Source organism: Lepidochelys kempii, chromosome 2, assembly GCF_965140265.1.
Source record: "Lepidochelys kempii isolate rLepKem1 chromosome 2, rLepKem1.hap2, whole genome shotgun sequence".
NCBI classification, from domain to species: Eukaryota; Metazoa; Chordata; order Testudines; family Cheloniidae; genus Lepidochelys; species Lepidochelys kempii.
The window spans coordinates 270106087-270175438 of record NC_133257.1 but is presented as its reverse complement, the minus strand read 5'-3'; the positions used below and the strand labels follow the sequence as shown (position 1 = coordinate 270175438).

At 49.0% G+C, this 69352-nt stretch overlaps 2 protein-coding genes across 10 annotated transcripts in view; both read left to right on the top strand.

The window, feature by feature from the left end:
- The window catches only part of LOC140905767 (uncharacterized), a 22253-nt gene extending 14731 nt beyond the window's left edge, over positions 1-7522 (top strand). For 3 of the 4 annotated variants that reach the window (XM_073329214.1, XM_073329212.1, XM_073329215.1), the window contains one exon: positions 874-7522. In XM_073329214.1, coding sequence (XP_073185315.1) covers positions 874-2258 — 1385 coding nt within the window. In that variant the 3' untranslated portion in view covers positions 2259-7522. The remainder of the gene's footprint in view (positions 1-873) is intronic. The other variant, XM_073329213.1, reaches the window with a different exon arrangement.
- Positions 7523-17565: 10043 nt separating this feature from the next.
- On the top strand, positions 17566-66566 carry LOC140905759 (stonustoxin subunit alpha-like). 6 transcript variants are annotated; one of them, XM_073329187.1, is made up of 7 exons: positions 17566-17838; positions 36605-36853; positions 36936-37022; positions 42677-43042; positions 50073-50204; positions 61420-63474; positions 65468-66566. In XM_073329187.1, the coding sequence occupies exons 5-7, from the start codon at positions 50108-50110 to the stop codon at positions 65995-65997; spliced, it is 2682 nt and encodes an 893-aa protein (XP_073185288.1). In that variant the 5' UTR covers positions 17566-17838; positions 36605-36853; positions 36936-37022; positions 42677-43042; positions 50073-50107; the 3' UTR covers positions 65998-66566. The 6 variants fall into 6 exon arrangements, with proteins under 6 accessions (XP_073185288.1, XP_073185287.1, XP_073185285.1 ...); XM_073329186.1 differs by lacking the exon at positions 36605-36853; XM_073329184.1 differs by lacking the exon at positions 36605-36853 and having other exon boundaries at positions 17567-18066; positions 42926-43042.
- The last annotated feature ends 2786 nt before the right edge of the window (positions 66567-69352 follow it).

The following is a 69352-nucleotide window of genomic DNA, read 5'->3' as shown; positions in this document are numbered from 1 at the left end:
GCTATCTCAGAGTCCTCCCTCCCTCCCCCCCCGGGTGTCCCGCGGCCCCGCGAGCTCCCCCCTCCCTCCCTCCCCCCCCCGGGTGTCCCGCGGCCCCGCGAGCTCCCCCCTCCCTCCCTCCCCCCCCCGGGTGTCCCGCGGCCCCGCGAGCTCCCCCCTCCCTCCCTCCCCCCCCGGGTGTCCCGCGGCCCCGCGAGCTCCCCCCTCCCTCCCTCCCCCCCCCGGGTGTCCCGCGGCCCCGCGAGCTCCCCCCTCCCTCCCTCCCCCCCCCGGGTGTCCCGCGGCCCCGCGAGCTCTCCCCCCCCCACGGGTGTCCCGCGGCCCCGCGAGCTCCCCTCCCCCCCCCCCGTGGCCGTCCCGCGGCCCCGCGAGCGCGCTCACAGTTGTATCCGTGCTGCTGTACCGCGAGAAGCGTGTAGGTTCAGACACGGCCTAAGACGAATAAGAAATTGCCCGTTGCTGCCTCTGTCCCACGGTGACGTTCTCATGGCTGTGGGAGGTGATGCCGGCGGCGGTGACCCAGCCCAGCACGTCTCAGAAAGGTTGATTTTCCAGGTACAAATGGGAGCGAGGTGCCCACCTGCCGCCGACAGTCAGTGCCGCTCGCTGCCACTTGTGTCTCTGGAAGTTACGGCTCTTGGGAACGCTGCCCAGCACCCATGGGACCTTCCGCCGGTGAGCAGTGCCTGGGGGCAGCTGCTTTCTCGGTCGGCGAGCTCAGAGGGTGCAAGGCATTAGAGCCTGCGTCTCTGTACAAACGGGGGTGCCACCGAGCGTCTCGGCCCTGGCACTTAGCTGTATTCTGCGTTCAACGCTGGGAATTCCCCCGTCCCCGGCACACGGAATAACATCTGGCCTCTCTCTTTTCCCCAGCAGGTGATGGGAGCAGGGGTGCCAGCGAGCAGAAGCACCCTGGGGAAGAGCCAGAGGACGTGAAACCAAACAGGGCTTTGCTGATGAGAGGCTTAGAGGCTGCTTCCCCAGGCTTGCTCAGGACAGAACCCAGCATTAATCACTGGAAAGTGCAACACGCCCAGGGAAACATCACGGCGCTCCAGAGACCCACAGTGACTGTGGAGGGGCCGCAGACAACCCCTGAGCCCAAGGGAAAGGTGCCAACGGCCCCGACAAGCAACCCCAGCCAGAAATCCCTTTCGGCCTCTGACCGCAGGGGGGCTGTGGCCGCCAGCACCGAGCCGGTGAAACGCCCGCGAGCCCACGCTGCCGAGCGGCCGTTCACGTGCACCGAGTGCGGAAAGAGCTTCCAGCACCGGGGAAACCTCATCACTCACCTGCGGGTGCACACGGGCGAGAAGCCCTTCACCTGCACCGAGTGCGGCAAGAGCTTCAGCCAGAAGGGCGACCTGATGCGGCACCAGCGCATCCACACGGGCGAGAAGCCCTTCGAATGCAACGTGTGTGGGAAGAGCTTCTGCTCCAAGCAGACCTTCATCCTGCACCAGCGCATCCACACCGGGGAGAAGCCCTTCTCCTGCACCGAGTGCGGCAAGTGCTTCAACCGCAAGGCCAACTTCATCACCCACCAGAAGATCCACCGCGGGGAGCGCCCCTTCGTCTGCGCCGAGTGCGGCAAGGGCTTCTGCGCCAAGAAGACCTTCATCCTGCACCAGAAGATCCACATCGGGGACCGGCCCTTTGGCTGCTCCGAGTGCGGCAAGAGCTTCAGCCGCAACGGGGATCTGACCCGGCACCAGCGCATCCACACTGGGGAGCGGCCCTTCGCCTGCGCCGACTGCGGCAAGTGCTTCAGCCACAACGGGGAGCTGATCAAGCACCAGCGCATCCACACCGGGGAGAAGCCCTTCACCTGCACCGAGTGCGGCAAGAGCTTCAACCGCAAGGGCACCCTTATCACCCACCAGCGCATCCACACCGGGGAGCGCCCCTTCGTCTGCGCCGAGTGCGGCAAGACCTTCAACCTGAAGACCACGCTGATGAAGCACAAGCGGATCCACACGGGGGAGCGGCCCTTCACCTGCGTGGAGTGTGGCAAGAGCTTCAAGTACAAGGGCAACCTGCGGACCCACCACCTCACCCACACGGTGGAGCGGGTCTACCCCTGCACCGAGTGCGGGAAGATCTTCAGCCACAAGAAGGAGCTGACGGTGCACCAGGCCGTCCACACGGAGGAGAGACTCTTGTCCTGCTACGGAGACGGGGAGTCGTTCAACCCCTTCCTCCAGATGCACCCGCTTCTGCTGTCTGTGCCCCAAGCCAAATGCCTCTGGAAGCCTTAACGCAGTGTACATAAGGAGGGAGTTAGAGACATGCTACGTCCCCTGAGCAGGAGCAGAGGAGGAGCAATGCTGTAATTTAGGATTTGGACATGCCGTGGTGCTGATGAAATAACAGGCTCCCTGGCACAAGGAGCTCCCAGGCTGAAGGCCTGCGCTGACGAACCAACCGTGCATCCCTAAGGAAAACACAACTGCACATTCCCTGCACAACGCAGCTCGAATTCCAATGAAAACAAGGGCCCGAGTCTTGCCCTGAAGGATGCCAACACTGTAGTACTAATCCCATTTGCTGGGTTGGACGTAACCCCCAGAGGTGCTAGAGAACGTCTGGCAGGAGGGACGGGAGATTTCTGGGAAGGGATCTGGCTTATGGAGCAGCGCTTGGAGGGCGTTGGGAATGACATGGCCCGGGTTGACCGATGTGGGGTCTTCATCTTACTACTGAAAGGAGCGGAGGGTGCTAGCAGGACTCTCCTGCCCGTTCCTGTGTGGAGCAAACACGGGAGCGTCGTGCTCATTGGGATAGTTCTGGCGAAGACCAGTGGTTTCTCAGGGCGGGGGGTGCTGTGCTGTGTGGTGTTGTTAGGTCAGGCCCCGTGGGTACTGGGGGGCGGGCGAGACTTTGCTACTGCGCTGTAGTTATGGCTTATGCCAGCAGCTCCTCAGTGGAGCTACTGGACAGACCTGACGGACAGCGCCTGTTCCAGCCGGGCCGGTGACAGTGTGGGAAATGAAAGAAAACCTCAGTCGAGTGTGGACTTGAGGACTCCAGGTGCAATGCCCTGGAGCAATAATTACTGTAGTGCTCTTTCCTCTCTGTTCTCTTACTGACTATTTACCCACCAGGAGTGTGCGCCGGGCTTCACAACTGTGTACGGCCTGATCCCTGACCTGAGAAGTGACCATCTCACTGAGACCACCTAGAGGTCTGACAGAGATTCACAGAGTCCTAGGGCTGGGAGGGACCTCAGGAGGTCGTCTAGTCCCGTCCCCTGCACTCCCAGCAGGACTAAGTATTATCTAGACCATCCCTGGCAGGTGTTTGTCCAACCTGCTCTTAAAACCCTCCAGTGACAGAGACTGGTTAGAGCTGGAAAAGACCGATTGGTCATTTTGCCCATTCCTAGCCAATGCAGGGTCGGGCTCTACTCTGTATTTTCTAGGAATATGTCCAGCCTGTTAACCCTCTCCAGCGATGGGTCGCCCCTCGCTCCCTTGTGAGGTCCGTGCACAGTCTAATAGACACTGACTACTTCTCATCTTGTGTGAAAGGGACTTGGGTTTAGTTGCTAGTTTGTAGTTAGGCAAAGGGTCATTTTAACGTTAAAATTTGTCGTTCTCCGTGTGGATAGCCTAGAATCCTAGTTGTTAGATTTGGAAAAGAACTAATAAGTCTTCTAATAAACTCTAGTACTTCTCCCTGGCACTGCACGCCTGTTCCCTCCAGTGCTTGGTCCGTCTAACTGTACGTGTCCCAAACTCTGGGGTGTCACCTCTCTGGGGGGGTGGTTCCACAGCCTGAAACGTCTCCCCCTTAGGAAGTTTTTTTCTGACATTCAGCTTTAATCCTTGATTTCGTCCAGTCATCCCCACCTTGAATTACTGTAAAATTCTCTCTCCCGTGCCCGCGCCCCCGTGTTTCCCCCGGATTGTTATTGGGTCCCGTCAGGTCACTGCTCAGTGAAGCTGGACCTACTTGTCTCTTTTGCTCATTCCTCACCAGTCAATCCCTTGTGCCCCCAGATCACATTGTGGCTGTTCTCTGAACGGGCCATCGGTATTTTTCCAGCTCTCCTGAGGAGCCCTGAACAGCATGCCGTCTCCAGTGGGGTTATCCCAAGGCAGAGAGATGGGGGCTGTCACCCCTTTGCTCCATTACACAAAGCCTCTGTGTATTGGCCTTTTCAGGTGCCAGGATGGACTGGAAGCTCCTGTCTAATCTGCTGCTGTCCACTGTCTTCCCCCAGGTCCCGATCAGTGTTTCCTGCTTCCTGGATTCTTTCCTTCCCACTGACTCTCTGCAGGGCAGATGCTGCTTCCCTAATAACATGCTCTTACTGCCTCTGCTAGGTGATTCGTGAAGAAATGGCATAAATCAGGAGCTCCCAGTAACACAGCCGTGGCACCCGCTGAGCACCTGCTCCCAGCTCCGTCCCGTGGCCTGTTGTTATTACTCTTGGCTAACACGTCTGCAGCTAGCGTTCAGTCCGTGGGATGGTCTCTGCTGACGCTGGGTCAGCCGGGACAGTACGTTTTGATGAGATGCTCTGTCAAGTGCTTTACTCACAACCAAGTGCGTCTTATCTCGCGCTTTCCCTCCACCCGCTAACTGTCCGAACAAGCAATCCGGGCACTGCCTTCTGCTGCTCCCTGCCCCAGGCACCTTCTGGGGGCGGGAACGAAGACACCCTGGCTCTCCCTGCTCCGGCCTGTGCTGTGCTTTTCCCACCGTGGCCAAGACGGGCTCGGGGCTGGAGTGCTTGAGAAAACGGAGCGTCCGTGGGGTTGGTCTGCCAGGTTCCGGATGAAGAACTGACCGAGAACCACAGCGAGTAGGAGGGGATGGGATGTGGAGACAGAGTCCCCTGTTGGGTCCACTCTTCCCCCACCCCCAAACCCAAATCCCTCTGTTGTTAAAGGAGCCCGGGGGGCAGGCGCTATGCGAACATTTCACGATCCAGCCATTTCACATCAACTTGTGATTTACAGACACCGCGTGAAGGGCGTTGGTTTGGGCCAAGTGAGTGACTGGGGGAAAATGGCAGCCAAAGGGACTGGCCGGAGTCAGGGTGGAATGATTGGTGCGTTGGTCCAGGAGACCAAAATCCCCCATGGGGGAAAGGAGAACAAGGGGGATTTCTATAGGGCTGAAGTGGTGTCTAGGCCTGGTCTGGCTCTGTATCGGGTTGTGCTCACCACCCACGGTGCCTCCTACCGGTTGCTATGGGAATTCGCTCTGTCCAGCAGGGCACCCTCCTCTTGTAGTGTCTCACTCCCGTCACTGCTTCTCCACCGTCTCCGCTGTCTGGGACTCCCGAACTGTGGCGTCCTCTTCAGGGCACGGCCCTCCGGCTGTGCCCCAACTCCGTTGTCTCCCCGCTTCCAGGGAGCCCGCAGTCCTTTGCCCGGCTTCTCGCCGCAATGGACTAGAGCGCCTAGTCCAGCCCCTTGCTCAGGGGCAAACTGCAGTCCTTTGGCTGGCCACTTCCCTCAGCGGCCAGTGGGGCAAAAGGGGGCGCCCAGGCCTGCCCACTACTCTGGGCCCCAACCCACGGACCCTCTCGCTGGCAGCTGCTCATGGCCTCTCCTTCCCCTCTGCCGCTACCTGCTTTCCCTGGGCCACTTCTCCATAGCCCCAGCACCTACTCGGCCCCTGTGTCAAGGACGCGGTCTGGGAGCCAGCCGGGCTGGAGCTCCACTTGCTCCCCCGACCCTGCCCAGCACGGCTCTGTCGCACGCACTTCTCTCTACGGGCAGCCAGGCCCTCTCCCTCAAGCTCCAGGAGAGACTGAGCTCCTCGCTGCCCTGCAGCCCTTCTTATAGGACCCAGCCTGGCCCTGATTGGCTGCTTCTAAGCCTTCCTCTGGTTGGCTGGGTTCTGCACAGCCACTCCAAGGGCTGCTATTAACCCTTTGCCAGCCAGTGAGGGGCTGCTGCCCCGTCACAGGCTCCTCTGCACAGGGTGAATTTCACCCCTCACTAAATCATATTTTCAGGACCCTTCTTTTCTAGCGGGTGCTGAGAGCCGGGGTCCAATAGTTAAAGTCTCTGAAATAATTTGCTAGGAAGCAGCTTGTTCCCATCTCCCTTGTGAAAGGAATTTCCTCTGGTCCCAGCTCAGGGTACCCCACAAATGCCTTCAAAGTTATTCACCCAGCTAAACTGAGGACGAGTTAGCAAGGGGTGAAACTCCTCTTTGCAGATGCTGCCATCGCTAAAGGAGTTTTGGCTGCTAGAATCTCATCTGTGACTCAGAGTCTGAAGAGAGGTTGGATGACGATAAACCAGGCAGGAGCTGTGGGTCTGGACCTGCCAGATTTATAAAGGGAGTGGCTAGTTCTTTACTAATATGGTTATTTTGTTGCCTATTGACTCATTTATTTGTAACTTCCTTTTGGGCTGTTTGGACAGAATTCTTCACTGACCTCTTCTGCATGACCTTGCTAGCGATAGAAAGCAAATTAATCGGTGTGTGTGGTGTATATTCTGCAAATGTATTTGTATGTAAAATTACTCTTCTGCCATTGGTTATTGGTCTCCAATCCTGGGCTTTCTGGTGTCAAATGGGAAAATTCCCCTTGGCTCCAGTGGGGGTCAGGACAGGGCCCACTGATGGTATTTATTATTCTTATGCAAAAATCTTCCCCTCTGATGATTCTTATTGTGACAATAGGGTCACTGTGCTGAGAGGTTGTGTAGCCTAGAGCAGTGGTTCTCAAACTTATTTGATTGGGCCCACCTTCTTTGTGTCTGTGGTTCTTTGTGCCTCCCTCCCCACCGCCCCCCAAGTACATATATCGCTACCCAGCTCTGAAGCACAGAAGTAAGGGTGGCAATGTGGAAAGTGACTTTTCACAGCAGACTTAGCGTCCCAGTGCCACCCTTTCTTCTGCTGCCGCCCCCCTGGGGCTGACAGACGGAGGCCCACCACCTCCAGGTGAGGGATGGGGGTGGGGGAGAAGGAGAGCCCAAGTCCAGGCTGCTTCCTGGGGAGGGATTGGGGAGAGCCCGAGCCTGGGTGGCTCCACACTTCCCGGGCATGCACGGCCCTTCTGCACAAGCCCCAGCCACCTGGGGCTGTCAGCCCCAGCTCTTATTAAAAAAAACAAAAAAAAAGCTCACAGCTTGTGCCTCCCTTGGGCGGCCCACCCCATAGTTTGAGAACTGCTGCCTAGCCTTTGGGAACTCCTGGAATCCAGGGCTCCTGAGGTCTAATCCTGGCTCTGGACTTAAGCTCTCAGTCTCAGTTCCTCCATCTGTAAAATGGGGATAATAATACTTACCGCACCTACCTCACAGGGGTGTTGTGAGGGTAGCTAATCACCGGCTGTTTGAACAGTGCTTAGAAGAGACTGTAGAGCACGTGGCCGGAAGACTAAGTATTATTATTGCTGTGGCCTGGGGCCTGCTCTTCCCTGGGGACCGGATGTGTAAGAATTTCTCCAGAGACGCCCTTAGATTGCTGTAGAGCAAGGTCCATGTGTATTTATATTTTCATTCTTTTTCCTAATCTAGAAACTAATAAAAGGTTAGAAATGAAACAAGCCACCTCTCTGGTTTGGCGCTGTTTGTCCTGGGACCACGGTGCTGCTCGTTGCTCATGTTTCCATTGCTGGAGTGGAATCCCCCCGCCCCCCAGCGCTCGTTCTGTTGTGTTACTAGGTACAGAGGCAACATTGACAAGGCAGGAATTGTCGGCTCACTCGTTCCTCTTTGGGCAATTAGTGCTTCATTTGCATTCTTTCACCACCAAAGCAAGTCTCCTGCCTCGGCTCCTGTTAACTTCCCCTAGCACCCGGTAGCCCTTTTATAGAAGCTTTGTTCCCAGCATGCCTTTCTGGAGCTGGCAGTTCAAACTCCCCTGAGCCATAAATGCCCTTTTTCCAGCTAGTAGCCGTTGGCTCCGTCTTTCTCTCTCCCGGCTGGGAAGGAAGTACCTGTTGTGTTTGCCCTTCCTTAGGGCTGGATTTTTCACATGCTCACCACTCGTCGCTGGGGTCAGGTTTCCAAAAGCACTCGGCACCTAATCAAGGGGACAATTTTTCCGAAGTGCCCAGGACCCCGTTTCCGAGCTGTTTTGAAAATCCCGACCTCCCTGCTCTGGGATGGCTCATTCTCACATCCAGTCTTAAGATCTCTCCTGTTAATGATTTTTCAGAAACACGGGATTGCCGCTGCTGCAGTGATTCGTTGGCCGTGGTGCTAGGTTGTATGTTACTTAGGCTTGCTTTAGACCAGTGGTTCTCAAGCCGCGGGCCGCTTGTGGCCCAATCAGCACACAGCTGCGGCCCATGTGACATCCTCAGGGCCATACAGGTCGTGCGTATGTCGTGTGGCTGTGGCCCACATAACACAGAGAGAGCTGCACGTGCGGCCCACAGTGGTAATTAGGTTGAGAGCCATTGCTTTAGACCAGTGGCTCCAACCGTTCCAGACTACTGCACCCCTTCAGGAGTCTGGTTTGTCTTGTGCACCCCCAAGTTCCACCTCACTTAAAAACGACTTGCTCACAAAATCAGACATAAAAATACAAGAGTCACAGCCACACTGTTACTGAAATGTTGCTGGCTTTCTCATTTTTACCATATCATTATAAAATAAATCAACTGGAATATGAATATTGTACTTATAGGAGTGATCCCATAGCAGCTGTTTTTACAGGGTTGTCCTCCCTGCCCAAGCGTTTTGCATATCTTGTCTTTTCAAAGCAGCACAAAAGGGAAGAAGTGAGGCAGTCTCTCCGGAAGTAGTCATCATTAATTTCAACCTAGGTACTGATCTAGCGCCCCTCAGTGGGGCAGCCGGAGCCCTTGGTCACTGTGGGTAGGACCTTACTCCCCGGTCAGTCCCAGTGGGTCACTTGAAGCGTAAGGTGGTATTCAGTGTGCGGGTGGGCAGGCCTGGGACCCAGGCACAGCTGTGGGAGGTGAGGCCCTGAGGGTATTTCAGTCCTGTCTAAAGAACAGGAGGATTTGTGGCATCTTAGAGACTAACCAATTTATTTGAGCATGAGCTTTCGTGAGCTACAGCCCACTTCATCGGATGCATTCAGTGGAACATACAGTGGGGAGATTTTATGTACACAGAGAACATGAAACAATGGCTGTGACCACACAGACTGTAACGAGAGTGATCAGGTTAGGTGAGCTATTACCAGCAGGAGAGAAAAAAAACCTTTTGTAGTGATAATCAAGGTGGGCCATTTCCAGCAGTTGACAAGAACGTGTGAGGAACAGTGTGTGTGGGGGGGAATAAACATGGGGAAATAGTTTTACTTTGTGTAATGACCCATCCACTCCCAGTCTCTATTCAAGCCTAAGTTAATTGTATCCAGTTTGCAAATTAATTCCAATTCAGCAGTCTCTCCCTGGAGTCTGTTTTTGAAGTTTTTTTGTTGAAGAATTGCCACTTTTAGGTCTCTCTGGTCACTCGATTACAGACCTAAAAGTGGCAATTCTTCTTCAATAAAAAAACTTCAAAAACAGACTCCAGCGAGAGACTGCTGAATTGGAATTAATTTGCAAACCGGATACAATTAATTTAGGCTTGAATAGAGACTGGGAGTGGATGGGTCATTACACAAAGTAAAACTATTTCCCCATGTTTATTCCCCCCCACACACACTGTTCCTCACACGTTCTTGTCAACTGCTGGAAATGGCCCACCTTGATTATCACTACAAAAGGTTTTTTTTCTCTCCCGCTGGTAATAGCTCACCTTACCTGATCACTCTCGTTACAGTCTGTGTGGTCACAGCCATTGTTTCATGTTCTCTATGTATATAAAATCTCCCCACTGTATGTTCCACTGAATGCATCCGATGAAGTGAGCTGTAGCTCACGAAAGCTCATGCTCAAATCAATTGGTTAGTCTCTAAGGTGCCCCAAGTCCTCCTTTTCCTTTTTGCGGATACAGACTAACACAGCTGCTACTCGGAAACCTGTCAGTCCTGACTGTTTCTTTTCCCTTATTTCCCCTCAGCATGTGGGAAACGACCTTATTGCCTTACAGGACCCAGCAAGTTCCTCCTTACGTGCACCTTTGATAGCATCTCCTCTGACTTGTGACGTTGGTGTAGTGTGTTCCTGGTCTGGGGACGCAGGCGCCCGCAGGACCCCAGCTCTGACCCCGGTCTCTCGGCCGGCCGGGAGCCCCACGCAGCAGGGGTGGCTGGCTGGCAGGCAGCAGAGGGGGAGGAGGAAGCAGAGCATGCGTGGTGGGGGCAATAGCTTGCAGGGAGGGGATACCCCACCGGCCTGTCCCCCAGCCAGTGTGAGCGGGGAATGAGTGCGGGTGGCTGGGGCAGTGAATACGGCCTTGCAAAGGGGCTGAGTTCGTATCCTACCCCCCCCCCCCCGCGGCAACCTGGATCGAATGTCCAAACTCCCTCCTCCCTGGAGCTTGGCTCGGCCAGGAGCTCAGCAGAGTCGCCCAGCAGGGGCCCTGGCCTGAGCCTGGCTGTGGATAGGGCTGCCCTGCAGCATGGTCCCTCTCCCTGCATAGGCTGGTTGGAGCTAACACGAGTCACCCGCCGGCACGAATCCGTGCGAATGACCCTGCATCTTTAGCCAGGGTTCTGGCCCCGAGCCTCAAGCCACCCAGCATTCTGCAGCGTGAACCAGTAGGGAAGGCAGTGGAGGGGGAATCAGGAGACCCCAGGTCTAGTCGGGGTTCTGCCACTGGCCTACTGAGTCACCCCTCCTCCCCCCACTCTGTGCCTCAGTTTCCCCTCCATCCTTTGTCTATTTAGACCCTAAGCCCTTTGGAGCAGGGGCTGTCACTGACTGTGTAGTTATGCAGCACCTAGCCCCAGGGGGCCCTGCCTTCAGCTGGGGTCTGTACCTGCTACCGTAACACAAATAAAAAAACCACCCCCCAAATTCCTGACGTTTGGCACGTTCCTCTCAGAGGCCTCCCGCCAGGCAGCGCAGCCCTGGGCTGTTGTACTCAGGTGTGTGCAGTGCTGGTCTCAGTGCATCAGAGACGGGGGTGGGGAGGGAACAGCTTTTAGTGGCGAGAGACCAGCTTTCGAGCCGCACAGCCTTCTTCAGGTGCAACGGTTCCAGGACCTGCCCGGGCCCAGCATCCTCCACCGGCGGCTGCAATTCACTGCCATCGCCTCCCTACCCCGCCGCGCTCGTGGGGGCAGGCCCAGGGTCCCCCAGCGTGCAGGGATGGCAGGATCGTGGCTCAGCAGCTCTCCAGCCCTTCCACTCTGCAAACCACTTCGATTCCTGCTGCAGCGTGTTGGGGGAGAGAGCTGGCGAGAGCTTCCTCAAAGCGTCACCGGGGGGCCTTCCTGGAGCGTTTCATTTCAAGGGACATCCCCAATGCAGCTGCATTTCAGGCCTCCAGCCCCCGGAGTGCAATGCCAGGCCAAGGGCCCAGCCATCTTTACCTGGCTGACCAGTTCCTGGGAGTTGGAAGCCGTAGGAGAGACGTTACCCCAGCCACAAACGCTAACAGGGTCTGTCTTCCACCTACCAGTCGAACTCCCTGCTCTGGCTGCCTGGGGCTCCGGGGGGCATCTCCTAGGAAGAATCCGCCAGCCCTGCACACGCCAATATACTCTCCCCCGTGATTTCCACAGTGCCATAAGCGGATCCAGCACTGGGCAGGGCAAGGCTAGGTCTGCGCCCAGAAGGGCTTGTGGAGAGAAATCACAACACGCAGAGAAGGGAGCAGTCCCTGGCGTTTGGCTAGACGGTTGCAGGCCGCCAGAAATGGTGCCGCACCATTGACGGTGCAGATGAAGTGAGACTTCCTGCTGGGCCAGCCTGATTCTGGGCCGTCGAGTTCGATAGGGGCAGGAAGTGGCTTGTGTAGAATGGGAGGATGCTGGGGCTGACAGGCCGATTGCTGCAACTGGTATTAGCTGGGGTTTGTAAAGGGATTTTGTTAATCGCAGCGGCCGACACAGTAAGTCATTTATCAGAGCAGGACCAGATCAAGGAAATCAGGATTGCTCTGAGCGCATTTCAACATCGAAACCCCTGGCCCTGGGCCAACCTGTCAGCTGACTGCTGGGACGGCCAGGCCCTGAACTGGGGCTGGGTGGCTCTTGTATGCTAACGGATTGGGAGCTTCTAGATTGAATCACGCAGATGCTGTAGATAGTCTTAAAACACGTTTCCACAGGCCACTGATGTAACCCTGCACTCACCACCACAGCCTGCAGCTTCGCCCTTTGTAGCTACCTGCCCTCGCTAGTCAAAACCAGAACCAGGAGTGACTAGCGTGGCCTGGCTGCGATACGCCGTACTCGAAAGCGTAGCCACGGAGTGGATTCTCCAAACACTGCACTGGCCAACTTAAGGTTTTGCCTAGAGGGATTTTTTATGTTTAAATCTGATTACCCTGTAAGGTATTTACCATCCTAATTTTACAGAGGTGATTCTTTTACCTTTTTTATAATTAATTTTTTTTTAAGAACCTAATTTTTTTTTATTGTTCATAAGATCCAAGGGTTTGGGTCAGGTCAAAGACCCTCTCCAGCCACTCCCCATCATTGAGGTTCCATTTCAGCGAGTAGCTGTGGATATTCTGGGTCCTTTTCCGAAAAAGACACCCAGAGGAAAGCAGTACATACTGACTTTCATGGATTTTGCCACCCGATGGCCGGAATCAGTAGCTCTAAGCAACACCAGGGCTAAAAGTGTGTGCCAGGCACTAGCAGACATTTTTGCCAGGGTAGGTTGACCCTCTGACATCCTCACAGATGCAGGAACTAATTTCCTGGCAGGAACTATGAAAAGCCTTTAGGAAGCTCAGGGGTAAATCACTTGGTTGCCACCCCTTACCACCATCAAACAAATGGCCTGGTGGAGAAGTTTAATAAAACTTTGGGGGCCATGATACGTAAATTCATAAATGAGCACTCCAATGATTGGGACCTAGTGTTGCAGCAGTTGCTCTTTGCCTACAGACCTGTACCACAACCCAGTTTAGGGTTTTCCCCATTTGAACTTGTATATGGCCGTGAGGTTAAGGGGCCACTACAGTTGGTGAAGCAGCAATGGGAGGGGTTTACATCTTCTCCAGGAACTAACATTCTGGACTTTGTAACCAACCTACAAACCACCCTCCGAACCTCTTTAGCCCTTGCTAAAGAAAACCTAAAAGATGCTCAAAAAGAGCAAAAAGCCTGGTACGATAAACATGCCAGAGAGCGTTCCTTCAAAGCAGAAGACCAGGTCATGGTCTTAAAGGCGCTCCAGGCCCATAAAATGGAAGCGTCGTGGGAAGGGCCATTCACGGTCCAGGAGCGCTTGGGAGCTGTTAATTATCTCATAGCATTCCCCACTTCCAACCAAAAGCCGAAGGTTTACCATATTAATTCTCTACAGCCCTTTTATTCCAGAGAATTAAAGGTTTGTCAGTTTACAGCCCAGGGAGGAGACGACGCTGAGTGGCCTGAAGGTGTCTACTACGAAGGGAAATGTGGTGGTGGTGTGGCAGAGGTGAACCTCTCCATGACCCGTGGGCGTATGCAGCGACAGCAGATCCAGGAGCTGTGCACTAGCTACGCGCCGACGTTCTCAGCCACCCCAAGACTGACTGAACAGGCATACCACTCCATTGACACAGGTAATGCTCACCCAATTAAAGTCCAACCTTACCGGGTGTCTCCTCAAGCTAAAACTGCTATAGAACGGGAGATCCAGGATATGCTACAGATGGGTGTAATCCGCCCCTCCCGCAGTGCATGGGCATCTCCCGTGGTTCTAGTTCCCAAACCAGATGGGGAGATACGTTTTTGCGTGGACTACCGTAAGCTAAATGCGGTAACTCGCCCAGACAACTATCCAATGCCAAGCACAGATGAACTATTGGAGAAAATGGGATGGGCCCAGTTCATCTCTACCTTGGACTTAACCAAGGGGTACTGGCAGGTACCGCTAGATGAATCTGCCAAGGAAAGGTCAGCCTTCACCACACATCTCGGGCTGTATTAATTTAATGTATTCCCTTTCAGGCTGCAGAATGCACCCGCCACCTTCCAAAGACTTGTAGATGGTCTCTAGCGGGATTAGGAGAATATGCAGTCGCCTACCTTGACGATGTGGCCATATTTTCAGATTCCTGGGCAGAACACCTAAAACATCTACAAAAAGTCTTCAAGCTCATAAGGGAGGCAGAACTAACTGTTAAGGCTAAGAAGTGTCAAATAGGCCTAAACAAAGTAACTTACCTTGGACACCAGGTGGGTCAAGGAACTATGAATCCCCTACAGGCCAAAGTGGATGCTATCCAAAAGTGGCCTGTCCCAAAGTAAAAAAAACCAGGTCCAATCCTTCTTAGGTTTGGCCGGATATTACAGGTGATTTGTACCAGAATACAGCCAAATCGCCGCCCCACTGACAGACCTAACCAAAAAGAAACAGCCAAATGCTGTTCAGTGGATTGAAGAGTGTCAGAAAGCCTTTAACCAGCTTAAAGCGACACTCGTGTCTGACCCTGTGCTAAGGGCCCCAGACTTTGACAAACCGTTCCTAGTAATCACAGATGCTTCTGAGCATGGTGAGGGAGCAGTCTTAATGCAGGAAGGACCGAATCAAAAGTTCCATCCTGTCGTGTTTCTCAGCAAGAAGCTGTCTGAGAGGGGAAGCCACTGGTCAATCAGTGAAAAGGAATGTTACGCCATTGTCTACACTCTGGAAAAGCTACGCCCATACGTTTGGGGACGGCGTTTCCACCTGCAAACCCACCATGCTGCGCTACAGTGGCTTCATACCGCCACGGGAAAATAACAAAAAACTTATTCGGTGGAGTTTAGCTCTCCAAGATTTTGATTTCGACATACAACACATCTCAGGAGCTTCTAACAAAGGGGCTGATGCACTCTCCCGTGAAAGTTTCCCAAAATCAACTGGTTACAATCGTCCTTGAGATGTGGAAAATATTGTTAGTCTTTATAAAGTTGGTAGTCTATTTAGAGGTGCATGTGTCTTATTAACTTTGTTTTCTTCTAGAGCTCCAGGAAGAAATCACAGCCAGTGTTTCACCCTATCTGTAATTTGGGGGGCTTGTCATAAATATAAAGGGAAGGGTGACCACCTTTCTGTATACAGTGCTATAAAATCCTTCCTGGCCAGAGGCAAAACCCTTTCACCTGAAAAGGGTTAAGAAGCTAAGATAACCTCTCTGGTACCTGACCAAAATGACGAATGAGGAGACAAGATACTTTCAAATATGGAGGGGGGGAACAAAGTGTTCGTCTGTCTGTCTGATGCTTTTGCCGGGAATAGATCAGGAATTCAGCCTCATAAATCCTTAAGTTAGTAAGTAAGCTAGCTAAAAATGCGTTAGATTTCCTTTTGTTTAATGGCTGCTAAAATAAGCTGTGCTGGAGGGAATGTATATTCCTGTTTTTGTGTCTTTTTGTAACTTAAGGTTTTGCCTAGAGAGATTCTCTATGTTTTAAATCTGATTACCCTGTAAGGTATTTACCATCCTGATTTTACAGAGGGGATTCTTTTACTTTTTCTTTAATTAAAATTCTTCTTTTAAGAACCTAATTAATTTTTTATTGTTCTTAAGATCCAAGGCTTTGGGTCTGTGTTCACCTGTACAAATTGGTGAGGATTCTTATCAAGCCTTCCCCAGGAAAGGGGGTGTAGAGCTTGGGGTGATATTTTGCGGGAAGGCGTCTCCAAGTGGTCTCTTTCCCCGTTCTTTGTTTAAAACGCTTGGTGGTGACAGCATACGGTTCAAGGACAAGGCAAAGTTTGTACCTTGGGAAAGTTTTTAACCTAAGCTGGTAAGAATAAGCTTAGGGGGTCTTTCATGCAGGTCCCCACATCTGTACCCTAGAGTTCAAAGTGGGGAAGGAACCTTGACAGTCTCCTTCCCCAGCAGGCCTCCGGCAGGCTGTGGGGCGAGAGCTCATCTCCCAGGAGCTCCAGCCCCAGCTTCTGAGGGCCAAGACGAGGCCCCTCAATCGCAGCCGCACCCTCATGTTTTCTATATTTGTAAAACAAGAAGTTTCTGTTTGTTGCTACTGGCTGGGCTGGGGAAAAGCAGTGTTTGCATTTACTGTTCAGGGCAGGTGCTCAGCTACCACGGGGATGGGTGAGACATACAAACTGCGCTCGATCCTGAGTGGCCCCTTGGGATGTGGACTAGATGGGGCCTGACAGGTCTCTTCCTCTCCGTTGTCCCCTTACTTCTGTGGCTCTGTGACACTTGAGGAATTGACCTCAAAGGCACCCGTAGGGTATGAAGAGGTGGATGAATGCACTTGGGAGCTGTTCATTGTTTGTGCTAAGCTGTAATTAGTGCTATTTGTTAAGAGCCGGCTGCTACAGAAAACAGAGATAACTGCACAGGCCCTGCCCCCAGGGGATTGCGTTAGACAGAAACACACTGGTGGATCCAGAAGTGGACATAACACAGTCCATGTGGGTGTTTGTTTTCATAGTGCAGAGTTAAGGTGCAATGTCTGAGCTGTTATGATGTCACACCCAGCCAGGTTGTGTGGGCAGGGTTTTCTGGTACTCTATACATTACTTTTACAGCTATGGTCTATTCTAATGTCAGTAACCAGAACCCGGGGCACTGTATTATCTATATCCCGTTGCATCCTTTGGGCCTGGATGCTAATGTCTTTACTGGATCAATGGTTACATTCTGTATGTGCCAGAAGCACCCAGGAAAGGTTCTGCTTGCAGACCAGCTATGTTCAAGTCTGAGACTTAATAGACTCTTTAGATTTCATGCTGAATATTTTCTCCCTTAAATAAAGATAAGTTGTATCTAATTCAACGCAGGGTAAAATTCCCACCTTCACAAAGGACTCATACAAGGCTTATGTGCTCCTTAAGTAACACCTGCTTCAATGATAGATTGACCTAGTCTGGGTCCCAGTGATGATTTCCCCCAAGTGAGCAGGGATTACACATGCTGGAGACGGAATGGGAGCTCGAGGGGAGAAACATCAAATGGTGAAGGGCTGTTTCTTTGTGAATTACAGTAACTTTAATCAAGAACCCACTATACGCCTACCATCACTTCCTGGGCTCCAAATGCAGCCTCATCCCTGGTCCGTGCCAGTTGAAATGATCTTGAACTGAGTCCGTTGTATTCTCTGCTGTGTCCGCAGGACTGAGGTGTAAGTGCCAGGTGCCCTTAGAAGGACAAGTGTCCTGTGGAAATCCTACTTGTGTATTTGTAAGGAAAAGTACAAGGGCAATGCAAGTACTTTCAATTTCCGAATTCACTGGAATCGTCTGTTCAGTACCTGGACATTAACCAAACTAATATAAGCTCATAGTGGAAGAGAAAGAAAAAGGGCAACAACTGAAATGTTATTCATAGGAATGGCCCTGCTGGGTCAGACCCAAGGTCCATCTGTCACGGAGTCCCTGGGTGATGCTCTGGAACTGCTCCCCATGAAGCCAGGCAGGACTCTGTGGAAGTCGCCTTCCTGTGAGCAGCCTGTCTTCAGGACACACAGCTCACACAGCTTCCACCTTCCTGGGTCTGACCTCGGAGCATTCAGCCTCCTCTGCCCCCCCATGCAAGTCGCCCCCTGAGTAACCATGAACAGAGCTGCGCTTGCCAGGTTGTCTCCTGGGTTCTCGTTTGCTGAGAACTAATCTGAGAAAACAACCCTGGTAAACCAGCTCCAAGGTGTTTTCCCGTCAATGGAATTCACTGACCAAGTAACTCCTCCTACAGCTCCTGGGTGTGACCCCAAATAGAAAGTGAAACGGAAACAGTTTAATCCGAAACCATGTGAAAGTTTGACTTTTCTGTGAAAGCCGCACAGCTCCGGTGGACGGCGTACAGGCCGCAGGGACCAGCAGCCCCTGAAGGATGAATACACGTTGGGTCTCCAAGCTGAATTAGCAGCCCCAAGGTACCGTGTTGTGTGTGAGTTTGAAACTTGGCTCCATTTGAAGGAAGGACTTGAAAGGAAGGGCACGGAAGGAGGAAGGTTACAGCCATAGGGTCAGTTGGTGATTCGGTAACAGACACCTGCACGTCCTGGGGACTTATATAATAAAAAGAGAACGCAGTAAGACTGAGCCACAGAGAGCGAGCGAGAGATGAAACCAAGGAAGCAGGATACAGGGAGATGACGCAGGTAACAGGCTGGACTCTGCTCAGTGACTCTGATTTCCTGTCACCCGGCCCCTTGTGAAGTGAATTACACCAGTGTACTTTGGGGTGTGAAGCACTTTCGTTCCTGCTGGGCAACGTTTTACATCCATTTTGCGCTGGCGTAGGTGACAAGGTGCAGGGCAATGGGGCTCAAGCCCACAGAATATGGATTGAACGTGGTAACAGGCCAGAAGTCAGTGAGGGGAAGTGAGGAGGACAGAATGCGCTTGGAGAGGGAGTGACTTTAGCAGCAGCATTTGTGATAGACAGGAGGGGAATGAAGTTAAAGCAGGGAAGCTGGAGATTTTGATACAGTAGAAGATATTGATACAGCCCCTTGGATAATACCCCCACCTCAGAGAGCCCCTAGGCCCCCTCTCCAAGACCCCAGCACAGAGGAGTAACGGGGTGTTCTGGGGTGCGCCAGGGGCTGGAGGAGACATGGCAGGGGCATTCTTACATCTCTGCAATGGCCCAGAGGAAGCACTGAGGCAGGGCACAAGTTAAGGCACCCCTGAGCATACGAGCCACCCCCCTGCACCAGCCACAGTGCCAGTGTGGGGATGAATCTGGCCACGGGCTGCAGCTGAGAGGGTGGCAAAGAGAGGGTTAATCTGTATTGATGTTATACAGGGAATAGTGACAAGACACAGCACGAGCCTGGATGTGAAACATTCTGATATCGTGGTGTGACATTCTGGGGATCACCCCAGAGCAGTCAGGGGGTCTGTCACCACCTGCCCTGTGACCGTGGGTCCCTTAATCCTGTGTGGCTCTGGCTCGGAGCCCTGGCACCAGCATCTAGCCCACAGGCAGAAAGGTCTCACCCTGGCTTCCAGCAGCCTCGTTATCCCTGCAGGGTGACCCCACCAGCCCTTCCAGTCCCAAGCATCCCCAAATCCGCCTACCCCGAGTTCTTCACTACCAGACCTGGGGACTTTTCCACTCTGGTTCCTCACCCCAAAGGCCTGAAGCCAGCCCCCCAGTTCTCAGTTCACTTTGGGACACACTCCACATTGTTTGCACACTAGAGACCCATCATTTGTCTCTCCTGGGTTGTACAATGCGAGGTGCTGGGGGTTAGTTTTGTCTGGCTGGGGAGGCAGCTCCTCCCTTCCTGGCTGGCCACCACCCTACTGGGAGCGGGAGATGAAGCTTTAGGAACCAGCTCCAGACTCTACATACACGATACATAAATCCCTAAGCACAGCCTGGATCCATCTCGCACAGTGATCAGTAAGTAGAGAACATCACAGGCTTTCAGAAAAGAGCTCACTCAACATGATTATACACAATAGCATTGTACACAATCCTTTGAGTCCATTGCTTGTTCTTAGGGGTTCAGACCCCCTGTTCTGCCCTTGGGGTGTCTTTTGTCCTTCTCCACCCCTTTATATAGATTTGGCCAAAGGCGGGAGTCCTTTGTCCCAGTTTGACCCCCTCCCCAGCCTCTGATGGAAAAGTACAAGGTTTAAGATGGATTCCAGTATCAGGTGACATGGTCACATGTCTCTGTAAGACTCCAGAGTAACAGCCGTGTTAGTCTGTATTCGCCAAAAGAAAAGGAGGACTTGTGGCACCTTAGAGACTAACCAATTTATTTGAGCATGAGCTTTCGTGATGAAGTGAGCTGTAGCTCACAAAAGCTCATGCTCAAATAAATTGGTTAGTCTCTAAGGTGCCACAAGCACTCCTTTTCTTTTTGTAAGACTCCAGTCTCCATTTTCCCTGGGCTGGCCCACACCTACAGAGGAAGGCTTGCAGGTAAACAAAGCCATTTACAGCTTTTGGTTTCTTGCTTAAGAGTCATCAAGTTTCTGAAGTATCCTTAATGACTCTTGCTTTGCATAATTATATAAGTGATACAAGTTCATACCTCATATTTCTAACTTCAGACATAGAAATAATACGTGCATACAAATAGGATGAACACATTCAGTAGATTATAAGATTTCTAACGATACCTTATAAGGGGTATTTAGCATAAAGCATATTCCAGATATGTCATATTCATAAGTATATTTTCATAAAGCATATGGAATGCAACATCACAGTGATAACTGTGGATTCTTAAGTAATCAATATAATTAATACATAATCTATAGATCAGGCTACAAGTAAGCCCAAGCTTGAGTGTGTGTAGGGCAGCTGTGAGCTGCTCTACTTCATGAAGTGGTACTCCCTGCCCACATGAGCCTCTAGCCTGATTGACCTGGTCAGCAAAACCTGCTCAAGTTAATGAGTGAAGGGCAACAACAGAGCCAGTGGACAAAGGCCAAGTGCCCCCATGACGGTGAAGGTGGATGAGCCATGAGTGTGGATGCGCAGACCACACAGGGTGGAAGAAGAGCTACATCTTCATAAGGGTGACCCACACCCACAGGAACTTACAGTTGGTGGAAGAGTTAATGGGATGGGGGATGGTGTCCCTCCCCCCAAAATAAGCCCCCTCTACATCTTCCCAGTTGCAAAGAGGCAGAGTGAAACATGGGGCAACCAGCCATGACAGACCATAACAGCAGCAGGGGTAAAACCCCTGCTTTTACCAACTAGTGCCCATCTTTAAAAAAGGGAAGGAGGAGGATCCTGGGAACTACAGGCCAGTCAGCCTCACCTCAGTCCCTGGAAAAATCATGGAGCAGGTCCTCAGGGAATCAATTCTGAAGCACTTAGAGGAGAGGAAAGTGATCAGGAACAGTCAGCATGGATTCACCAAGGGCAAGTCATGCCTGACTAATCTAATTGCCTTCTATGACGAGATAACTGGCTCTGTGGATGAGGGGAAAGCGGTGGACATGTTGTTCCTTGACTTTAGCAAAGCTTTTGATACGGTCTCCCACAGTATTCTTGTCAGCAAGTTAAAGAAGTATGGGCTGGAGGAATGGCCTATAAGGTGGATAGAAAGCTGGCTAGATCGTAGGGCTCAATGTGTAGTGATCAATGGCTCCATGTCATGTTGGCAGCCAGTATCAAGCAGAGTACCCCAAAGGTCGGTCCTGGGGCCGGTTTTGTTCAATATCTTCATAAATGATCTGGAGGATGGTGTGGATTGCACCCTCAACAAGTTTGCAGATGACACTAAACTGGGAGGAGTGGTAGATATGCTGGAGGGTAGGAATAGGACACAGAGGGACCGAGACAAATTAGAGGATTGGGCCAAAAGAAATCTGGTGAGGTTCAATAAGGATAAGTGCAGAGTCCTGCACTTAGGACGGAAGAATCCCATGCATCGCTACAGACTAGGGACCGAATGGCTCAGCAGCAGTTCTGCAGAAAAGGACCCAGGGGTTACAGTGGACGAGAAGCTGGATATGAGTCAGCAGTGTGCCCTTGTTGCCAAGAAGGCTAACGGCATTTTGGGATGTATAAGTAGGGGTATTGCCAGCAGATCGAGGGACGTGATCGTTCCCCTCTATTCAACCCTGGTGAGGCCTCATCTGGAGTACTGTATCCAGTTTTGGGCCCCACACCCCAAGAAGGATGTGGAAAAATTGGAAAACGTCCAGCAGAGGGCAACAAAAATGATTAGTGGACTGGAACACATGAGTTATGAGGAGAGGCTGAGGGAGCTGGGATTGTTTAGTCTGCGGAAGAGAAGAATGAGGGGGGATTTGATAGCTGCTTTCAACTATCTGAAAGGGGGTTCCAAAGAGGATGGATCTAGACTGTTCTCAGTGGTAGCAGATGACAGAACGAGGAGTAATGGTCTCAAGTTGCACTGGGGGAGATCTAAGTTGGATATTAGGAAAAAGTATTTCATTAGGACGGTGGTGAAGCACAGGAATGGGTTGTGATGTTATTGACATGAACTGGGACCGTATAGATCATTGTTGCGACCAAAGTCCTGTAGTGGCACCAAATCTTGTATAAAGGGGGTCAAATGAGGTGTCTCAGACAAGGTGATGGTTGGCTGGTTCTGATTATGTGATCTGTTTGCATGTATCATTTTTGTAGTTAAAGTTATGAATATTGGCTCTGTACTGTCTGTAGTTCAAACGTGTGCTGTGCTTCTGGGTGACACCCCAGACAAGTTGGTGTCAGCTCTGCCCAGCCTGCTGGATGACCCATTAAGGACCATCAGCTACACAACTGACCCACTGAGAGAAGGCAGACACGTCTTGGGACTCAGCCAGGCAGGCAGGGACCTGCCTAGGGACAGAACTCTGAGGTGTTTCCAAACCATGGGATGGACAGCTTGTCTTTGGGACAAAGAAAGCAGAGACCACATGGCAAGAGACTATAAACAGCTGCTGCGGCTCCTCCATCTGGTCTTCAATCCTCCTTCTTACCTCTGGAGGGACTTTGCTACAAACGGAAGCTCTACACAAAGGACTGAATGACCCATCCCAGCTGGGGATGTTCTCCAGAGACTTGATTTAAACCTGCAGTTTATTCTATCTCTGCTACAAGCCTGAACCAAGAACTTTGCCATCACTGTATGTCATTGATTCCATTTCACCACTGCTAGCTCTCATCTCTATCTTTTTCCTTTTAAGAATAAACCTTTAGATGTTAGATTCTAAAGGATTGGCAACAGCGTGATTTGTGGGTAAGATCTGATTTGTATATTGACCTGGGTCTGGGGCTTGGTCCTTTGGGACTGAGAAACCCCAGTAAAAGAAAAAAGGTTATTGGTTTTCATAACCATTTGTCCCCATAACGAGGGGCACTGGTGGAGATACTGGGCAACTGGGGTGTCTAAGGGACTTGCCTGTGTGACTTGTGGTTAGCCAGGGGGGTAAAACCAAAGTCCTCTCTGTCTGGCTGGTTTGGTTTGCCTTAGAGGTGGAAAACCCCCAGCCTTGGGCCGTAACTGCCCTGCTTTAAGCAATTTGTCCTGAATTGGCACTCTCCGTTGGGTCCCACCAGAACCAGCATTGTTACATGGATTACCGAGGGAGGTGGTGGAATCTCCATCCTTAGAGGTTTTTAAAGCCCAGCTTGACAAAGCCCTGGCTGGGATGATTTAGTTGGGGATTGGTCCTGCTTTGAACAGGGGATTGTAGTAGGTGACCTCCTGAGGTCTCTTCCAACCCTAATATGCTATGATTCTATGATTCATTGGTTGAGGGTTTCTCTCCAAGAGGTGTGGATGTTACCCTTGGAACAAGAGAGTTGGAAGATCCTGGCAAGGAAAGGAAAGACCATACTGGTTTTTGGCCATGGAAAAATATTAAGAATCCCCCATTGTACATTTGTGACAAAGCCAGAGGCTGTTGCTTTTATTAAGTTATTATTACATAATTCTCATGCCAGTGCTGCTGCTCAGGGCTGAAACTAGTCTCTTCCCGTCCTTTCTGTCATTGCCTGCTGCTTCCATCAGTTCTAGGGATTTGAAATCAACTGTTCTGCCCTCCCTGCTAAGGGTTCTTCTTTTCTTGGCGGCCTTGTTTTCTCACACCAGTTGGTTTCCACTTGACAGCTTCATGTGGGAGTTTGTGGTTTGGCATCTGGAGTATATGCACCAGATATATCCAGTGCTTCTTTCTAATTCTTGCGGAAACCAGCTGCTGGTTGGTGATTTCTCAGATCTCTTCATTAGTAATGGCCTCTTTCCAGCCAATGCCCAGAATCTTTTGTAGGTGCTTATTTTAGAAGGCACCTAGTTTTCTTCTGACATATTAGTAGATCTCCTGCTCTCACAGCCATATATTAGCAGTTTGATTACGTTTGTACTAAATATTCTCAGTTTGGTCTGGTGTTGTATGTCTTTGATTTCCATACATTGTTGAGTTTGGTAAATACTGTGTATGCCTTTCCTACCCTTGATATCACTTCCTTGGTTTCATCTCACTAACCAGTTGGCCTCAATAATATTTTGGGATAGTGAGATCCATAGATTAATTGTGTGTTTTATAAAGCATTTGAATGTATTATTTTGTATTTCATTGTTCTACCATATGACAAATGTAAACTGAAGAGTCTAATTTACCTTTTCTAAACTGTTGATTTTTTTATACAGATCTAATATGTCATCTATTATTCATCTGCTTTTTAAACTATGTAATCTTAATCTTTTTATTATCTCCTCATAGGAAGTAATCTCCGTGACCTTAAACTTTTTTGTTGCCTTTTTAGGCTCCTTTCCTATCTCTACTATATCCTTTGTGAGATAAAGTCACCATAACTAACTCCAAATTTCAAGAGACAAGGTATCTCTCATATCCTGGGAGTGACTTGGGCCACAACTACACTGCATACAACAATCTAGATTTCAATGGTAGAGTGTACCATTAATTTGTACAACAGTATTACTACAATTTCCTTTACTACAACAACACTAACGGGACTCAATAGGTGTCTCTTGTGATCACTGTGCCTACAAATTTACCCTTATTGTGAGTTCAACTGTAAGAAGTGAGTGTAAATTCACAAATGTTGATGGGAAAAAGAAGGAAAGAGAGACAAACTGAAGTAGTCCAAACAAAAGATTGTGCTAAGATCATGCCAGGTAAACAAGAAGAGTGAGGGGCCAGAAATCAATGAACCAAAACTGGAGTGCTGGAAACTAGGCCTACTAGTTAAAAAATTAGTAATGAGGGGATGGGCTAGTCCACACACCGCTCCCTTTGTGGATCCTTAACTAACGAAACTTTGGGGAGAAAGATTGGCTACTGGAGTGAACTTCGCCATCATGGCTGCCATGCCCATTGTCCTTTGGAACCCTGGAACTTCTTTATCCTAAGCCTGAGAGATGTCCTAACCAGATTGGGCCAGAGGTAGGGGCTCAGATGACATCACCACCCCTCCCAGGATGAAACCACATTGGACTTAACGCCAGCAACAATAACAACGGCTCCAGCACATCTCCAAATTCTTCTCTGTTCCCCCAAAGAACAATTACCATCTTTGATACCATCTAAAAGACTTCCAAATTGGAGCAGAGGCGGTGTTCATTCTAAAACTCTCTGCAAAGGGAAAGAGAAGAAGGGATTTTGTTAAGATGACAGCCTTATTTAGTACTTTACATGTCAAATTCTTTGACTGTTTTTCCTTCTCTTTCAAGTACTATATATTTCATCAAGTCAATTCAAACAGATTTTTTTTCCTGAACCTTTCTCCTGGCCATAATTGCAACCTCAATTATGCGCATGTACCATGTGCCTAAGGGTGGGAAATCTCTTATCCAGCATTTATATTTGGAGAAAGGCAAACATTCAATAAGCACAAGGTTACTGATCAAATCTAAAGAAGCTAAACTAGCAGTAAGTTTGAATGATAACTGAGGGAGTTTTTAGAGGGTGTTGGAGAGATTGTCTCTGCTAAGGGCACATAGCAGATTATAAAGTTTGTTATCTTGAGATGACTCATTTATTTTGTTATGTTTAGTTTTACTTTCGTGTTAACCTTTCTAATGTACTTTTCAGAGTAGCAGCCGTGTTAGTCTGTATCCACAAAAAGAACAGGAGTACTTGTGGCACCTTAGAGACTAACAAATTTATGTGAGCATGAGCTTTTGTGAGCTAAAACCCACTTCATCGGATGCATGCAGTGGAAAGTACAGTAGGAAGATATATATATATACACACAGAGAACATGAAACAATGGGTTTCATGGGAAATGGCCCATCTTGATTATCACTTTTTTTTTTCTCTCCTGCTGGTAATAGCTCACCTTCGTTACAGTCTGTATGGTAACACCCATTGTTTCATGTTCTCTGTGTATATCTATATCTTCCTACTATATTTTCCACTGCATGCATCTGATGAAGTGGGTTTTAGCCCATGAAAGCTTATGCTCCAATAAATTGGTTAGTCTCTAAGGTGCCACAAGTACTCCTGCTCTTTTTTCTAATGTAGGAATCTTATCTGCTTTAGCTACTGCCTTCTTCTTGAGAAAACTTGGTAAATGATTCATTTGTCTTATATTGTACAGGTGCTCTTCCCAGGAGAGGTTTCTTGATTTACAAGAAACTTCCTCGATAAAACAGGTTGACTGTGAGATGATCCTGAACCTGATGTGTAATTAAATCAAACAACTTCTATTAAGGCTGCACTGAAAGAAGAGATTTATTTTTATCATATGCAATTAAGTGCTGTCCTGACACACACTGTCTTGCTCAGAAGTAATTAAATTGGGTTTAATTAAAATCTTTTCTTATTTCAATCCAACGCTGTGTGGGCTCTGCTATTTCAGAATAAAAGTGCCTATTTAAATACTGTCAAACTAAATGGAAATAAGTGTCCACATAGACTTGCTCTGAAATAACAAAAGGGGTACATGAAAACAGATTTAGTTATTTCAGTGCAAGTTAGTGTGTAGACAAGCCCTCTGGTAACGTTTCTCCCTCTCTAGATACTTCTAAAATTCTCTACCTGTAATGACATATCCTTGTGTCATACATAATAATACTAATAAAAATAAACCCATCTTTTTTTCTCCTTTACCTAATGGACTTGACTGCACCCAATGTCAAATATTTAGTTCTAAAAACAAAACAAACTCCCACACAAGAACCTGTGGGGAAGTACATGTACACTTTTCTAGTATCTACTAAACTGGGAGGAGTGGTAGATACGCTGGAGGGGAGGGATAGGATACAGAAGGACCTAGACCAATTGGAAGATTGGGCCAAAAGGAATCTGATGAGGTTCAATAAGGATAAGTGCAGGGTCCTGCACTTAGGATGGAAGAACCCAATGCACAGCTACAGACTAGGGACCGAATGGCTAGGCAGCAGTTCTGCGGAAAAGGACCTAGGGGTGACAGTGGACGAGAAGCTGGATATGAGTCAGCAGTGTGCCCTTGTTGCCAAGAAGGCCAATGGCATTTTGGGATGTATAAGTAGGGGCATAGCGAGCAGATCGAGGGACGTGATCGTTCCCCTCTATTCGACATTGGTGAGGCCTCATCTGGAGTACTGTGTCCAGTTTTGGGCCCCACACTACAAGAAGGATGTGGATAAATTGGAGAGAGTCCAGCGAAGGGCAACAAAAATGATTAGGGGACTGGAACACATGACTTATGAGGAGAGGCTGAGGGAACTGGGATTGTTTAGCCTGCAGAAGAGAAGAATGAGGGGGGATTTGATAGCTGCTTTCAACTACCTGAAAGGGGGTTCCAAGGAGGATGGCTCTAGACTGTTCTCAATGGTAGCAGATGACAGAATGAGGAGTAATGGTCTCAAGTTGCAGTGGGGGAGGTTTAGATTGGATATTAGGAAAAACTTTTTCACTAAGAGGGTGGTGAAACACTGGAATGAGTTACCTAGGGAGGTGGTAGAATCTCCTTCCTTAGAGGTTTTTAAGGTCAGGCTTGACAAAGCCCTGGCTGGGATGATTTAACTGGGAATTGGTCCTGCTTCGAGCAGGGGGTTGGACTAGATGACCTTCTGGGGTCCCTTCCAGCCCTGATATTCTATGATTCTATGATTCTATCTCAAATCTCCTCTCTGTGGCACACTCACCTCTGATACATGGATCTTTACACGTGCTAACAGAAAAACATTTCCTTGGGAAACATTTACTTCATTTTAACACAATGTTGCACATACGAACCCTAACCCACCCCACTTTCTCACACATTCCAACCATCAGCTTGGGCTGAGGTACATGGCAGAGAGGGATGATGGGTGTTGAGCAGTGGAACATTCACATCAGAGATTACTCCGAGAAGCCTACTTCCAGGGATGCCAATTTGGGAAGGTACTGGGGGGCTCTCCCACCCTGAGTTTCCTACTGAAGGTATGCTCACAGCCCATGACCTAGCCACAGATGGAGCTCCTAACTGCAACACAGCTTGAGTGTGATGTGTGATGAGTTCTGTGCTCCTCCCAGCTTCAGCTCCTGGGGCAGGGAGTTTATTTATAAACTGTGGCAGGGTGATTACGATAACAAAAGTTTGTCATTGAATTAATAAAGGATCATTAGATGATCCTGAAGGTATTGCCAAGCATTCCTCCAGTTAAAAGATAGGAAACAAAGGGAGGAATAAATGGTCAATTTTCAGAATGGAGAGAGGTAGTGGTGTCCCCCAGAGGTCTGTACTGGGCCCAGTCATATTCAACATATTCATAAATGATCTGGAAAATGGAGTAAATAGTGAGGTGGCAAAATTTGCAGATGATACAGAATTACTCAAGATAGTTAAGTCCAAATCTGACTACAAAGAGCTACAAAGGGATCTCACAAAATTGGGTGAGTGGGCAACAAAATGGGCAACAAGATGAAATTCAATATTGATAAATGCAAAGTAATGTACACAGCAAAATATAATCCCAACTCTACATACAAAATAATGGGGTCTAAATTAGCTGTTACCTGTCAAGAAAGAGACCTTGCAGTCATTGTGGGTAGTTCTCTGAAAACATCTGCTCAATTACCAGTAGCAGTAAAAAAAAACTGTCGGAGTTTTGGGAATCATTAGGAAAAAGAAGGATAATAAGACAGAAAATATCATAGTGCCTCTATATAAACCCTGGGACACCCACATTCTGAATACTGCATGCAGACATGGTCGCCCCATCAAATATATGTATATATATTGGATTTCAAAAAGAGATGGGCAACAGAAATTATTATGGTTATGGAACAACTTCCATTTGAGGAGAGATTAAAAAAACTAGGACTTTTCCGCTTCAAAACGAGATGACTAAATAGGATATGATGGAGGTCTATACAATCATGGATGGTGTGGAAAAAACTGAATAAGGAAGTGTTATTTACTCCTTTACAGAACACAAGAACTAGGGGTCACCCAATGAAATTAATAGGCAGCTGATTTAAAACAAACTAAAGAAAGTATTTCTTCACATGCAGCCTGTGGTCCTCTTTGCCAGGGGATGTTGTGAAGGCCAAAACTATAACAGGGTTAAAAGAAGAACTAGATAAGTTCATGGAGGGTAGGTCCATCAATGGCTATTAGCCAGGATGGGCAGGAATGCAACCCCATGCTCTGGGTATCCCTAATCTCTGTTTGTCAGAAGCTGGGAGTGGGTGCCAGGGGATGAATCACTTGAAGATTGCCTATTTTGTCCATTCCCTCTGAAGTACCTGATATTGGCTACTGTTGGAGACAGGGTACTTGGCTAGATTGACCATTGGTCTGACCCCATATGGCCAGTCAGATGTTCTTATACAAAACCCAGCTGTGTCTGTCCCCCACTGTAACCCACTAGACCCCCATGATAAATGAAGTGTGTGTGTGTGGAGGGGGGGGGGAGCTCCCTTTGATGGACATACAGACAGCCAGTTAGCTGTAAAATCCCTCTTGGTAGCTGTTCTCTGGTTGCTTTACCTGTAGCTGGCTGGGTGTCCATCAAAGGTAGCTACCCACACACACACACACACACTTCATTTATCACAACCCCATTCCCCACTACGAGCTGAGATAGAACCCAGGAGTCCTCACGTGGTCTGTCTCTCATAGATCATAGAATCATAGAATATCAGGGTTGGAAGGGACCTCAGGAGGTCATCTAGTCCAACCCCCTGCTCAAAGCAGGACTGATCCCCAATTAAATCATCCCAGCCAGGGCTTTGTCAAGCTTGACCTTAAAAACTTCTAAGGAAGGAGATTCCACCACTTCCCTAGGTAACGCATTCCAGTGTTTCACCACCCTTCTAGTGAAAAAGTTTTTCCTAATATCCAACCTAACCCTCCCCCACTGCAACTTGAGACCATTACTCCATGTCCTCTCATCTGCTACCACTGAGAAGAGTCTAGATCCATCCTCTTTGGAACCCCCTTTCAGGTAGTTGAAAGCAGCTATCAAATCCCCCTCACTCTTCTCTTCTGCAGACTAAACAATCCCAGTTCCCTCAGCCTCTCCTCATAAGCCATGTGCCCCAGCCCCCTAATCATTTTTGTTGCCCTTCACGGGACTCTCTCCAATTTTTCCACATCCTTCTTGTAGTGTGGGGCCCAAAACTGGACACAGTACTCCAGATGAGGCCTCACCTCCACAGAGTTAGTAACAAAGTAAGAATATGCATTACAATTTTAAACCTAACCAGTGTCCCTTAAGTGACTGGCCACAAGATGTCAGAACATGTTAGAATATATTAGTAGTAGAGCTGAGTGGGTTTAATATTTTTTTAATGTTCTTTATTCTATATAGGAATTAGATAGTGCTCCTTTCAGCTAATTGCAACACTATCTGCCAAAAATCTAGTTTTCAGGTGCCTAAATAGCCCCTGGAATTATGCTTAAAGTTGCCCCTCCCCACCAAAATCTGAAATGGTGCCCCTGTCCACTTCTGCAGCAGGGAATATGGATGTTTCCCCGGCTGGGTGCTGCTCTGGGGTGGAGGAAGAAGAAGCAGATGCAACGTCCTGTGCTGATGCTCACCAGAGGGGAAAAGCAGGAGCCTCCCTGAACTGCTAGGGTCTCTGATTCCCCAGCCCCTACAGTGAGAACGGCTTTGGGTTTCTAAGGGAAGGGAAATGGGAGTGAGCTCTGCCTGTTGCAGCTCTGATTGGTTACTGTATACCAGGAGGTGGACAAGTGGAGGGTGAAGCCAATCAGAGGGCCCAAATTCACATGAGGGCAGGAGCTTCTCCCGTTAAGTGTCACACCAGTTCCAGCCCTTGCCAACAGCATTTCAAAATACAGATGTGGCCTTAGCAAAGGGAATAAAGTCTTATGATGAAGCGGGGTCACCACACCACACAACCAACCCTGAGGAGGGGAGATGAACCCATAACTGACCAGAGCTAAGGGGATACCTGAGGCCACAGCGAAAATACAGAGCTCCCTGCTGGCCCCAAAACTTCCATATGAACTAGCGCTGGAAGCGAGGACACATGCTTTTTTGGAGAGGAAGGAAGTGTGATGGTGGGCCTGAAAACAGGGGATTAAATTCCCCATCAGCCTCATCCACATTGCACTTGACTTTCCCCTGGCAACCAAAGTCCTACCCGGCTTCTGGCATGCCAAGTGAGTCCAGTGGTCAACTTCTCAAAGCTTCCATCCATGGAGGTTTGGCCTATTATAGAGCCTTGCGACTGCCATGAGTATTCACATACATGTGCAGCCTCCTTTGTGCATAACTGACTTCCTCACACTCATGATGTTGGGATGTCCTTATCCTACAGGACAGTATATTAATGGTCTCAACTTATGATCATCTATGTCAATTTGTGTCCAATGGAAGATTGTGATTATGCATCTTTGGATGTTCCTATCCTAAACTATCCAAAAGCTGGTATAAGTACATATTCCTGGAGTTGCCTATTACAATTTTATACAAAACTCCCCTAAACATAATATTCCCAATTCCCCGGTAACTCAGGGTCACTGTTGGGTAGCTCACTTCAGCTACCCAAAGCCTTATATATCTGCTCAAGCTAAATATCTTACATGATGTAGGTCTGTAGGTTACTTGTGTTGCTGCTACATAAAATACCTGAAAGCTAGGTCTATGGGCTACAGCCTGTAAAAAGAAAGAAAGAAAGAACGAAAGAAAGAAAGAAAAGGACTTGATAAAGGAACCCTTTGGCTCACCACTCTCTGGAGTAAGAGCCATGACTTGGGACAGATTTTCAGGACTCTGAGGTTTTACTTCTGAGTTATTGTCTGAAAAAGTCAGCCCCTATAAGGAGGACGATTGGATAAACAAGTGTACAGAGTCTCTGCAACAGGGCCTGGAAGAGAAACAAGAAAGGGCAGACCAGGGCAGATCACCACAGACACAAGAGGGTGGACAGGGCCAGACAACCACCTACAAGGGGGGGTTCACTAGACACAGTGTCAGTTCCATCACCAACACTCACAATCTCACCGACAATGTTACTGGTAAATCATAGAATCATAGAATATCAGAGTTCAAAGGGACCTCAGGAGGTCATCTAGTCTAACCCCCTGCCGAAAGTAGGACCAATCGCCAACTAAATCATCCCAGCCAGGGCTTTGTCAAGCCTGACCTTAAAAATATCTAAGGAAGGAGATTCCACCACCTCCCTAGGTAACGCATTCCAGTGTTTCACCACCCTCCTAGTGAAAAAGTTTTTCCTAATATCCAATCTAAACCTCACACACTGCAACTTGAGACCATTACTCCTTGTTCTGTCATCAGCTACCACTGAGAAGAGTCTAGATCCATCCTCTTTGGAACCCCCTTTCAGGTAGTTGAAAGCAGCTATCAAATCCCCCCTCATTCTTCTCTTCCGCAGACTAAACAATCCCAGTTCCCTCAGCCTCTCCTCATAACTCATGTGTTCCAGTCCCCTAATCATTTTTGTTGCCCTCCGCTGGACTCTTTCCAATTTTTCCACATCCTTCTTGTAGTGTGGGGCCCAAATCTGGACATAGTACTCCAGATGAGGCCTCACCAATGTTGAATAGAGGGGAACGATCACGTCCCTCAATCTGCTGGCTATGCCCCTACTTATACATCCCAAAAAGGCCATTGGCCTTTTTGGCAACAAGGGCACACTGTTGACTCATATCCAGCTTCTCGTCCACTGTCACCCCTAGGTCCTTTTCTGCAGAACTGCGGATAAATCAATAAACTCTTCTGGGAATATGGCTGTGAAATAGAAATCAAGTCAATCATTAAGCACCTTTTCTGCAGCTTATCTAAAAGAGAAGGATGTGAGCAACACCTGTGAGACTCCTAGTGAGGAAGTGTACAGAGGTAAACCTGAAAATAAAACTAAAGATAAAAGACACAATAATGTCTTTCAAAGCCAGTAATTCTGTACATTGCCTGCTGTTTGCAGCTGCCAGCAGGGCAATGTCTCTCCACTCCCTTCCAGGAACTCTGTGATTTGGAGTTCAAACTCCTGATTTATTGAGATACAATTATTTAGATACGCTCATGAAATTATTTACTATTCATCTAGTCCAAAGGTAAGAAATCTGCTGTGGAATGGGTCCTGTCCTTGGGCCAGTGCTCCAGCTCAGTATGAGACCAAAGGTTACCTGTTCCCTAACAACTCCTCAGCTGCCCTATATCTCTGGCTTTGGTGGAGAGAGACATGGCTGGAGGATACAGAAGGGTCCTGCTATAGGTGGGATGACGTGTGGTGTGGGGGAGACAGAGAGACCCTGGTAAGCGCGTAGGATATTGGGAGGGATATAGATCACCCAGGCATGGAGGTGGACATGGGCGGGATTCAGACAGTCCTTGGCTTGTGAGGGGATGTGGACACAGAGTCATGTTCTCCACACACAGAACTCACCTGACAGAAAACACAAAAATCAAGGAAATTAAAATTCACGACACCGAAATGGACATACCCTCGACTCTTCCACCAAAGGCGCAGACTTTACTGCTCCACCAACCACTGTGGATCCCTGAGCACACACCACAGCCGTAACTCTGTTCTCCTCGCCCCTTTCATCTGCACAAACCTTTGCCAAACTGCGCCCGGCCAACACTCTGAGTCAGGGATGTTTGCTGTAGTTGTCTGCAGTGGGTAGTTTTTTAAAGGAGATGGAAGGCTGGGATTTCTAGTGAGTCAGAACTAAGGTTATGGTTTGTAATCTGTGACATATGGTAAAGTGGAGGGAGATGTTTCTCCAGGACCTGCCAACAGCAACTCCGGGCCCTGCAGCAGAACAGTCTATGGGCTGCCATATACTCACAAGAGGCGCCCGCATGGATGCAGTCCTCCTGACATTTGGGCAGTGCCGCACCTGTGCTAGCCAGTGCCCAGCGAGCTGCTGGCTGCCGTTCTGCTCTCTTCTGATACGGCCGGGGCTTCCACATGCCCACCTGGTAGTGTTGCCAACTGTCTAATCGCACAAACTCAAAGACCCTTTCCCCGCCCCTTCCCTGAGGCTAGGCCCCTTTCTTGCCCCTTTTCCAAGCCCCCCCCCACACACTCACTCAATTCTCCCTCCCTCCATTGCTCACCCCCCCACACTCACTTTCATGAGGCTGGGGCAGGGGCTTTGGGTGCAGGAGAGGGGGCAGGGGGCAGGCTCTGGGAGGCAGGTTTGGTGCTGGCTCTGGGCTGTGGCAGGGGGTAGGTGTGCCGGAGGGGGTCAGGGGCTCAGTGCTTAACTCAGGTGGCTCCTGAAAGTGACTGGCACACCCCTCTCACAGCAGTTCCTAGGCAGCGGGGACAGGGGGTCTCCACGCACACTGCCTATAGGCACCAGCCAATGGGAGCTGCAGAGTCAGTACTCAGGGTGGGGGCAGTGCACAGAGGCCCCCCCCACCCCGGGGCTGCAGGGACATGTCCTGCCACCGGCTGCTTCCGGGAGTGGAGTACAGCAAGGGCAGGCAGGAAGCCTGCTTTAGCCTGGCTGCACTGCCGGCGGCAACAGTGGTGGCCAGGAGTCCGCAGGCCTTTTATACCACCCAGGCCCCTGGGCAATTGCCCCTGTTGCCTGCCCCATCAGCAGGCCTGTGTTTCTCTGTGGGTGTGGGAGCAGCGGTTATCAAGGAAAATGGCTTAACTTTTCATTTCTTTGCTTTTACATATTTGAGTCAGGTATGTTAAGCAGTGGCCACCTTAATTGTTTCCTGAGAATGTTGTTTGTGTATTAATTTGCTAGGTTTTAGTCAGTGGTTAATCTGGGTGGTTTGGGTTGGAGCTGTATCACAGAGCTGCACTTGCTGACAGAAGATATTTTCCGTTCGCAGCTGTACATAAAATCTTTGTCGAAAGATCAAATTTAACAGAAAACCAGTGATGCTGTGTGACGTTATCTGATTAAAATATCACCATATAGATCATTGCAGCCACCACTATTGTACAGTTGCAAGATTGTCAAGTAAGGTGTCTATAAAAAGGTTGTAATTTGCTCGTTATGATTGTGCTATTTTTATGCATGTTTCATTTTTGTATTTGAAGTTGTGAGTATTGGCTATGTACTTGTATTTCAATGCGTTTGATTCTGAGTAGTACCAGTGAAGCATTTGGCCAGCTTATTGAGAAGGGGCTATTCAAATTAAGTGGCTCATCAAGAAATATTTAACTGACAGTGAACCTTGGGACATGCTAAACCACATCCGATGAGCCTTCCTGGGAACGTTCAAAGTAGCAAGTGAATAATGGTGTCTGCCTGTAAAGAACTGAGTCAGGCAAGGACATGTGTCTTGCCCATGTGACTCCAGGCTCCATCTTGCTGCTGTAGTTTTCCACAGAACAAAGGGGTGTCCTTCCACAGGGCAGAGGATATAAAAGGCCCTGGAAATCCCTCCGTTATGTCTTCAATCCTGCTTCTGACCTCTGGAGGAACTTTGCTATAAACTGAAGCTCTGAACAAAGGACTGAATGACCCAACCAAGCTGGCATGTAATCCAGAGTACGGATTTGAGCGAGCAGTTTATTCCACCACTGCTACAAGCCTGAACCAAGAACTTTGCAATTGTTGTATATGTTTGATTTCTCTAACCAATTTTAACTTTCATCTATGTTTCTTTCTTTTTATGAATAAACCTTTAGATTTTAGATACTAAAGGATATTGGCAACAGCGTGATTTTTGGTAAGATCTAATTTGTATATTGAGCTGTGTTGTGTGGCAGGTCCTTTGGGATCAGGAAGACGCGGTCCGGCCGACATATGAGCAGCGCTGCACCTGCGCTGGTTGGTGCCCAGCGAGCTGCCGGCTGCACTGCTGGGTGTGCTCTTCTGGCACAGACATGACTTTGACATTCCCGCCCGGTAGGGTTGCCAACTTTCTAATCATGCAAACCCAAAGACCTTGCCCTGCCCCTTCCCTGAGGCCATGCCCCTGTCCCTCCTCTTCTCCGAGGCCCCACCCCCTGCTCACTCTATCCCCTCTCTATCACTCACTCTCCCCCACCCTCACTCACTTTCACTAGGCTGGGGCAGGGGGTTGGGGTGCAGGAAGTGGGTGCGGGTGCAGGATCTGGGTGGGAGTTTGGGTGCAAGGTGCTGGTTCCTGGCTGGGGCAGGGGGTTGGGTTGAAGGAGGGGATGAGGTGGGTGGCACTTACCTCGGGCGGCTCCTGAAAGTGACTGGCACACCCCACAGGCAGCGCCTCCTAGGCGGGGGAGCCAGAGGGTCTCTGCACGCCACTGCCCACAGGCACCACCCCCGCAGTTCGCATTGGCTGCAGTTCCTGGCCAATGGGAGCTGTGGAGTCAGTGCTGGGGGTGGGGGAAGCATGTGGAGACCTCTTCCCCCCTCCCCCGGGGCCGCAGGGACAGGGTCTGCCGCTTCTGGGAGCAGTGCAGAGCGAGGGAGGGCAGGAAGCCTGCCTAAGCCTGCTGTGCTGCCAGCGGCGGTGGCTGGGGGACCCCGGGCCCTTTTAAATCACGTGGGCCCCTGGGCAATTGGCCCCTTTGACCCTCCGCCCCCCGTCAGCGTGCCTGAACTTGGGACAGTGAGATCCACAGATTAATTATGAGTAGTATGCAGAAAGTATTTTTTATCATTTTAATCTGTAGCTTTGTATTACATTGAGTGTTCCTTTGTTCTACCGTAATGACTATCGGGACATTTATCTGTTAGACTGTCACACTGCAAGGTGGGAATCTGAGTCAACGGATACTGCCTGACGCACTCTCAGGCGGTCTTTAATTATGTTTTCATGCTCTTGAATTCATATTAATGCTGGTTCCCCCTCCCTTGTAATAAAATTTTTCTTTTGTTATACACAGGTGCAGCGGCTGCGAGTGGGGAAGTATTCTCTCCTAAAGGCATCCAGAGTTTTCCCAAATTAGTGGGTTAGGGGGTCGAGCAGGTTCTGTTCTGCAATGTTAAGAGTGACTCCTAAATATTGTGCTTGGCCTTGTTGCTGCTGACACCACACAGCAGAAGGTGTCAGCAGTTACATACCTGCTATCCGTATAAGCGACTGAAGGGAAACGAAAAACTCTGATAAGAGAATAGTTTGGTTTAAGGACTGGGTGAGTTGGAGCTGTGGTATGCGCCGATGATTCCCAATTGTTGAGTCAGTTCTATTGTTGATTTCTTTGTGTTTATTTGTAGGCCGAGGTTTTGGAAACTGTGTTTCGCCATTTGCACGGAGCGCACAGCTTCAGACTGGGTGTGCGCCTTCAGGAGACAGGTGTCCAGGTAAGGAAAAATTATGATGCCTTGCTTTCTCAGGTGTGCCATTGACCGGTGAGGATCCTGGAGAGAACATGGGGTGCTGCTGACAGGCCAAAAGGTGGTACCTTGTACTGATAGTGATCTGTGACCAAAGTAAATTTCAGAAACCACCTGTGGGCAGGATGTATCATAAAGTGAAAATAAACATCTTGCGGGTCGAGGGCTGAAACCAGTCTTCCTCCTCCAGCACCGCTATTATTGTTAAAGTGACCATCCTGAATCTTTGCTTCCTCGCAAACTTGTTTAGTTGTTGGTTGACACCCCCTGCTTTTCTTTTGTGTTAAAAAATAGTGGGAGTAAAAACCCTTCCCCCATGTTGTACAGAGACAGATTCCACTGCCCCCAATTGGAGGAGATGAACTACCTCTTGGCATAACAAGTGTTTGTGAGGGGGTCCCTGAAGAGGGATGGGGACGTGGAGTGGATAGAGGGTATAGACAGGAAAGCGAAGGTGTAGCTCAATTGAATTACTTCTAGGGCCCATTTATCTGTGGTAATAGCTGCCCGGTTGATGTAGAAAGGGAGCAAATGGTCTCCACAGAGCTGGATGATTAGCATATGCACTGGAATGGATGAGAGATCATCTAGACCCTCAACCAAGACTTCTGTCAAGGTTCCTTCCCCACTCTGAACTCTAGGGTACAGATGTGGGGACCTGCATGAAAGACCCCCTAAGCTTATTCTTACCAGCTTAGGTTAAAAACTTCCCCAAGGTACAAACTTTGCTTTGTCCTTGAACCGTATGTTGCCACCACCAAGCATCTTAAACAAAGACCAGGGAAATAGCCCACTTGGAGATGTCTTTGCCCCAAAATATCCCCCCAAACCCTACACCCCCTTTCCTGGGGAAGGCTTGATAAGAATCCTCACCAATTGGTACAGGTGAACACAGACCAGGAATGGATATTCCTGTCCGTGTGTCTTTTGGTAACTTAAGGTGTTGCCAAGAGGGATTCTCTATGTTTGGAATCAGATTACCCTGTAAGGTATTTACCATCCTGATTTTACAGAGGTGATTCTTTTACCTTTTCTTTAATTAACATTCTTCTTTTAAGAACCTGATTGCTTTTTCATTGTTCTTAAGATCCAAGGGTTTGGGTCTGTGTTCACCTGTACAAATTGGTGAGGATTCTTATCAAGCCTTCCCCAGGAAAGGGGGTGTAAGGCTTGGGGGGATATTTTGGGGGAAGGCGTCTCCAAGTGGGCTCTTTCCCTGGTCTTTGTTTAAGATGCTTGGTGGTGGCAGCATACGGTTCAAGGACAAAGCAAAGTTTGTACCTTGGGGAAGTTTTTAACCTAAGCTGGTAAGAATAAGCTTAGGGGGTCTTTCATGCAGGTCCCCACATCTGTCATCTGCTACCACTGAGAAGAGTCTAGATCCATCCTCTTTGGAACCTCCTTTCAGGTAGTTGAAAGCAGCTATCAAATCCCCCCTCATTCTTCTCTTCCGCAAACTAAACAATCCCAGTTCCCTCAGCCTCTCCTCATAACTCATGTGTTCCAGTCCCCTAATAATTTTTGTTGTCCTCCGCTGGACGTTTTCCAATTTTTCCACATCCTTCTTGTAGTGTGGGGGTCCAAAACTGGACACAGTACTTCAGATGAGACCTCACCAAAGATGACCCAGGAGTGATCACTGGCCTAGTAGGTTCCAGGATATCTCCTATTATGGGTTATAAACTACATAGTTACAAGGCCTCTAGGACCAATGGGTAACTAAACTCCCATTATCTTCTGATAAACTGAGGTTCCTTCTTTTGGACCTTTGATAATTATTCATTTGACCATTACTTTGTGTTACCATGGACTTGAGCCCCAGGACGCACAACACACTGCTTCAGCTGAACTTGGACTTGTCCTTAGAGCTAGGTGAGTTGGGGTGTAGCTTTGGCTGCTCCACACCAGAAGCCTCATCTCCAGCTTACTTTTTTCCAATTTTCTCTCTAAGTCCCATCTTTCATGGGTGAGGGCCAGATGTGTCTCAGTTAAGGAATGCATCTGGTCTCTCCGTTCCTGGGTGGCCTTTTTCTTTACCACTTCTACATTTAACATCAAGGCCCATGGGTTAGGATGATCAAAAATAGCTCAGCTTTGTTCTATTTGTATGAAACCTGCTTCATGCCCCTTAATATACTTGAACACAAAAAACGCTAGAGCCATATTCAAACTCACCCTGGCATGGTCTGCTGGGAACTTGGCCAGATCCATTTCTCTTCCAGGTTTTCTTCTGGGGCATTAATAAAGAAGTTAAATAATGTAGGGCCAAGAACGACCTGTGCGGGATCCCACTGTAAGAGGCCTGCTTGATGACAATTCCCCACTTACACTTTCATTGTGAAATTTATCAATTAGCCATTTTTTAATCTATTTAGTGTGTCATGTTCATTTTATATCAGTCTAGTTTTTTAATCAAGCTGGTGTACGGTACCAAGTAAAACACTTCACAGAAGTCTAAGTATATTGCATCAGTGCTATTACCTTTATCAACCAAACTTGTAATCTCAAAAAAAAAGATATCAAATTAGTTTGACAGGATCTGTTTCCCATGAACCCAGGTTGATTTGCATGAATTACATCACCCGTCTCTAGTTCTTTATTTAGTGAATCTTTATGATCTTTCCTAGGAAAGACGTCTGTTCCTTGTCTTGACAGCTAGCAACTCATTGCCTTTTAGACTTTGGCACACTATGTGATGGATTAGAGAAGGGTGATGTAATTCATGCAAATCAACCAGGGTTCCTGTGAAATAGATCCTGTCAAACTACCTGCCGGGCTGGTAACCCCTTACCTATTACCTGGTTTTATGTGCTTCATACAATTCCTTATAGTCTCCAAAAGAATTGACTTTTGGTCCCCCCTGCAGAGGAGGGGAACGGCAGTCTTTCCCTCTCCAAACTGGACCTAAAGAGGGTACCGTTACTACAATTAATACCTATAAGTCATAATTCAAATCACAAATCTCCCTTTAACGCGTGTATATCTTAACCAAGGCTAATTTCCTTCTTGTGGAATTACAAATAGCAAAACAACCCGTCAATAATAGATTACTATTGCCCCACAAGAATTAATCACAGAGTTGGTCCAGCAAGATCAAATCAGAAGGAATATAGTAAACAGGCGAGAAACAAAAAAGAGGAACAAAAGCAAAGCAAAAGAGGAATTCTCATATTCCAAAAAGCTGCAGGGTTATCACTGTATCTGGTCTCCAACTGAGAAGTCCAAATTGTTTTTATCTCCGATTTTTCTAAGGGGAGCTGAATCCATCCTGGGCTTTTGGCCACAGGAAGGGGATCTCCCCTTGCATGCCTTGGGGTCCCCGTTTGGGTGCCTGATCTACTGATTGTGTTTTAATTATATTAATTACTAAAGAATTCTCATTTAACACTCTGTGCTTTGACTGGGTCTAGTCCCACAACCAGGTCCAGAGCTGTTGGCATTACTATTGATTTCGGAACCCTGATGTGCACACTTCAGAAAAACCTTTGGACTCTGCAATAGTTTTACTGGAACAATCAATAAAAATTCAAACCCTCCCGCCCAGCAAAGGAGGCAGAGAGAGTGTTAGTCAGTATCCTCACCATCGTCATCACCACCAGTGGTTGGCACCTCCCAAGGCATGCAGGCCAGGAGACAACTTTTGTAAAGGGTTATGCTGATGCTCGCTATGCTTAGTGCATAGTCTGTAGGGGTTGCAGCCCCTTTTCCTTAGCTGTATTTCCGCACCCTACTGATGTCGGGATGCCCTTCTCCCATAGCTTATTAGGCCTTTTACCTCAAGCTTATTTATGTCAATTAGTTACTGTGACATTCTTGTGGTTGGACATCTGCTGGTGTTCCTAACCTAAAATATATAACGCTGATTTCAGCTGGCATCTTGTGGTAACCTGGCAGCAGTTTAGTCAGACTTGGCGATTACAGCATTCTGTCTTGGGCTATCTTGGGCCATTGCTACCTTATGATAACTTATGATATAGGGTCACTTACTGGTTAGTTGCTTATGCTAAGGCTTTTGGGGCCCTATGCCTTGATTAGCTTAGCTAAACTATTGTCTTCCAGCCCTTGAGGCTGGTAGGCTCATTGCATTAGTGCCTTAACTTATCCCTAGACCTTACCTAGCAAATACCTACACCTATAGGCTACAAGTCCCCCTCCCCCTCCCACCACCACCTTGATAGGATAAAGACCCCATCACATAAACTCAGATCAGTGATTGACTGTCTGGGACAAATAGTTGCGTGGGAGTATTCTAGTACCTGATACAACTTTGTTGTAACTGCAGGCCACATAATTATTCGGTTCTTTGTATTGTGTTACTGCATCTTGAGGGATTATCTGGAATTGAGTGGTGCTTTGTGTTGATTGGTTACCACCTGAGCTGCAATGGGATTGGGAGCACATATAATTTGGGAAAAAGAAAAGGAGGACTTGTGGCACCTTAGAGACTAAGCAATTTATTTGAGCATAAGCTTTCATGAGCTACAGCTCACTTCATTGGATGCATTCAGTGGAAAATACAGCATCCAATGAAGTGAGCTGTAGCTCACAAAAGCTCATGCTCAAATAAATTGGTTAGTCTCTAAGGTGCCACAAGTCCTCCTTTTCTTTTTGCATACACACTGTAACAAGAGTGATCACTTAAGATGAGCTATTACCAGCAGGAGAGTGGGGGGGAAGGAAACCTTTTGTAGTGATAATCAAGGTGGGCCATTTCCAACAGTTGACAAGAATGTGTGAGGAACAGTGTGGGGGGAGGGGGGAATAGTTTTACTTTGTGTAATGACCCATCCACTCCCAGTCTTTATTCAAGCCTAAGTTAATTGTATCCAGTTTGCAAATTAATTCCAATTCAGCAGTCTCTCGCTGGAGTCCGTTTTTGAAGTTTTTTTATTGAAGAATTGTCACTTTTAGGTCTGTAATCGAGTGACCAAAGAGATGGAAGTGTTCTCCCACTGGTTTTTGAATGTTATGATTCCTGATGTCAGATTTGTGTCCATTTAGTCTTTTGCGTAGAGACTGTCCGGTGTAACCACTGTACACGGCGGAAGGGCATCGCCGGCACACGATGCCCAGCCCAGTGCAAGGGCAGCGTTTACAGACTGGCAGCCGCCAGGTGCATACTGGCACGTCCGGCCCTGCACTGACAGCGCACTCTTTCCCCCCGGGGGTGGGCCTGTGCCACCTTCCCCACACCCCCATCCAGCACCCCTGCTCCCATGCCCAGCAGCCCTCCACCCAGAGACCCCCACAGATCCCCCCACCACAACTGCACAGGGCTCCGCACAGCACCACCCCTGCCCAGCACCCCCCGCCCACAGGCCCAGGGCACGGCACCACCCCCACTGAGAACCCTGCCCAGTGCCCCCCAGCCCTGCTATGCCCAGCACCCCTCCACCCAGAGACTGTGGCAGTCTCTGCCTGAAAGCAGCACCGTGGAACCCGCATATTCCCCACTGTCATCTAATTAGGATCTGTTTTGTGCAAAGCATGCCTTGTGAGGTATCATGCTAAACGTCTTGATATGTTGAACATTAGTATCCCGTTGGACGGTATGTGCTATCATTGTACGGGAAGTTATGAAGTTTCGCTGTGTGTGTATGTTACTGAAATGTGTTGTGCAGTTAGACACACCTACAACCAGCCTTTCAGGTGCAACAAGAAGGAAGTCAGACACGCTCATGGCTCATTAAAGGGAATCCACACCCACAAGGACTGGCACAGAATTGGTGTACAGTGAAGACTTCTCAGAGGGAGCATGTAGCCAATGGCGACTGCTTGAGCCACGTCACCAGCATAGACATATCCAGCAAGCTGGAAGAAGCTATAAAAGAGGAGAAGTGACATTGTGACTTAGCCTCACTCCCCCACAGCTCAACACCTGGAAGGACGTCTGGTGGATAAAGGCTTTGGACGGGGATCCCAGGCTAGAAAGGAGGATTCCAACCTGTGTACTGAAGATCTGTAACCTGTTTGTTCCATTTATCAAGGTGAGAAACTGCTCGATTCAAATCCTGTCTTGTTTATAGAACTCAGATTGCAAATTTGAAGGAAATCCCTAACCCTAACCCTGATTGAAGGAAATAGATTTTAAGAGCCCTTTATGTCAAAAAAAAGGGCTTCATCATGTGGACGGGTGCGGGTTTACATCAATTTAATGCTGCTAAATTCGACCTAAATTCCTAGTGTAGACCAGGGCTTAGGTAACCAATGATCTGGATGCTTATTACTTATAATCACTTACAATCTTTCTGTAGGTAATAAATCTGGTTTATACTTTACCTAAACCAGTGTGTTTTGGTTGAGTGCTTGGGAAATCTGCTCAGAGTGGCAGATTGGGTAATAAACTTACACTGCTCAGGCTTCTGCCCAGGGCAAGATGGTACAGCTCTGGGATGCAAGGCTGGGGACCTGGGGGGAATTGGCTGGAGTCTCTCTATTGTTGGTTCATGAGTGGCTGGCCAAAGCATTCATGTAACTCAGTGGGGTGTGTCCCTGCCTGTGAATGTCCTATAAGTGCAGGACCTGCCAGAGGGTTGTAGCTTGTCACAGCATCACACAGCGCGAGGGAGCCCAGACTGGTGGGACAGAGGACGTAGCGACACCCCAGTTCCAGATTGCACCCCGGGGAACCCATCACAGAGATCCCTCACAGATTCCCCACCACAACTGCCCAGCACCCTGCACACCACCCCCTGCCCAGCACCTTCCACCCACAGACCCCTGTGCCCAGTGCCCCCCACAGCTCCCCCACAGCTCCCCCACTGCCCAGCTCCCCTGCAGAGCCCCACTACCACAACTGCACAGCGCCCCACACAGAGCCCCCCGCCCAGTGACCTGACACACATCGACCTCCCCCACTACCAGCCCCCCCCACCACACCCCCTATACCCAGCACCCCAAAACACACAAAGCAGGAACGTAGCCACGGGTGGGCCACAGCCCACCCGCTTAGCATCCAGCCCCAGCCCCAGCTCTGCTCCGGCCCCAGCTTGCCCCACTCTGCCTGCCCACCTGGCGCTCCAGCTGCACAGCATGGTCGGGGGCTTTCCCAGCTCTGTCCGCCTGCCTGGCCCTCCAGCCAGGGAATGGGGTCAGGGCATGGGGGCTTGTCCCATTCTGCCTGCCCGCTGCTTCTGTTAGGGAGCTGGGTGAGGGCGTGGGAGCTTACCCCGCTCCGCCTGCCCGGCACTCCCAACAGGGACCTCGGTCAGGGTGCAGGGGCTTGCGATTCCCCCCATCCTGACCCTGCTCCCTGGCTGCAGCAATGGGCGGTGATGGAGGGGGTAGGGCAGAGCAGGTAGGGACACCCATTTTTCTGGGGCACCCCAATTGGGGGCGCCCGTTAGGAGGCTTATTCCTTCACCCACTCACTTCCCTGGTCCTTCTCGTATGAACAGAGAGCAGCAATCCCCGAAGTCCAAAGGTGCAAACAATTCGATGTTTATTAGGGTGAACTTCCAGCAAGCATGATTCCAGTTTCCTTCCTCAGTGTCCCCCTTCCCAGCTCTGGCAACACAGAGCCTTACCTGTGTCCCTGTTCCCATTTCCCGCTTTAGCCAAACATGATTCCAATTTCCCCACCCCCATTCCCTGTTCCCATTTCCGCCCCCTCACTTCCTGACTGACTGCAGACTATACAGTAAAACTTGAGTTCCGCTTAGCTATACCTTAACCAATCATTTTACTGAAATGTAACTAACCAATCCTAACATATTGTAACATGATTATGTAACCAATTAGATCCCACCACCTTAATTAGTTTACACCCAGCAAAATTAATTATACAGCAGACAGGAACAATCCCAAAACCAGACAGAGATTATACGGACAAACAATAGGGAAATGGGGACTACACTGACAGAACAACACAGAAATGCATCCGATGAAGTGAGCTGTAGCTCACGAAAGTTTATGCTCAAATAAATTGGTTAGTCTCTAAGGTGCCACAAGTCCTCCTTTTCATTTTGCGAATACAGTTATATATATAGTTGAGTTATACTAAAATCTTTAAACTGAGCAGAGGAAGTCCATAAAACAGGAAGGCAAACCAATCTTGGCTCCATTAAACCAACCAAGCTTTAAGGCCAAGTGGTAACTCATTTGGAATGCTTTCAAAACTGATTGCGAGACTCAAGATAACACATTTTCAAATTGTGACCACCATAAACTCAATGCTAATGTTTAATACACATTAGAGATGCAACTCGCTCTCAGAGCTTGGGTTAGACAAATAAATTTCAGTCAGAGCCTGAGGTTCCTCTTGAAATAGAAGGCAAACAGCATTTGATTGGTAAAATTTCACTCTGTCTCTTTGGAGTTAGTTCTGCTAGTGTGGAACAGGGGTAATCAGGATAAATCTAGAAAGAGGCGTTTCAAGACTGGAACACATACACAGGTAATCTAATGTTGAAGTGATGTGAAAATTATGAGAGGTTATTCTTGTCTCTCTCGTCACTCACAGCATGAGCAGCAGGTTGTGAACAGGAAGGTGAAATGGAGATTACCTGTCACTCGTTCACTCACACACACACACACACAGGCAAGAGCAGTGGCAAAGAAGGTGTGAGGGAAATGGAGGTACAGAAAGTAGGCCTTTAATGCAGTTTAAACCTGAGTTCATTTGAAAGGCAGAATGAAAGGCAGAAGTCTAGTAATGCTCTAACACCCTTCTGTCCCCTGCAGGTAAAATAACACAAGGCGCAGTTTAAAGCAGATAGCACATAAAAAGGTGAAATTATAAGCATTTGGATAACAACTAACTTTAACTAGTAGGCTTGAGGAATGGTTAAATCAGCCTTAAAGCATAAGCATACAACAGTATTGGTGCAGAAATACAGTGCTAGTTACAGAAGTGACGCACTGGAATGGGTTCCCTAGGGAGGGGGTGGAATCTCCTTCCTTAGAGGTTTGTAAGGTCAGGCTTGACAAAGCCCTGCCTGGGATGATTTAGTTGGGCGTTGGTCCTGCTTTGAGCAGGGGGTTGGACTAGATGACCTCCTGAGGGCCCTTCCAACCCGGATATTCTAGGATTCTAACAGCATTTTAGGTGCTACTGCAAAACCGATATCTCGCAGTTCTAAGAACCTGTTCTTGTTTGCTAGCATGGAAAGGATTTTAGATTTCTAAGATACTTACAGCAGTAAGTTTTCTGGTTCCTTGGCCTTATTCACAGTTTGTCTTTCAGTTATTTGGAACAGAATATTTGGCAATATTCCCATGGAAGTTAAGTTAGACTTCTTTTTGCCTCGAAAGGATTCCACCAGTACTAGAGCCTGGCATTACAGAACTCAGGAATTTGGTCCAAGTGGTTAATTACATAGGAAATCATTATAGTTCTCTCCCCATGGAACTTCTGGCCTCCCTTCAGAGCCCAGAGCTTGCCTATGGGTTTGTTGAGGGGAAAAATATCATCTGGCTAAAGTGGAGACAACAGCAGGTTGTGCTGAAAGGGGAACTGTTGGGCTGGAGGCAGGTTACTAGCAGAGTTCCTCAAGGATCAGTACTGGGAATAAGCTATTACCAGCAGGACAGTGGGGTGGGAGGAGGTATTGTTTCATATTCTCTGTGTGTATATAAAGTCTGCTGCAGTTTCCACGGTATGCATCCGATGAAGTGAGCTGTAGCTCACGAAAGCTCATGCTCAAATAAATTGGTTAGTCTCTAAGGTGCCACAAGTACTCCTTTTCTTTTTGCGAATACAGACTAACACGGCTGTTACTCTGAATACTGGGAAAATGTTTATTTAGAACTCTCATTAATGACCCTGGCCCAAAAAGAAGGAGTTTGCTAATGAAATGTGTGGATGATACAATTTGGAATGCCTCATTGCTACAGAGGAAGATAAAAATATCATACAGGAAAAATCAGATAACCTGGAGGACTGCAGTAATAGAAATGGGATGAAATTCAATAGTACAAAGTGCAAGGCTGTGCATTTAGGGGTTACTAAAAAGAATTTCTGCTATAAGCTGGGGGCCCATCAGCTGGAAATGATGAAGGTAAAGTCCCGTCTGTATTCGTAAATCCCAGGATGACCAGGAGTCACCAATGTGATGTGGCCGTGAAAGAGGCAAATGTGATCCTAGGATGTATCAGGCAAGGTATTTCCTGTAGAGAAAGAGAAGTATTAATGCCATTGTACAAGGCACAGGTGAGACCTCAGCTGGAATCCTGTGTGCAAGTCTGGACACCCATGCTTAAGAAATATGAATTCAAACTGGGACAGGTGCAGAGAAGGGCTGCTAGGATCATCACAGGAAAGGAGGGCCTATCTTACTAGAGAAGACTAAAAGCACTTTGCTTGTTTCGCCTCGGGTAATGAAGGCTGAGTGGGGTTAGGATTGCTCTCTAGAAATACATCAGCAGGGTAAGCACCAGGGAGGGAGCAGAACTATTTAAACTAAATGACAATGTTGGTACAAGAACAAATGGCCATGAGTATATTCATGCTGGAAATTAGAAGGAGGTTGCTAACCACCAGAGGAGTGAGGTTGTAGAACAGCCTCCCATTAGGAGTAATGAGCTAGTTTTAAGAAGGAGCTTGGTAAATTTATGAACAGGACAATATGACAGGCTGCCTACTGTATCAGAGGACTGGACTCAACCCGGGAGGTCCCTTCCAGTCCTATGTTAGCTTATATACGAGTATTAAGAAGTACAATTAGTTGATACTATTAAGCTATGGTTTGTTCTAGGAACAATAGGACAATTATATTTCCATCCTGCTAAATATAAATCAGTGACAATTCCTAATACTAGACAAATAATTTCCTACATCATTTGAAATCTCTCAGCTACAATTGTGGGGTACGGCATTTTGGAAAGAGGGCACAGCTGTCCCGTGCGCATGCTAGGAGTATGGCTTACGTAGTGCGCAGCTACTAGTGTGCGTCAACTCAGTGCCAACGTACCCCCATGTGGACAAGGCCTGAGTTCATACATTCGCTGAGATTAAACTTTAAAACAACCCTCTGTAGGGCACATATCAAGAGGAGGCTGGTGTGATGGATTCTGGGGTAAACGTGTAACAGGAAGACAGTTGGTGGGTGGCTTGCGGTTCTGTAAGTGTAGGTAAGAGACATGAAATGGAGCCGTTCCCTTTAACGCTCCTCTGGGAATGGTCTCGGAGAGGGAGATTTCCTTATGCTATATCTATTGGCAGATGTTCCTGCTCTATTCCACGGTGCAAGGCCTGCAAGCAGTGGTGAGTTGGAGCCAGTTCACACCGGTTCACTAGAACCAGTTGTTAAATTTAGAAGCCCTTTTAGAACCGGTTGTTCCGCGGGGGAGAACCAGTTCTAACAGGGCTTCTAAATTTAACCGGCCAAGAGTGGCACCTTAGGCGCCGACTCCATGGGTGCTCCAGCCCTGGAGCATCCACAGGGAAAATTTGGTGGGTGCAGAGCACCCACCGGCAGCTCCCCGCCCCCCCCCCCAACCCCAGCTCACCTCCGCTCTGCCTCCGCCCCTGAACACGCCGCCCTGCTCTGCTTGTCCGCCCCCCCTCCCCCAGGCTACCCGGGAATCAGCCGTTCGCGTGGGAAGCCAGGGGGGTGCAAGGAGGGCCACCCACACTGCAGCAGGTAACCCGGGGTGGGGGGGGTGCAGGGGAACCGCTCCCCGCCCCAGCTCACCTCCGCCACCCTCGGCCTGAGCGGGAAGCCACCGCCTGCTTCTCAGCCCTCCCCAGCTTCCCGCCGAAGAGCTGATTCACGGGAAGCCAGGGCTGGGGTGCGAAGAAGCAGAGCGGGGCGGTGGGTTCGGGGGAGGAGGCGGAACGGAGGTGAGCTGGGGCCGGGCGTGGGGTGGGGAGCTCCTGGTGGGTGCTCTGCACCCACCAAATTCTCCCCGTGGGTGCTCCAGCCCTGGAGCACCCAGGGAGTCGGTGCCTAAGGCACCACTTTTGATGTGATCAGTGGGGGGAGCGGCCGCTCCCCCTGCTCCCCCCCAGCTATGCTCCCCCACCCCTAGGAGCCAGAGGGACCTGCTGGATGCTTCCTGGGAGCTGCCCCAGGTAAGCACCGCCGGGACTCCCCACCTCACCCCCCGGCAGGTGCCTCTGGCTCTTAGGGGCGGGGTGGGCACCCACTACGGTGGCCCACAAGACCCTCCTGCCCGGTTCTAGGGGCAGTCAGGGAACGAGGGAGGGGGATGGATGGGGCAGGGGTCCTGGGGGGCGGGGCGTCAAGGAACGTGTGGGGGGGTTGGACGGGGCAGGAGTCCCGGGAGGCGGGGGTGGGCAACAACCCCCTCGTGGGGTGAGGAGGGAACCCGTTGTTAAGATTTTGGCAGCTCATCACTGCCTGCAAGGTGTATGGTTTTATTTAGAGGGAAGCTCTGGCTTGTGTTCAGTAAGAGCTGTTGCCAGTGTTGTCTTAGCCATTGGGCAGCAGGAATTTATGGCTTCCTGGGCTGCAGCTTAGCCCCCTATCAGGACATAAATTGCATCAAATTATAATTATTTCCCATTCTTGCTAAAAGGAACAATTCTTTTGAAATGTAAAACTGAGAATTCATAATCTGAGGCGAGAAAAGGGAGAGGTAAATCTGTGAGTGACTTTCTTCCTCTCCTGTCCCCTGTGGAGACTAGAAGATCCGTCTTTCTTTCACAGCTCTGTCTTTTCCAAAAGACCGAATAACAGACAGACTCAAGGCACGGTTTTGTAGGCACAGGACTCGGTTTTCTGGCTAGGAGAAAGTTCAGAGAGAGGTTACTTCGGCCAGGTTGAAAACTCAAGGCCTTTGGTTCAGTTTTACTATTCAATTTCTAACCCAACATTTCATGTTAACGTCTTATTACAAATTGCATATTCATGAGTTGACCCCAACATCCAGAAGCAGGTGCTGAGGCCCAAATATGTTGCACCTGTGCAAGTGTTACTGAGATGATACCGGCTCACTCTCAGAAATTTCCTTTCCAGGGCAATGTTCAGAAAAAGCTCTGAAGACTGAAGCCAGTGACTCGATTCTAAATCTGCTCCCCAGAAACTTAAGTGTAACCCCAGTTCTTTCTTGCAGGTCAGACAGAGGAGAGAGCATCTGGGTGTGGAACAATGGCCGGATCAGATGACACCATTGCGATGCCGGCTCTGGGCCGCCCTTTCCAGCTGGGGATGCTGTACGACTGCCGCAGTGACTCCCTCATCCCAGGTAATTGTCACCCGGGGGGAGCCCGGGGCCCAACTTAGCGTTTCAGAAAAAAGAAGCATTTGGCACCTGTTTCTTTTAGGAACATTTGGGTTTGGGATTTGAGTTGGGGAAAAAACAAAGGGCATCCAAACCTGCCCGGGTACTGTCCTGCTGACCCTCCTTACAGCACTGGCTGCACTAGGAGAAAGGAGAAACTTTCCATCCACTCCCCTGCCACTGCGATATCTCTGCAGCCCCACCCGCATGGCAGTCGGCCTAGGAAAGGGGGACAGTGCCCCCGAGCTGGCTCATCCCCCCATTTCCACATGGGACAGGTGAGGTCCTGGTGAGAAGGGTCCTCTCTACACACAGATCTTCGGGGCATGAGGGGACCCATTAGAAGGAAACACTTCAGCTATTCACACGCATCACTGTGACCCATATGAACTGTCCCCCGCTCCCGGAAAAGGCCTGGCATCGCTGTGGACAGCTCAGTGAAAACACCCACTCTGTGTCCAGTGGCAGGCCAAGCCGTGAACAGGGTGCTCGGGTGCCCGAGGAACAGCATGGAAAATGCCACCAGACCTATTCCAATGGCATTATATAAATCAACGGGCCACGCTCCCCTGGAATGTGTGCTCCGTGCTGGCCGTCCCATCACAAAGAGGGTATCACAGAAATCGAGGCAGTTTGGACAATGATGATAAAAATGACTAGAAACCTGGGGAGAATTTCACAGGAAAAGACAAAACAAAATATTTCATATAGAGACAAGAATAAGCTGGAGGTGAAACAGGGATACAGAAGAATGAATGGGCTAGAGAAGGTAAATAGGAAAGGGCTAGAGAAGGTAAATAGGAAGTACCTATTTACTCTCTCATAGAAAGATAACAAGGGGACACTCAAAATTAAAATACAACTAGTTTAAACTCGATAAAGGAAATACATTTTAAAGCAACATAATTAGCATGAGGAACTCACCCCACCAGACATCACTGAATCATAGAAATTTAGGGCTGGAAGGGCCCTTAAGGGGACACCTAGTCCAGCTACCTGCATTGAGGCAGGAATAAGTGCACCAGGGCCATCTCTGAGAGGTATTCGTCTAACCTGTTCTTTAAAACCTACAATGATGGTATCAAGAACATAAGACCGGCCCTACTGGGTCAGACCAAAGGTCCATCAAGCCCAGTATCCTGTCCTCTGACAGTGGCCAATGGCAGGTCCCCCAAAGGGAATGAACAGACAGGTTATCATCAAGTGATCCATCCTCTGTCACCCAATCGCAACTTCTGGCAAACAGAGGCTAGGGACACCATTTTCTGCACATCCTGGCTAATAGTCACTGATGGACCTATCTTCCATGAATCTATCTAGCTCCCTTTTGAACCCCATCATAGGATTGGCCTTCACAACACCCTCTGGCAAGGAGTTCCAGAGGTTGACAATGCGCTGCGTGAAAAAATACTTTCTTGTGTTTGTTTTAAACCTGCTACCTATTAATTTCATTTGATGACCCCTTGTTCTTGTATTATGAGAAGGAGTAAATAACACTTCTTTATTTACTTTATCTATACCACTCATGATTTTTTAGACCTCTGTCATATTCCCCCTTAGTTGCCTCTTTTCCAAGCTGAAAAGTCCCAGTCTTATTAATCTCTCTCATACAGAAGCCATTCTATACCCCTAATCATTTTTGTTGCCCTTTTCTGAACCTTTTCCAATTCCAATATATCTTTTTGAGATAGGGTGACCACATCTGCACGCAGTATTCAAGGTGTGGGCGAACCATAGATTTATATAGAGGCAATAGGATATTTTGTGGCTTATTATCTATCCCTTTCTTAATTCTTCCCAGCATTCTGTTAGCTTTTTTGACTGCCGCTGCACATTAAGTGGATGTTTTCAGAGAACTATCCATGTTGTACCAATAAAATAAAAACCAGCAGGATCTTATTAAAGGGAAAAAGGCAAAATACCACATTTATTGTGAATACAGAAAGAATCATAGTAAGCAGTTAGTTATAGCTATAACATTCCATTCAATCTCATATTTATTCTCACATTCATTCATACAAACACACACCCACACCCACACCCACAGGTTCTGCAAGGTTGTTATCATAGTTACCAGCCTTAGAGTTGCTCATGCCAAGTCACTGGCCAGGTGGCCTGGACATGAGGAGGGAGCAGGGCCTTGTCAGATGCTCATCTGATGCTCCTGGAAGTTGGTTTGCAGAATCAGACCCCAAAATTCTCACTTTTTAGAGTCTATTTTTATAGGAATTTCTTCCTATGCCAGTCTATGGGAATTGCTTCATCATGCTGTTGCTGAATCAATCAGCAGATAGCACATTCCTGACGGCTCCAAGATGTTATCTTGTTCTTTGGTTCTCCCATCCTTGAGGCTGTTGGGTGGATTCCAGTCTGCCCTCCGGGGGGTCCTCTGGTTATTTCCACTTGACGCCTTCTTCAGCCGATGGACACTGGATTCTTAGGCTGGCACCTCCCTGATCATTCAGTTATTATCCACACCAAGCATCCATCCACATACATCCTCTATCTCTATTTTAATCACAATGGTTAATACAACAAAAGGGCGGGGAGTCTCTGGGTGCTGTTTCTGTTGTTAGAGTATTGCTTTGAGTCTCTCTCTCTGTGAACTGCTTTGAGAACAGACTCTGTCTTAGAATGTACTAACACAGTTAGCAGCTTGCAGGTTTCACACAGAGAGGGAGAGAAACAGCACCAAAAACCAAGAGACCTCTTAATTAGTAATACCCTGGAATTGAAACTCTGGGGAATCAAACTCATTTGTGATTTTAATACAGAACTTCTTTAATATGATCCAACATCCATACTGACTCCGAGATCTCTTTCTTGAGTGGTAACAGCTAATTTAGACCCCTTAATTTCATACATAGAGAATCATAGAATCATAGAATATCAGGGTTGGAAGGGACCCCAGAAGGTCATCTAGTCCAACCCCCTGCTCGAAGCAGGACCAATTCCCAGTTAAATCATCCCAGCCAGGGCTTTGTCAAGCCTGACCTTAAAAACCTCTAAGGAAGGAGATTCTACCACCTCCCTTGGTAACGCATTCCAGTGTTTCACCACCCTCTTAGTGAAAAAGTTTTTCCCAATATCCAATCTAAACCTCCCCCACTGCAACTTGAGACCATTACTCCTCGTTCTGTCATCTGCTACCATTGAAAACAGTCTAGAGCCATCCTCTTTGGAACCCCCTTTCAGGTAGTTGAAAGCAGCTATCAAATCCCCCCTCATTCTTCTCTTCTGCAGGCTAAACAATCCCAGCTCCCTCAGCCTCTCCTCATAAGTCATGTGTTCCAGACCCCTAATCATTTTTGTTGCCCTTCGCTGGACTCTCTCCAATTTATCCACATCCTTCTTGTAGTGTGGGGCCCAAAACTGGACACAGTACTCCAGATGAGGCCTCACCAATGTCGAATAGAGGGGAACGATCACGTCCCTCGATCTGCTTGCTATGCCCCTACTTATACATCCCAAAATGCCATTGGCCTTCTTGGCAACAAGGGCACACTGCTGACTCATATCCAGCTTCTCGTCCACTGTCACCCCTAGGTCCTTTTCCGCAGAACTGCTGCCTAGCCATTCGGTCCCTAGTCTGTAGCTGTGCATTGGGTTCTTCCATCCTAAGTGCAGGACCCTGCACTTATCCTTATTGAACCTCATCAGATTTCTTTTGGCCCAATCCTCCAATTTGTCTAGGTCCCTCTGTATCCTATCCCTCCCCTCCAGCGTATCTACCACTCCTCCCAGTTTAGTATCATCCGCAAATTTGCTGAGAGTGCAATTCACACCATCCTCCAGATCATTTATGAAGATATTGAACAAAACCGGCCCCAGGACCGACCCCTGGGGCACTCCACTTGATACCGGCTGCCAACTAGACATGGACCCATTGATCACTACCCGTTGAGCCCGACAATCTAGCCAGCTTTCTGCCCACCTTATAGTGCATTCATCCAGCCCATACTTCCTTAACTTGCTGACAAGAATACTGTGGGAGACCGTGTCAAAAGCTTTGCTAAAGTCAAGAAACAATACATCCACTGCTTTCCCTTCATCCACAGAACCAGTAATCTCATCATAAAAGGCGATTAGATTAGTCAGGCATGACCTTCCCTTGGTGGATCCATGCTGGCTGTTCCTGATCACTTTCCTCTCATGCAAGTGCTTCAGGATTGATTCTTTGAGGACCAGCTCCATGATTTTTCCAGGGACTGAGGTGAGGCTGACTGGCCTGTAGTTCCCAGGATCCTCCTTCTTCCCTTTTTTAAAGATTGGCACTACATTAGCCTTTTTCCAGTCATCTGGGACTTCCCCGGTTCGCCACGAGTTTTCAAAGATAATGGCCAATGGCTCTGCAATCACAGCCGCCAATTCCTTCAGCACTCTCGGATGCAACTCGTCCGGCCCCATGGACTTGTGCACGTCCAGCTTTTCTAAATAGTCCCTAACCACCTCTATCTCCACAGAGGGCTGGCCATCTCTTCCCCATTTTGTGATGCCCAGCGCAGCAGTCTGGGAGCTGACCTTGTTCGTGAAGACAGAGGCAAAAAAAGCATTGAGTACATTAGCTTTTTCCACATCCTCTCTCACTAGGTTGCCTCCCTCATTCATTAAGGGGCCCACACTTTCCTTGGCTTTCTTCTTGTTGCCAACATACCTGAAGAAACCCTTCTTGTTACTCTTGACATCTCTGGCTAGCTGCAGCTCCAGGTGCGATTTGGCCCTCCTGATATCATTCCTACATGCCCGAGCAATATTTTTATACTCTTCCCTGGTCATATGTCCAACCTTCCACTTCTTGTAAGCTTCTTTTTTATGTTTAAGATCCGCTAGGATTTCACCATTAAGCCAAGCTGGTCGCCTGCCATATTTACTATTCTTTCGACTCATTGGGATGGTTTGTCCCTGTAACCTCAACAGGGATTCCTTGAAATACAGCCAGCTCTCCTGGACTCCTTTCCCCTTCAAGTAAGTCCCCCAGGGGATCCTGGCCATCCGTTCCCTGAGGGAGTCGAAGTCTGCTTTCCTGAAGTCCAGGGTCCGTATCCTGCTGCTTACCTTTCTTCCCTGCGTCAGGATCCTGAACTCAACCAACTCATGGTCACTGCCTCCCAGATTCCCATCCACTTTTGCTTCCCCCACTAATTCTACCTGGTTTGTGAGCAGCAGGTCAAGAAAAGCGCCTCCCCTAGTTGGCTCCTCTAGCACTTGCGCCAGGAAATTGTCCCCTACGCTTTCCAAAAACTTCCTGGATTGTCTATGCACCGCTGTATTGCTCTCCCAGCAGATATCAGGAAAATTAAAGTCACCCATGAGAATCAGGGCATGCGATCTAGTAGCTTCCGTGAGCTGCCGGAAGAAAGCCTCATCTACCTCATCCCCCTGGTCCGGTGGTCTATAGCAGAATCATAGAATCATAGAATCATAGAATATCAGGGTTGGAAGGGACCCCAGAAGGTCATCTAGTCCAACCCCCTGCTCGAAGCAGGACCAATTCCCAGTTAAATCATCCCAGCCAGGGCTTTGTCAAGCCTGACCTTAAAAACCTCTAAGGAAGGAGATTCTACCACCTCCCTAGGTAACGCATTCCAGTGTTTCACCACCCTCTTAGTGAAAAAGTTTTTCCTAATATCCAATCTAAACCTCCCCCACTGCAACTTGAGACCATTACTCCTCGTTCTGTCATCTGCTACCATTGAGAACAGTCTAGAGCCATCCTCTTTGGAACCCCCTTTCAGGTAGTTGAAAGCAGCTATCAAATCCCCCCTCATTCTTCTCTTCTGCAGGCTAAACAATCCCAGCTCCCTCAGCCTCTCCTCATAACTCAGACTCCCACCACTACATCACTCTTGTTGCACACACTTCTAAACTTAATCCAGAGACACTCAGGTTTTTCTGCAGTTTCGTACCGGAGCTCTGAGCAGTCATACTGCTCCCTTACATACAGTGCTACTCCCCACCTTTTCTGCCCTGCCTGTCCTTCCTGAACAGTTGGGATTATGTTTTCCAATGTGCATTATTTTGCATTTATCAACATGAAATTTCATCTGCCATTTTGTTGCCCAGTCACCCAGTTTTGAGAGATCCTTTTGTAGCTCTTCGCAGTCTGCCTGGGACTTAACTATCTTGAGTAGTTTTGTATCATCTGCAAATTTTGCCACCACACTGTTTACCCCTTTTTTCAGATTGTTTATGAATATGTTAAATAGGACTGGGCCCAGTACAGATCCCTGGGGGACACCACTATTTACCTCTCTCCATTTGGAAAACTGACCATTTATTCCTACCCTTTGTTTCCTATCTTTTAACCAGTTACCAGTCCATGAGAGAACCTTCCCTCTTATCCCATAACTGCTTATTTTGCTTAAGAGCCTTTGGTAAGGGACCTTGTCAAAGGCTTTCTGAAAATCTAAGTACACTATATCCACTGGATCCCCCTGTCCACATGCTTGTTGACCCCCTCAGAGAATTCTAGTAGATTGGTGAGGCATGATTTCTCTTTACAAAAACCATGTTAGCTATTTCCCAACAAATTATGTTCATCTATGCGTCTGACAATTTTGTTCTTTACGATAGTTTCACCCAATTTGCCCAGTACTGAAGTGACATTTATTGGCCTGTAGTTACCAGGGTCACCTCTGGAGCCCTTTTTAAAAACTGGCATCACATTAGCTCTCTTCCAGTCATTTGGTACAGAAGCTGATTTAAATGATAGGTTACAGACTACAGTTAGTAGTCCTGCAATTTCACATTTGAGTTCCTTCAGAACTCTTGGGTGAATACCATCAGGTCCTGGAGATTTATTACTGTTTAGTTTATCAATTTGTTCCAAAACCTCCTCTAATGACACCTCAATTTGGGACAGTTCTTCAGATCTGTCACCTAAAAAGAATGGCTGAGGTTTGGGAATCTCCCTCACATCCTCAACAGTGCAGACCGATGCAAAGAATTCATTTAGTTTCTCAAGGCTGAATCCCAACTCTGTCACTCCGAGTGCGGAGTGGGGCACGCAAGGATTTTAAAAATTAATACTGGCCACTCCAGGCTTGTTTTAAACTCCCAAGGTTACAGCTTCTCTCTGACCTTGGCTTGGTAAATGCTGCCACCAACCAAATGCAAAAAACACCCAACCCCTTTCAAGCTAGGAAGGAACACTTGGGAATTCCTCCCTATGGGGTGCCCTCAAGCCCTTTCACCCCAGCTGAGAAACAGTCTGGGAACAGCTGAGAAAGAAAACAAAGGAAATTAGCTGTGGCTACCAGCTAATCAAACAACATGCATAAACCTCTTAGCACACCAAAACTCCAATTCTGTTCTTAAAAAAGGAAATTTTATTAAAAATAAAAAAAAAGAAAATTCATCTGGAATTTAGGCTTCTGCTAGATTTTAAAAGAGCAATTCCAAAAATCAAGCACCCAAAATAGCTTTCTTGTGGGTTTAGCTTAAAGGTTACAAGCAAACAAAAGCATCTGGGGTTATGACAGAGGAGTCCACAAGCCAATAAGAAATAAAGTAAATAACCCTAATCGCATCTGGCTAAACACTCTGATCTGTTTACACATTGGAGTTCAGATAAGTCGTTCTAGGCATGATCCGATGACTTATAATCTGGGGTGAGCTGAATTCGCGCCGGTTCGCGCGAACTGGGTGTTAAATTTTGAACCAGTTTTAGAACCGGCTGTTAACCCACTTCCCTGCAGGGGGCGCTGAGGCTTTGCTGGGCTCCGGCCGGGAAGTGATGTGATTCCTCCTCTGGCCACCGGGGGCGCTGCGCTGCGGGAGCGACGTGGGCTGCCCCCCCGGCCCTGGGGCTCCCGCTGCTGCCTGGGGGGTCCCCGGCTGCTCTGCTCGGCCGGGGCTGCGTCCTGCTGCTCGGGCTGCTCCCCGTGAGCCCCCACCACCCTGCCCGCAGCCAGCCCCGCCGCACGCACCCCCTGCACCCTCTGCCCGCAGCCAGCCCGTCTCCAGCCACCCCTGCACCCTCTGCCCTGCCCGCAGCCAGCCCCTGTCTCCAGTCAGTCCCTGCACCCCCCTACCCTGCCTGCAGCCAGCCCCTACCTCCAGTCAGTCCCTGCCGTACCCCCTGCCTGCAGCCAGCCCCTGTCTCCAGCCACCCCCACACCCCTTGCCCTGCCCGCAGCCAGCCCCTGCCGCACCCTCTGCCCTGTTTCCAGCCAACCTCTGCCGCACGCACCCCCTGCCCTGCCCGCAGCCAGCCCGTCTCCAGCCACCCCTGCACCCTCTGCCCTGCCCGCAGCCAGCCCCTGTCTCCAGTCAGTCCCTGCACCCCCCTATCCTGCCTGCAGCCAGCCCCTACCTCCAGTCAGTCCCTGCCGTACCCCCTGCCTGCAGCCAGCCCGTCTCCAGCCACCCCCACACCCCTTGCCCTGCCCGCAGCCAGCCCCTGCCACCTGCACCCCCTGCCCTGCCCACAGCCTGTGCCTGCCTGCAGCCACCCCCTGCCTGCAGCCAGCCCCTGCCCTGCTCACAGCCAGCCCGTCTCCAGCCACCCCTGCACCCCCTGCCCTTTCTGCAGCCAGCCCCGCCCTGCCTCCAGCCACCCCCACACCCCCTTCCCTGCCCGCAGCCAGCCCCTGTCCCCAGCCAGTCCCTGCCGCACCCCCTGCCCACAGCCAGCCCCTGCCGCACCCTCTGCCCTGTATCCAGCCAACCTCTGCCGCACGCACCCCCTGCCCTGCCTGCAGCCAGCCCCTGTCTCCAGCCAGCTCTGCCGTACCCTCTGCCCACAGCCAGCCCGTCTCCAGCCACCCCCACACCCCCTGCCCTGCCTGCAGCCAGCCCCTGCCGCACCCTCTGCCCTGTATCCAGCCAACCCCTGCCGCACGCACCCCCTGCCCTGCCTGCAGCCAGCCCCTGTCTCCAGCCACCCCCACACCCCCTGCCCTGCCCGCAGCCAGGCCCTGCTACCTGCACCCCCTGTCCTGCCCGCAGCCTGTCCCTGTCTCCAGCCAGCCCCACACCCCCTTGCCTCCAGCCAACCCTGCACCCTCCTGTCTCCAGCCAGCTCCGCACCATCTGCCCTGCCCACAGCCAGCCCCGCACCCCCTTGCCTCCAGACAACCCTGCACCCTCCTGTCTCCAGCCAGCTCTGCTGCCCCCTGCCCCTGCCCTGCCCGCAGCCAGCCTGACCCCCCTGCCTCCAGCTAGCCCTGCCCCATGCCCCTGTCTGCAGCTGTCCCCGTGTCCACTGGTGCCCTGCAGTTCCCAGGGCAGTAACCCTGCACACCTGCTTCAATAAGTGGGGAAGGGAGCAGCTGGGACCCACACTTGTGCACACCCTAGGGTGACCAGACAGCAAGTGTGAAAAATCAGGACAGGGGTTGGGGGGTAATAGGAGCCTATATAAAAAAAAGACCCCAAAACCAGGACTGTCCCTATAAAATTGGGACATCTGGTCACCCTAGCACATGCCCAGGGCATGGCGGGGACCCACACCTGTGAAACGGAGGTAATTTCTAGGTCAGGCCCATCTTTTTAAAAAAAGAACTTTCGGCAGGGTTAACATACATCCCTATTTTCCCAGACAGGTCAGGCCTTTTTGTTCTTAAATCGCCATCCGGGAGGCCAATTTTCCTCCCAGGAAAATACACACCTATGGTAACCCTGTTGGTACAAAAAATACATACTGAGGCACATCCCTCAGGGAACAGGTTGTTAAGATTTTGGCAGCTCATCACTGCTTATAATCATACCTGGCTTAGCTGCTTACAACATGGCTGCTCTGTCCCTCCAGCCCAGAGAACAACAGACAAAGGCAAACTTTCCCAATTTTAAAAAGTTCTAGCCTTCCCATTGGCTCTTTTGGTCAGGTGCCCACTTTTTTTTTCTTTACCTGGGGGACTTTTAACCCTTTACAGGTAAAGCAAGTAAAGAACAGCTATCAAGAGGGATTTTACAGCTAACTGATTGGCTGGGTGTCCATCAAAGGGAGCTACCCCCACTTTATTTATCACAGATGGGGATTCCACAACCTCCCTTGGAAGTCTATTCCAGTGCTTAATTATCCTTACAATTAGAAAGTTTTCCTAATATCTAACTTAAACCTCCCTTGCTGCAGATAAAGCCAATTACTTTTTGGCCTCCCTTCAGCGGACATGGAGAACAATTGATCACTGTCCTCACTGTCAACAGCCCTTAACAGATTTGAAAACCGTTATCAGCTCTGCTCTCAGTCTTCTTCTCTTAAGACTAAACATACCCACTGTTTCTAATCTATCTTCTATAGGGCAGGTTTTCTAAACCCTTTATCAGTTTTGTTGCTCTCCCCTCACCCTTCTAGTTTGTCCAGATTTTTCTTGCAGTGTGGCGCCCCAAACTGGACACAATACTCCAGCTCAGGCCTTTCCAGTGCTGAGAAGAGCAGGACAACTACCTCCCACCCCAGAATTATATTAGCCTTTTGCACAACTGCATCCCATGGTTGTCTCATATTCAATTTGTGATCCGCTATAATCCCCAGGTCCTTTTCCGCAGTACTACTGCCTAGCCAGTTATTCCCCATTTTGTAACGGTGCATTTGATTTTTCCTTCCTAAGTGTAGTACTTTGCACTTGTCTTTATTGAATTTTATCTTGTTGATTTCAGACCAATTATCCAATTGATCAGATCATTTCTAATAGAAGTCAGAGTAGCAGCCGTGTTAGTCTGTATCCGCAAAAAGAAAAGGAGGACTTGTGGCACCTTAGAGACTAACCAATTTATTTGAGCATGAGCTTTCGTGAGCTACAGCTCACTTCATCGGATGCATCCCTGTAGCTCATGAAAGCTTATGCTCAAATAAATTGGTTAGTCTCTAAGGTGCCACAAGTCCTCCTTTTCTAATAGAAGTGACATTTCAATCATAAATATAGCACTTGCTTCCTGGGACAGTGTACTCCTGAGGGGGGAGTGAACTCAGTCATTCTGGAGAGGGATATATGAAAAAAAACAGAAAAGATCACATCTTCCAAAGTCCTGTAAGAAGCGGGGGGCAAGGGAAGTATGTTAGTCGTGTAGTTCAGCCTTGACTTGGCACGTTTGTATGTTACCAGGTCAGTTTACTTGATGTCCTTCACTCGTTATTTTTCAATCTCAGAAATGAGACACAATTAAAGGATGGATACACTCTGTGTCCTGTGCATCTATCAGTTACGTTACCATGTGTCTGTCTCTACTATTCCAGGGATCACACTGTGGGGCCTGGAACAGCTTCGCAAGGATGTAAACACAAAACCACAACCCAAGACTGAATTTGAGATCATCGCATCCGACACCATTGAAGAGAAGGCCAATGCCCTCAATGTCACAGCCTCGCTGAAGGCCAGTTTCCTGGGGGGGCTGGTTGAAGTAAGTGGATCTGCCAAATACTTAAATGACACCAAAAAATCCAAACAACAGGCCCGAATTACTCTCCAGTACTCTGCCACAACAAACTTTGAGCAACTAACTATGAACCATTTAGGACCAGAGAATGTTTCTTATCCTGCTGTATTTGACCAAGGCACCGCCACCCATGTGGTCACGGCTGTGCTGTACGGGGCTCAGGCTTTCTTCGTGTTTGATCGGGAAGTTTCTTCTTCTGAGAATGTACGTGAGATAGAGGGAAAGCTCCAGATTGCAATTAAAAAGATACCCATGTTTTCCATAGAAGGGGAAGGAGCTGTCAAAATGGATGAAAGTGAAAAATTAAATGCTGCAAAATTTAACTGCAGGTTCCATGGTGATTTTGCTCTTGAGAGAAATCCAACTAATTTCCAAGATGCCATGCAAACATATTCCACCCTCCCCAAGCTGCTGGGTGCCCAGGGGGAGAAGGCCGTACCAGTGAGAGTCTGGCTGTACCCGCTGACCAAGCTGGATTCCAGAGCTGCTCGGCTGGTGCGTGAGATCAGCTTAACACTGATTTCTGATGCTCAGACTGCTCTGGAGGAACTGGCAGAAGTAAACATGCGATGCAATGACATGGTGAAGAATCCGATCGCCACAAGCTTCCCCGAAATCAAGCTGAAAATCCAGCAATTCAGAGATCTGTGTAAGCAACACAGACAGACTTTCCAGAAACAGCTAGCAGGACTCTTACCATTAATCCGTGGAGGTGGAAAAGAGGAAGGGGGCCTGGTGGATATTTTGTCATGTAAAAACCAGTCACCGTTCAATACCCAGAGCCTCAGTGAATTTCTGGATACAAAGGAGAAAGAGATGAATTATGTGAATTCCTACCTTAGGATCCTAAGCAATGTAAAAGTGGTGTCCTCTCAGAATGAACTAGATGAAATAGTACTCAACCCTGAGCTTGACTTCATTGTCTCTTTTACATTCACCTCACTGCATGAAGAGGAGCCATATTTATCAGTTTTAAAACAGTGGCTTCAGACCCAGTATATAAAGGAAACTCATGATCCTGCAGCAGCCAGTTCTGTTGCTGAGAAACCAAAATCCAAAATGTGGTTTGAGGAACAAGAAATTAATAGAAAAGCTCGAAAATCTGCAAAGTCCCTTTCACGTTTTGTCAATGTCAACAAATCTAACGGGAAGATTCGGTTCATTGTGTCCTCTGTTCCAGACAAGGACAATCCAGGCACTTCCATTTACCTGTATGAGGAGGGAGAGCTGATCAGCACCAACTTTGAGGCTCCATCAAAGCCTCTTCCTCCCCTGATTGATGGAATCAAACATGACCGTGTGCAGCTCAAGTTTAACCCAGCAGCCTATGGAAGGGCTGAGATATCCGGCTATCGGGCAGAGTACAGAATTGTAGGACAGGAGAACTGGACGGCTGTGAATGTAAATAACACGCAAGAGACATTCACAGTAACAGGGCTACGTGCAAACACCGAGTACCAGTTCCGATACGCTGCAGTGAGCAAACCAGGGCTCAGCGAGAGCAGCGATGTGAGTAATCCTGTGAAGACTCTCCCTCCTACCAGCCCGCCTGGGAAGCCCGTAACAGTTATTGTAGATTCATCTGCCATCGCCCTCACCTGGGAGAGTCCAAGTGTCATTGGAGATGGAGTCAGAATAAGGCAGTATAAGGTGGAATATAAAGTAGAGGCAGGAGATACAAGTCAGGAGGGGAAAGACAAATGGCTGGAACGAAGGACAGAAAAGAGAACCGAGTTCTATAGCATTGATGGACTGAGTCCTGAGACACCCTACAGAGTCCGGGTTTCGGCTGTGTGTGCGGATGGGGCTGTGAGTGACCCAAGCGAAGAGACTTGCATCTCAACCCTAAAGAAAGGTAACATTTAAATATATTTGCATATTTCTTCCCACCCCAAACACAGGACTCTGGAGTAGTTCATTCAGGTAAAACTATATTTATCTTTGGAAGAAAAATTGAGATGTCCCAAGTGTATAATGTAGGCGTGACTTCAGAATCAAACTATTTCTTGCAATTTAATATCTGAACTGGAGTAATGCATACAGGGCCCAACCCAACCACCGGGATCTGCTGGGGACTGTACAAATGATACTGAGCTGCCAGGTCTGGTCAAGTTAAGGTACCAACTAGCTTTCTGTGAAAAGCTTCATTCTTCTAAGTGCTCTAAAATTGTCATGGTTACATGGATTGCCTTGAAATTTGATATGCCTCAGGGGGCACTGGCTAGGGTCAGTGATCCAAATCTGAGATCATTTGACCAAGGGGTTCCTGGGATACAATCTCCTCTCCCTCCTGCCCCCCCAACTCCCTAAAAAAACCATAGTTTTTAAAGGTTGACATATTCTACCACCGTGGTTTTGCCCAGACCTGGGGATCAAGCCCTGGCTCTGATCCTGCCACAAGGGTCTCACTGACTGGAGGATAACACGCAGAGAGTGAACGGCACCCACTAGGCCTCTGGGGGGAGCAACATTCAGAACATTATTGGACAGATAGTACTGCTCATGAACTAAGGGGATCATACTGAGCACAGAGGAGCCAAGAGACTCTGGAGGTGGAGAGTTTCCACTGTAGCTGGATAGGGCTCTGTAGATAGGGCAATTTCCTGCAATATCACTGAAAGATCTTATTGTACTAACTGTATGTACTGCTGTGGGCCAGGATTGTGTATAACCTCTCTAGTTAGGAGATGTGATGGATGTAAGACGTGGCGGTTCAAAAGGCTGTATTGAAAATGTGCCAGACAAGTATGGACTTTTGGGACAATAAATATTAAGTGGATTTTCTGGGGAGTCCCTAGGGCGAGGTTAATGCAAATTACTTACCTCTGGTCAATGCAAAAACCCAGCTTTTTGAAGTTAAGCTCTGAGGGGAGGGTTTTTTCTGTTGATTACCTGTTACAGAAGGCGAAGATCAAAGGCCAGAGTTGGATAAAGATATGGCTGATCTGCCCAGCCATTGCTCTGGTTCTGGATCTAAACTTCTAACCCCGGAGAATACCCAGATGTGGGGTTTGAAGGACTAAAAGCTTCTAGAGCTGTAGATTGGATTTGGGGGGACGGGGAAATCTCAGGTCAGCTTTCGAGCTTTATTGTTTTAATATTTATTCTCTGTCATGCTTTTACCTAAAAGAAGAAACGTGGTTGCTTAGAAGGAGCTGTGTGGAAACATATAGCTGTGGGCAATGCACTGCTCGTTGTCTTCAGAGAGAAAGCAAAGCGCAGGCCCTGGCCTGTTTAGACAGTCTGGCTTGCTGGGGATATCCCAGGGTGAGGCGGGGAGCTGTGCAGCCTTAAAAGCCCATACAGGGGCCGGGGAGAGAGGGGGACACACACACACACACGCGCGCAGAGGGCCACAGTCGCCCAGATCACCTCCTATCCCAATCACAGATCTTCCAAGATGGTTCAATTTATTCCTCCACCCTTCAGTACAGCAACACCTACCACAGGGATTACAGCTGCAGTGCATGGAGATAATTCCCAGAGGCCATTGCCAGCTCCAGAGGGCAGAGTTAAGGTTGCGAAGGTGTTTACCTAAACTCGCTATCTCCTGGCATTCACAAGATTCAGTTTTGCTGAACTGACTTTCTTGAGGGGTGCAAGGTCTCACCAGGCATCTTAATGCTGCGTTAGTGAAGTATTTTTGCCATGTTATCTCTCTCTCTGTGTCGATAGTTAGCTGTATAAAGAGCAGCACCGACTGGCATACATATATGTTACACAGTATTGTTCCGAAGTGGGTGAGTGCAGGGGGGAAGATTCTGAGGCTCAGGTCTGGCCCAGCCGATCCTTTCGCTCTGTCATTGACCCATGTGTGCCGATAACGCTCTGATTCTGTCTCTCCCCAGCGAATGTGACTCTGGATCCAGACACGGCACATCCTGAGCTCGTCCTGTCTGATGATCGAAGAACCATGAGCCGGGGCCCCGAGAGCCAGATGTTGCCTTACAAACCGGAGAGATTTGATTATTTGCTGAGTGTGCTGGGCTCTGAGGGCTTCACCTCGGGGAAACATTCCTGGCAGGTGAAGGTGGAGGGAGGAGTAGCCGGAGACTGGGCTGTGGGGGTAGCTAGACAGTCTGTGCTGAGGAAGGAAGAGGTTGGCTTTACCCCCGAGAATGGGGTCTGGGTGGTGCAGAAATGGGGCAATGCCAGAGACTATCGGGCTCAAACCTCCCCTGTCACCCGCCTGTCCTTGAGTAGAGAACCCAGCAGGATCCGGGTCTCTCTGGACTATGAAGGGGGGTTGGTGGCATTTAATTATGCTGATGATCTGGCCCCGATCTTCACTTTCCCACAGGCTTCTTTCAATGGGGAGAAAATCTTCCCTTTCTTCTGGGTCTGGGGTGGAGGATTCCAGCTGAGCATCCATCCCTGAGACTCAGGGTAGCCCGGGGCCCTGTCAGTACCATACAGAGCAGGCTAGACCCATCTCACGGTCCTGCAGTGACTGCCCAGTCTGCTTGTTCTCATGCTGTATGGTTCTGTAGGATTATATCCGTGAGCAGGGTCAGAATGGGCACCAGGAGCTCCTCCCTTTGAGCCCTGTGCCGGTCTTGGCCAGAATCCCCCGTGGTGCTCACTGTCTGAAAGGGGCAAAGTAAAACCAGGGCTCTCGCCCGGCATCTCCACCCCCTCTTCCTGTCAGGGCACAAGGCTGGCAGCTCACTGCACTGTCTCCAGGTCCTCATCAGGGGGCTTCCAGCTGAGACACGGACAACTGCTCCACTCGCAGCATGGGCCCTTTGCACAGTCTGAGGGGGCAAAGGCAGAACCCTGCCCCAGGATCAGCCCCTACCATTGTGCTAAAATGATTACTCACATCTTCTCTCTGAGTTGCTCAGAGGTGTTTCTATCCTACTGTAAACATGTCATTCTCTTGCAGTAAGGAATGCAAAGTCTTTTAGCAGCAGAAATTATGAAATAAAATCCTACTTTATGCTTTCAGACCATTGTCAGATTGTGTGTTAGGTATATCTTACAATGAAATGTGTTGCTTTATGCCAGAGCTAATCAAAATTTGACATTTCAGAAAACAAACAAATTCCTTCACCAGGAGTAGCAGGCAGATCGTTCCCATGGCTATTGCCAGCACCAAGGGGCAGAGTTATGGTTGCATGGGATTTATCTGTATTTCCTGGTTTTCAGAGGTCTGAGGTTTGCTGAACCTGATGTCCTGGAAGGACACGAGAGACCACCGCATATGTTGTATTTTGTACTACATTGAATATTCGTTAAACGATAAGTGTTTTCTTTTTTCGTTGACTCCATCACGATAGTTTTCAGGGTGCCCACCCAGGTAACTGATAGAAGTTCTGATTATTGCAGATTCAATATGGATCTCATAGTTTTGGGGTTCAGAGTGTGAATCCTTGTGGGATTTATTGTAGCGCTGTTCAAACTACAATGACGTTACATCTCTCTCTCCTGCTGATCCCACATCCTTGTGGAGGATCTTCAGCGGCTAGCGTTAGAAGAGCTATCGGAATAATCCACTCAGTCCATTATTCCTATAGTAGGCACCCTTTACTAGACGGGCCTCTGAACTGTCTCTCTGTAGTGTCCAGTCCTCTCCCGGAACACACACAAGTTATTAAGTTCATTGCTCTTTTAAAGAGTCAATACACGCAGCTCATTAATTTCACTGGGGTTTGACAAACACTCACTTTAATCACAGCACTGACCTGGTTTATAATAAAGGTAAAACAAGTTTAGTAAAACAAAAGTCATAGATTTAAGTGATATCAAGTGTAAGGTGTAAAGATAGGAAGGGTGATGAACAAACAGAAGTAATAATACGCTTTCTAATAGCTAAGACCTAACTTAACAAGCTACAGACATTGTTCGAGGCACTTTCCTCTCCAGTATTCCTTTCCCAGCAACGGCTGACTAGCTTTTTGTCAGGATGCTCACAGAATCCAAGGTGCTGGTTTTCCTTGTCTCCTCTGGTGAAGGATCACTTAGTTGTTTGCTCCACTTCTCTTTATAGTCCACTCTACCTTGGCAATATATTGTTCTGAAACGTAGCTCCAGATACAGGTCCTTCTCCCTGCTGGGTGTGGATGCTGTGCTGCCAGGAGTGGACTCCATACTGTCTTCTCCCGCACTGGAGATTTTTCCAGTGCAAAGGATCTTGTCATGCAACCTCTGATACAACTGAATAGCCCATTGAATTTGCCCACATCTGGGAATTTTTAGGCCTAACACATTTTCCAAGCTAAAGCTGGTTGCAACATTACTGTATCATCTTGGATGGTGCATGGCTTCTGCTGCTGCAGGCAGCCACAATCTGCCCGCTGCTCAAGAGATACCACTCCTGAACCCAGCATTCCCATAGGCTGGGGAAACCCCATTATCTGGCCCACTCCCCGTGCCCATTTTCTTCATCTGTTGCTGGGGCCAGAAACCATTCTTGGTCCTCACAGCTCCCCACTCTGGATCTGAACGGGCTCCCAGCTCCTTCTCCCCTCAGCACCTCAGCTCAGATCAGTGATATAAAAGAGAGGTGAACCCACAGTGCAGGACTCCTCTGTCTATTACCTCTCTGGTGCTTTGACACAAGGAGCTTCGGGACGCCTCCTCCGCCAGCCCCGTGGCAAGGGGACAGCAGCTACCTCTGCGGGGGGCAATCTGCTCTACGGAGGGACACCGCCAAATAAAAATTGCATCTGCTCACTCCAGCTCTGCTGACTATACGACACGTTCTGTGGTGTGAACAGGGGAACAGCATCACCCAGGCAGAGCTTCTGCCAGACACTCGTACAGCATCGCCCTCTGCAGAAAGGAGCAAAGATCGTTTTCCCTGACCCCTGATCAAGAAACCAAAAGTCCTGGCTCCAGACCTGAGCCAGAAACCCACCCCAAACAAAGCACACGTTTTCTCCGCTCTTTCCACATCAGAGACCTGCAAACAGCTTGCCTTTCGCAGGACATAGAGTCCTGGGACTGCAGCCAGGAGTTTTCAAGCAAGTAAGATGGATAGATGAGATGAGGCCAGGCTGTCATCCATAAGCAGCACCCCATCTCCTCCTTTGCACATACAATGCTCAGTGCAGAGACACGCCCCTGGGGTTTCAGGTTTGTGACGTATCCCACAGCATGGCAGCAACTTTGTCTGACACCTCACAAAGCTAGAGAAATAGAAACCAAAAGGGTCTCAACCAATCATGCCGGAACCCGGGGGGCCATGTTGCCCCCCAAACTGCAAGCCTTGGGCAGGTGCGAAGTGGCACCGGTAGGGCCTGCACTCCACAGCGGAGGTGCTGCTCTGCTCCTGCCCAAGGCTTGCAGTTTGGGGGGGGCAACATTCTCCCCTATCCCCCAAATTACACCCTTTCTAAAAAGTGGGGGGCATGACCCCCAGCCTCCCCGGCTGGCACTGGTGGGCCCCCCACCCCCACCACTTCTACAAAGGTTCCAGAATCCTTGGTTTTAGGAGGCTTATTCCTTCACCCTCTCACTTCCCTGGTCCTTCTCGCATGAATGGAGAGCAGCAATCCCTGAAGTCCAAAGGTGCAAACAATCCAATGTTTATTGGGGTGAATTTCCAGCAAGCATGAGTCCAGTTTCCTTCCTTAGTGTCCCCGTTCCCAGCTCTGACCCCACAGAGCCTTACCTGTGTCCCTGTTCCCATTTCCCGCTTTAGCCAAACATGATTCCCATTCCCCCCCCCCCCACTTCCTGATTGACTGCGGACTATATAGTAAAACTTGAGTTCTGCTTTGCTATACCTT

What these genes read in the sequence shown, in the direction of transcription:
- LOC140905759 (XM_073329186.1), top strand. Translation starts at nt 50,108, where the DNA reads ATGGCCGGATCAGATGACACCATTGCGATGCCGGCTCTGGGCCGCCCT. An exon ending in CAGTGACTCCCTCATCCCAG is followed by an intron (nt 50,205 to 61,419) that starts GTAATTGTCACC and finishes CTACTATTCCAG; the next exon opens with GGATCACACTGTGGGGCCTG. An exon ending in CATCTCAACCCTAAAGAAAG is followed by an intron (nt 63,475 to 65,467) that starts GTAACATTTAAA and finishes GTCTCTCCCCAG; the next exon opens with CGAATGTGACTCTGGATCCA.